The following is a 58,749-nucleotide window of genomic DNA, read 5'->3' on the forward strand; positions in this document are numbered from 1 at the left end:
TGCATGTTTGTGCATGTCTGCTGGATCTCTGTCTCATCCACATACCGGAGTACGCAGAGCCAGGCAGAGGAGAGAGAGCAAAGACACGAGAGAGAGGGCTGGGTGTGCAGATGTGAGCATGCATAACCAGTCAGAGAGATCTGATTATGCACCAAGGCCATGTTTATCAGCCTAGCTTTTTAAGGCCAATCTCCTAGTCTTTTTATCATCAGTGTTGCGTGTTCTCAGCAGGCAAGAGCCAGTTTAGGTTGGATCTTGAGGTCATATCAAGTCTTAGGATAAAAGTTCATGGTTTCACATAGCATTTGTTCTTCTTAGCAAACTGTGTTGCACTTAGCACCTTAGCATTAGCATCCCCCACTCCCAGTGGCTTGGCTGTGGGGCACAAACCATGGACTAGAAATGGAATTTTTTTTCTCTGGGCTTTCTCCACATCAGCCCCTTAGGGTTTACTTTTTTCTTAGGATGCTTCACCACTCAGGCAGGCTGTCATCACTACGAACAAGGGCCATGTGTGCACAGAAGGACCTCCTTCATGGCTCCTGCTCAGCACTGGCCCTTTCCCTTTCCCCAGCTTGCCTAGCTTGGCAATGGGAGTAGATTTCCCCTTCATCCCAGAGGTTCTGTGGGGAAGGAGGACAGGTGCTGTAGGCAAGGGGTTATGACTGTCTCCCTGGGCAGCAGGTCCAGTGTGGAGCTGAGTCCCACAGGTGCAGAATGGTCAGTTGCTGGCAGCCCAAAAGGGAACTGCAGCCCGTAGTTGGCAGGATTCAAACCTGCGCGGGGAAACCCCAATGGATTTCTAGTCCATCGCCTTCACCACTCGGCCACAACTACCTGCTCCAGCCCTCTCTGTCCTGCTCCTCACATGCCCCGTGCAATGACACCCGGCTCCCTGGGGGCTTCAGGGCCAGGCTTCACTTCTAGCCTTGCATTTGGGACCTTCACTGAACAGGACAGGTGGCAGGCTTCCACAGGCCTCGACAGCTGTCACCACAGGGCCTAGGGCTGCACATCCCAGCACCTTCTCCTCACACAGGCTCCTGGCATATCCTGCCATGGAAGGACGGTTTCACCCCCCAGATGGTGTTTGGTCTGCTTGCAGGGAAGAAGGGAAGGCAGCTGCGTTGCCTTTTCTAGTGCTGTCAGTGTATGTGGGTTTGTGTTAGCACGGTATTTACAGATGCCTACTCTGGCATCTTCAATGCTACAAGAAGGTGACCTGCAGTCACACTGCTTCTTTCTGGATCTGAAAAACAGTTATTTTCTCTTTTACACTCCATAGTCATCCCCTGGACTATATTCCAAAACACTAATGAAACAGAGAATTACCACGACTAGCTTTCATACAAAGTTTGTGAACATTGGTTGAGGGGATGGAAAAGTTAGGTCAAATATCTGTATGTTACTGTCAATCTCTATGTAACTATTCATCCACAATGAAAAATTCGGGAGCTAGTCCCGCAGAGCAGTGATCACCAGGTTACAGACTGAAGCTCAATGTCTGAGGGTTTTCCGGGGACTCTGGTTCAAGGATCTCTTACCACAATAGTGGTAAGATGAAGAGAGAAGCCAGCATTCCTCCTGTCAGAGCAGATGGCTACGTGAGGGAGAAGGAGAAGAAACACCACGAGTCTCCAGCTATGCTGCACAAAGTCTTTAATGAGAAGGAGCAAAAGCAGTGGCACAGAACAGAGACCAAGAAACACGTCTGCAGGGTTCAAGGGGACAGAGAACTGCCCACTTTCCAAGGACAAGCTTGAAACACAAAATGCTTGCCTTTCCGCATTCTTCTCTCCCTGCTGGCAATCCCAGCCCAGCAAGAGCAGTCCCTAACTCCAGCACCCTCCGCCAACAGCAGGAGGTTCAGCAAAGCAGAAGAGAACGAGCCCTTTCTCAAGGAGCTCAGAGCACAGCAGAGCCAGAGGAGGCACGGCGAGGCCTGACGTGCAGCCAGGAGCCGTGGGCACAGGTCCCTCCTGCCAGGTGACATGAGGACACCCAGCCAATCTGCAAGGGCTGGCCACACTCCTGCTGTGCAGTCCCCGTCATTCTTCCTGCTCCAGAAGGGATGATGCACCAGGTTCAGCAGTTCAGACGGCAGCGGGGGGGAGGCAGGCACAGCCCTGACCCCCCCAGACCAAGGGAGCCCCCAGAAGAGATGGGAACCCCTCCAGTGCTGAGGGAGCTCCCAACAGCAGCTGACAGAGAGGATCCCACAGCTGTGTTCTGAGGGAAAGAAGTGAGGATGGGGCCCGGCAGGGTCACCACCACTGGAGAGGCCTCAATGGCCACCGTCGAGTCACCACAGCGGGCGACACAGGGCTCACTGCAGCTGCTTGCAAGTGGGGTTGGACCAGAGGAACCACAGGGTGATGGGATACAGGGTCTGAAGCAAGACATCTCTCGGTGAGGAAGGCAAAGCTGAAACATAAAGCACAGAGACATCAGGGAACCCCAACTTCAGACTGTCTTTCTTGTCCTCATTTTTCTCTGCAGATTCACTTTACTACCCTCCATCTCCGTTTGGAGGTCCATGTCTAGGAAGGGCCTTAATTTGATCTTGCTGACATGTACATCTCAGCTTAGGGCTAGATTTGAACGCCCAAGACCAAAGAAGTACCTAACTGCTTGCCAGTTCCAGAAGGACCTCCTCATGCATTAATCTGTGCCATAGCACAGATGAAGGTTGATGAAAGTATTTCAGCACAAATAGGCTGCGTGCAACAAGAGTCTCAGGAATCATGTCTTAAAAACACTGTGTGTGTACAGAGGTACCATGGCCCTAACTGTCCTCTATGAGTTGTATGATCAGGAATGGCTGAACCACTTTTGGGACAGGACCCAGTTCAGTGGATTTAAAGCCCCTATGGAGAGCCAACTGTGTAATGCTGAAACTCTGCTGAGTAGACTTCCCCTTGTCCTTGAAAGAACCTCCCTCTTCCCAGCTCTCCCCAGCCAGCCCCTTCAACATTTCTATTGCAGGGCCAAGTTGAGGCAGCCCAAGGAAAGAGGTGAGGATAAGGCAGCCCAAGGATCCACCTGAGTAGCCACCATGACAGCAGTTCAGCCCACAGGGAGAGATGGAGCGCATGGAGGCTTACCTCGTTCCTGGAGGAAAGGGAGGCAAGAGAGGAGGATGCAGAGCCTGGAGCAGCACAGGCTTTTATGTTGTGTCCCAGAGCCCCGTGGTGAATCAAACATTCCTTGCTCATGAAGCATCTAAACTTATAATAGCTGTCCCTTGATGAGTCCTCACTGGTGTTTAATGCTTGCTCCTTTCATCCCAAATGTTGTGTTTTTCGTACTGCTGGACACCAAAATAATTACTCTGTGTCCCAGCTTCATAAGGCAACTCACTTCTGAGGTCTAAGTCTAGTACTCAGGTAGATTTTTTTGATTGTTTGGTTTTTGTTGTTTTTTTTTTCTGATATGGATTGTCACATTGCCTTCTTGGCGGTGAGCACAACCACCAGTCATGGTGAAGTTCAGCTTTAAGGGATACATCGAGTCATCTCCCCAGTGTTTTCAGTGCAGACACACCGTTTAAACCTTAGAGACGTTCCTCACCACAGGTCATTGTAGACACAGAGGACACTGTGGGTAAGTTGAAGCAGAACATCAAGATTGTACAGTCTCATACAGGAGAACAGATGCACCTCTGCAGTGATTAGGCAAAGCTTAACAGCAAGGAAAAACTGTTTTGGGCTGGAGGGAAGTCCCTTGTGGGTTGGAATGACAGTCACGAGGACCTTGGTCATGCTCATCAGTCTCTACCACATCCAGGTTTTGCTCTGTAAGGGAATCCCAGAGCCCAGAGGCTTGCATGGCCTGCTTATGAGGACAGGTGCAGGGCAGGGAGCCAAATGCTCATGGCCGTTTTTCTTGGGTCAGGAATGGCATGGCCCATTCCATGCATTTCAGACTACAAATGGACATTGGATCGGCCTCACAGAGCACCTGGGAAAACCCTGAACTCCTGGCAAGGGTGAGCCACCCTGCTGTGAATTTTAGTGGGCATGTTGTCCTGGCCTCAGGTGCACCAGCGATACCAGAGCTCATGGCCTCATGAAACCGCTGGTGCTTCTACGTGATCTTGACCTGTTGCTGTGTTCCAAGGCATGACCTTTTGTTGGCTGCTCAAGGACTCATGTGACAGCGTTAGGTTAACAGCTGGACTTGATAATCCTGAGACTCTCTTCCAACCAAAATGATTGTTTGAATCAGCATACCCGAGAAGTACAACAGTTGGAATGGGTGTCTGGAGGTCCTCTGCTCCAATCTACTGCTCTGAGCAGACCAAATTCCCTGATAAGTCAAGAGCTTCAGGCCTATTACCCTCTTGCAGTTATATCCCTCTCCTGCTCCCCACCTTGCTCATCTCCACTAGGCTCCACAACCCTAGTGCTGTTAACCTTACCCTATACATCATTTGCTCCAGCCCTCATGTTCTGCCCAGTCCTCAAGAGCCCTTGAGCAGCAAATGAAGGGCAATGCCTTGGAAGGTGGCAGCAGCACAAGACTGCATATAAACAGCAATTGCTTCAGGAATTATGCTAAAAGGTGTGGAAATGCCTTTGATGAAAGCAGAACTTTCAGAGGAATGAGGCTATGACTCTGGTTTCTCTGACATGCCTGAGGCTGGGGCACTTTGTCCACTGAAGCCTACACCAAAATGACTCATGTTTGCCTGGAGTTCAGGGTTTTTCCAGCTCTCCCATATCATGATGACTCCCAGGTCCTCTGCAAGACTGATCCCATGTCCCTCTGTATTCTGAAATGTATGGAAAGGTGCCACCCCATCCCTGACCCAGGAAAAAAAGCCGTGAGCTTTTGGCTCCCTGCCCTGCATCTCTCCTCAAAATGAGGCCATGCAGACCTCTGGGCTCCAGAGGCTGAGCACATCAGATCAATATAGGAGTGGATCTAGTTCAGAGGTGGGCATGGCTTCTCTTTGATCACCCTCCTACGTGTTGATTTGCTTGTTTCCAACAGGTTCTCCACTTCCCAAGCTGAGCCCAGATCCCTGGTTGGAAGAAAGATGAGGACCTGGTTAAGTCCTCAAGGGATGTGGCTGTGGAGATCCCATGGAGAGGTTACTTGAAAGAGACCTGCTTGACCTTCTGGTCTGCTCTTCATCGTTCTTAATTTAGTTTGGTATTTAAGGTCCTTGTGGCCCTCAGTCCTGTCTGCAAGAGGCTTCCATCCAGCTCTCTTCTGTGTGTCTACAGTGAGCCATTGGAGGAACACTCCTTAAGGTTAGCTTGAGTACCTGCACCGAAAGCACCTAAGAGCTGACTTGAGGTGTCCATCATAGATGCATTTCACTGTGACTGGTGTTTATGCTCACCATGAAGAGGGTAATGTGACAAATGTAATCCATGTGACACAAACCCAGGTTCCAGTATAAGTCGGGGAATGACCTATTAGAGAGCAGTGTAGGGGAAAGAGACCTGGGGGTCCTGGTGGACAGCAGGATGACCGTGAGCCAGCACTGGGCCCTTGTGGTCAGGACGATCATGAAAAATGACAAGACAGGTTTCTTCAGGTACATAGGATAGCAAGGGAAGATAAAAGAAACTGTTCTCCCCTCATGAGCGAAAGGGGACATCTGGCTACAAGTGACATGCAAAAGGTAGATGTACTCAACAACTGTTTTGGGACTGTCTTCATAGGTAAGTGCTTTAGCCATGATGCCAAATTCACAGAATCCAAAGGCAGGGCCTGGGAGAATGAAGTACCAGTCTTCACAGGAGATGATCAGGTTCAAGCCCATGTAACAAATGTGAATGTGCACAAGTCCATCGGACATGATGAGATGAATTCAAGGATCCTGAAGGGACTGGTAGATGAAGTTGCTAGGCCAATATCAATTAAATTTGAAGAGCTGTGACAGGTTGGTGAAATTTCTGGGAAAGTGAAAATATAACCCCCACTTTTAAAAAGTGCAGAAAGGAAGACTGACGGAACTGCAGCCTGGTCAGTCTTACCTCTGCCCAGCAAGACCATGGGGCAGATCCTCCTGGAACCTAGTCTAAGGCACATGGAAACAAAGGTGATTGGTGACAGCCAACATGGCTTCCCCAAGGACAAATTGTGCCTGAGAAACTTACCGGCCTTCTACACATTGGCTGAGTGGTCACACTCAAAGAGTTGCAGTCAACATCTTGAATTGCGGGTGAAGACCAATGATCAGTGGTGTCCCTCAAGGGTCTGTACTGGGACCAGTATTATTTAAAATCTTTGCTGAGAACATAGACAGTGGGATTGAATTCACCCTCAACAAGCTTGTGGATGGGACCAAGTTGAGTGATGTTGTTGTTACTCTAGAGGGAAGTGACACCATCCAGAGGGACTTTGACAGGCTAGAGAGGGGGTCCAGGCGAGCCTCATGAAGTTCAACAAGGCCATATGCAAGGTTCTGCACCTGGTCAGGGCAATCCCAAACATGGATACAGGCTGCGCCATGAGTGAATAGAGAGCAGCCCTGTGGTGGAGGATTTGGGCATATTGGCGGATGAAGAACTGAATATGAACTGCCAATGCATGCTTGCAGCCCAGAAAGCCAGAAAGCTTTGGCAAGGAACAACTAATGGGTGCTTAGATGTTTCATGAGCAAGGAATGTTTATGGCCCCCCAGGGCTCTGGGACACAGCATAAAAGCCTGTGCTGCTCCAGGCTCTGCATCCTCCTCTCTTGCTTCCCTTTCCTCCAGGAACAAGGTAAGCCTCTGTGCACTATATCCCTCCCTGTGGGCTGAACTGCTGTCATGGTGGCTACTCAGGTGGATCCTTGGGCTGCCCCATCTTGACCCTGCAATAGAACTGTTGAAGGGGTGTTACCTCTTTCCCTTCTGATGAGAGCTGGGGAGAGGGAGGTTCTTTCAAGCACAAGGGGATGAATGATGCTCAACTGCAAGGAGGTCTGCTCAGCAGAATTTCTGCTTTAGACAGATGGTCTCTAACCAAATGGCCAAGTACATCCAGTGCCTCCTTCATTGCAGCACTGGTTGTTCTGGAGATGGGGTATGATCAGGCTCTCCAAAGGGGCTTTAAATACACTGAGCTGGGTCCTATCCCAAAAGTTGATTTCTGAGTCACTTGTTCCACGCATTCTATTTGTGCTGGAATAGTTGCATCAACCTTCATCTGGGCTTTTGCACTAGGTAATACATGAGGAGGTCCTTGTGGAATCAGCAAGCAGTTAGGCACTTCTTTGGTCGTAGGCGTTCAAATCTAGTCCTAAGCTGAGATGTCACACCTGTTGTACATGTCAGCAAGATCAAATTAAGGTCCTTCCTAGACATGGACCTCCAAACGGAGATGGAGGGCAGTCAAGTGTATCTGCAGAGAGAACTGATGACAAGAAAGACAGACTGAAGTTGGGGTTCTGTGTTGTCTCTGTGCTCTGTGTTTCAGCTTTGCCTCCCTCACCGAGAGATGTCTTGCTTCAGACCCTGTATCCCACCACCTTGTGGTTCCTCTGGCCCAACCCCACTTGCAAGCAGCTGCAGTGAGCCCTGTGTCGCTCGTTGTGGTGACTCGACGGTGGCCATTGAGGCCTCTCCAGTGGTGGTGACCCTGCCGGGCCCCATCCTCACCTCTTTCCCTCAGAACACAGCTGTGGGATCCTCTCTGTCAGCTGCTGTTGGGAGCTCCCTCAGCACTGGGGGGGTTCCCATCTCTTCTGGAGGCTCCCTTGGTCTGGTGGGGTCAGGGCTGTGCCTGCCTCCACCCCACTGCCGTCTGAACTGCTGAACCTGGTGCATCATCCCTTCTGGAGGAGGAAGAATGATGGGGACTGCACAGCAGGAGTGTGGCCAGGCCTTGCAGATTGGCTGGGTGTCCTCATGCGACCTGGCAGGAGGGACCTGTGCCCACGGCTCCTGGCTGCTCGTCAGGCCTCGCTGTGCCTCCTCTGGCTCTGCTGTGCTCTGAGCTCCTTGAGAAAGGGCTCATTCTCTTCTGCTTTGCTGAACCTCCTGCTGCTGGGGGAGGGTGCTGGAGTTAGGGACTGCTCTTGCTGGGCTGGGATTGCCAGCAGGGAGAGCAGAATGGGAAAAGGCAAGTGCTTTGTGTTTCAAGCTTGTTGTTTGGAAATGGGTTGTTCTCTGTGTCTCCCTGAACCCTGCAGATGTGTTTCTTGGTCTCTGCTCTGTGCCACTGCTTTTGCTCTTTTTCATTAAAGACTTTGTGCAGCATCAACAGAGAATCATGATTGTTTGTGTTCCTCTTCTCTCACAAGTAAGAGTATTGGCTTCTCTCCGAATCTTAACGCTAGTTGTCGATGGAGGTCCCAGGGCTGATACCAGAGCACCAAGAGGGCAAGAGACAAACCAAAAAACCTCAGGAAATGAAATGTGAGTCTTTAACCGCCCTATCAAGCCTTGTGATCTCTCCCAGGGTCAGTCTTGACTCTGGCCACTGAAAGCACTCATGTCTTCTGCCAGTGTAACCAGAACATCTTGCATGTGTGCTCAGGCAGCAGCTACTTCTCACTGTTTGGTCTGAGTACCTCCTGGCAGAGGACAAAAGCCCGTTGATTAACTCGGCTGAGATGACAACACTTGTTGAGGTGATAGGAAAACATGGACACGTGTGCTCAGCTAAGTTGCGCAAGGCCTCTTCAGAATAAGGTGCGGAGAAGTTGTCCTTCTGAGCCTGAATCTCAGCCTGAGTCCTGGCATCTGGAAGTCAGGTTTATCCCACCTTGCTAGTCACTGATGTTTTGGAGGGAAAAGGCACATAAGGTGCTCAGCAGCAAACCAAGGCCTCCTACACGCAAGCAGGTACCCAAGAACAAAGGAATATCCAGTGTGTCAGTTTAGTCTTCCAGATAATGCATTTCTGTCCTCAGTGCTACTCCAACAAACCCCCTCAGCAGTCATTGCTTCTCCAGGTGCATGAGTATTGGGGCAGGTGCACGTCTTCCCCTGACTCAATGCTGTGGATCCTCCTGGAAACTAGGCTACAGGACATGGAAAACAAAGAGGTGACTGGTGATAGCCCACATGGCTTCCCCAAGGGCAAATCATGACCAACATACTGAGTGAACATCCATGGTGGGGTAGCAACATTGGTGGAGAAGGGAAGAGTGACCGGTCATGTATTTGTGTGCAACATTTAATACTGCCCAACACAGCATCTTGGTCTCTGAAATGGAAAGATATGGATTTGAGATGTGGACTACTCGTTGTAAAAGGAATTTTCAGGATGGTCAAAATCACAGAGTTGTGGTCAATGTCTTGAGGTGCGGGTGGAGACCTGTGATGAATGGTGTGCCTTGGGGGTCCATGTTGGTATCAGTATATTTTAACATCTTGGTTCGGGACGTGGACAGTGGGAATGAGTGCATCCTCAAGTGAGATTGCAGGAGATGCCAAGCTGAGTGATGCCATGCAGAGGGATCTTGACAGGCTAGAGTGGTGGGATGTGCAAGGATTCTTAAGTTCAACAAGGCCAAGAGCAAGGTCCTGACCCTGGGTCAAGGCCATTCCAAACACGGATACAGGCTGGGCCATGAAGGGTTTGGGGTAGCCCTTCAGAGAAGGACTTGGCAGTACTGGTAGATGACAAAACTGGACACAAGCTGGCAATGTGTGCTTGAAGTCCAAAAAACCAGTTGTATCGTGGGCTGTGTCAGCAGCAGTGTGATCAGAAGGTCAATGGAGATGACTGTCCCTCTCTACTCCATTTTACTCCGCTTTTGTGAGACCCCACCTTGAGTAACAGACCTACTTGAGTGACTTACATTAGTGTTGTTACATTATGCCAAGTTGGGTTTCCAAAAGACTGTTGTTCTTTTTATCAATGGCAGGATATGCTTGGAGAGAAGCCTGGACCTGAAGCCCCTAGAGAACTGGGTGTCATTGCACAGGGCACGTGAGGAGCAGGACAGAGAGGGCTGGAGCAGGTAGTTGTGGCCGAGTGGTGAAGGCGATGGACTAGAAATCCATTGGGGTTTCCCCGCGCAGGTTCGAATCCTGCCAACTACGGGCTGCAGTTCCCTTTTGAGCTGCCAGCAACTGACCATTCTGCACCTGTGGGACTCAGCTCCACACTGGACCTGTTGCCCAGGGAGACAGTCATAACCCCTTGCCTACAGCACCTGTCCTCCTTCCCCACAGAACCTCTGGGATGAAGGGGAAATCCTGCTCCCATTGCCAAGCTAGGCAAGCTGGGGGAAGGGAAAGGGCCAGTGCTGAGCAGGTGCCATGAAAGAGGCTCCACTGATGTTGGATCTTCAACAGAACCTTACAGCCTCATCTCACCTGACATCCTCAGCAGCACAGCCCCACCGGCTGTCTTCCCTACACCTGAAGCTACAGCAGCTGATCTCCAAAGAGAGCCTGCACACCATGGCCCTCATTGCTTTTAAAGAAGAGAAGACACCTCATGATTCTGAGATCATGCCAGCACTCACAAAGTGCTCCTTGCTTTAGGTGTCATGAAGACAGACTGATGTGACAGGTCATACCCGGCATCCTGGGGAAATTCTGCCTGACACATCCCCAGCCTTTGCAAACGTAGGCAACTTTCCCAGGAGGCTTCCATACTGGCCCAAAGATGAGATGGGGGGGTGGGCCTGTGTTTCCTCCTCTTCTGGGAAAGACACAGAAGTGTAAAAGAGGATGTGGTGTGACTGTTGCATCAGGATGCCCTCACTTTCCATTACAGACCCTGATGGGTGGATAGAAAAGAGCTGGAGGCTTCCCAGATGGTTTCTTTCAGACGCATGCAAGTTGCTCCCAACAGAGCAGAAGCAGAGGAGGATCTGCCTGCCTGGTAGCCTGCCTGGGTGGGTTCTTGAAAGGAAAGGGAAACTGTGAGGAGCCCATGCAGAGAGGACCCAGAGAAGAAGAGAAAATCCCATTGCTGGTGCGTGGTCTGTTCTGCACAGCCTTGACACTGAGGGTCGCAGAAGCAGCACAGGCCAAATGGAAGCTGAGGCTGGTTGGCAGCATTGATGAAGAAGGAAAGGGACAGTAGAAGAGCATTCTGGAGCTGAGCCAGGGACCTCTTGGTCTGCAGTCAAATGCTCTCCCCTGAGCAACAGTTCCTGCAGCAGGCAGGCTGCAGCTGCTCTCTCTGTGCTCCCATCCACACCCACATCCTAACCCTTTCCATTCTGCTTTATGTTTGTCTCCTCTGCCTTGTTGCTGCATGCTCTGGTCCACCAATGGAACTGGCAATGAGGAAAAACCTGCCCAAAGATTCAGGTCTCAGTACTGTCACCTTGTCCCTCACCTTCACAAAAATGTTCTACCAGTTCAGCCTACCCAGAGCATTCCTGGGACACCTTGAAGCATCTAAGACCCAGCTAGTCCAGCTAGGCCAGCCCTGCCCTGGAGTGACTGGGAATCACCTCCACACCCAGCAGTGTTGGGCAGGACCAGCTGAAGGCATGGGAGAGGAAAGGTTGCTCTGTCTCCCTGGCACCCTGCACAGTGTCAGGGAGCAGCAAGGGCAGGTCTCTGCCAGGAGGGAGGACAAGGTGGGAACTGTGGGAGAGTGCAACACACCATGGGCTGGGCAAAGTCCTGCCAGCCGGTGTGAAAAACGTGGCCCCAACTGCTATAGGACTTTGTTACAGTGAGGCGCGGAAATTACCTTACAACCTGTGAGGTTGTAAAGAGGTATGTTTATTTACCGCACCGGACACTCAGTGGAATAATTCCACCTAAGACGTATGCCAGTTTCCTGTAGCTGTGAGCTTGGTTAAATGCTGTAAACTGTTACATATTCGTGAAAGTTCTAGGAATGTCTATACATATTCATAACCTGTCCCTGAGAAGGCGGTACTTATTACAATTAGTTCCAAGAAATAATTTCCATAGTCTCGACCTCCACCACTCCTGGTTGCACCTGTGCAGTGATCGTGGGCCTGGGTCTTCTTCACTGTACACTTTTACCTCTGGCCTGGTGTGCTGAGTTGGCTGGGACTCAAACTAATGAGTTGGTTAGAACTGGCATATCTCCTGTCCTGTGCCCAAGTTTCTGTTATCTATTTCATCCAAGGATGCACCAAGGATCCATCCTAGGATTTTTATTTTTGCAAGGCCTGTGAAGTTGTCAGCGAACTCCTGTTTCTCATATGATAAGTTACACAAAGCTAAGCAAGGCTAGGTAATTGTGATGTGGGTTAAGGGTTACCTCTCTAAGTGTTAGCTCCTTTGTTCTTTAAGTGTTAGTTAGTTAATTGCCTATATCAACAGTAACCAGCACTGCCTAGGAGAAAGAGCTTTGACCTCAGGGCCAAACTTAAACTCCTCTCACTGAGAGGACCAACCAGCGCCTGCAGAGCCAGGCTGGGTGGTCAAAAAGCAACTCCTCAAGAGGGGTTATGGGCAGGAGGTGAGGCGAGAAGGACAAAGGAAGGCCTTGCACTTGCCAGCCCGGGTGCGGGGGCACTGAGGTTTGCAGGGAGAGCTTGATGCAGCCTGGTGATGGGTGCAGGGAAGAGGAGGGCAGGAGGCCTGAGCAGCAGCGTTGGTGCTGGCAGGTCCAGGCAGCATCAGGCAGGGCTGGGGAGGTGCCTGCAGAGCTGCTGGGGGGAGCAGAGTGGTGCAGTGGGAGCGTGCTGGGCCCATAACCCAGAGGTCGATGGATGGAAACCACCCTCTGCTACTTGCTTTTGGCCTCGCTCCAGCCCCAACAGACACTGCCTCTCCCTTGCAGCATTCACCAGGTGCTCCCTGCTCTGCTGCCCTCCTGCCCTCTGGACACCCAGGGATGCCTAGGGCTGTCCCACACCCTCAGTCCCCACTCTCAGTCACTGATTCATTCTTTGCTTTCTCAGTAGACACCAAGCCCAAAGTGCCCATCAGCAAGGCTGAAGGGGGAGAAACATATTCCAGGAAGTGCAGAAAAAGCCAGGCTGAGAGAGGAGGAAGGAACAAAACGAGAGGGAAAGAGCAGAGGGAAGATGCATCCGGTTCAGGCAGTTAAAGGAGCCAGGTGTGAAGGAGTCAAGTTAATCCAGGGCCAGAGGAAAGGGAAGTTTATGTTTAACTTTTTGTTTCTCATGACATGAATCTTTCTTATTTGTCAAAAACTTAATTATCCCCAAGTGAAGCCTGACTTTCCAACAACAGTTTTTGCTTAGCCTTGTCCTTGGGTTTACCTTGACCCATGAGACTTCTCACCCTGTTTTCAGTGCCCTGCACCCCGCCGAGTGTGGGGAAAGGACTGAGCAGTGGGGTGGGTGTTTGGCTGGTGTTAAACCACCACAGGTACATACACACAAACACACATACACTTGCATAGTACACGCACAGCTGGCACAGATGTGAGTGGAGAAGCAGAATGTCACGGTGCCTTCTTCGTCCTGGTCCAAAACAACCCAGCTTCCCCCTGCAGGTTCAGCTCACATAGGGCAGTTGATTTGCTTCCCTTGGCCTTTCCCACAGCCTTCCTCTATGGCCAGGCCTCTGGACACCTCCAGGCCTGTGGGAGCTGCTTTGGACCATTCAGAGGTTCCCAGGGAGTATTGGAGAACAGGAGCAGATGCCCAGAGAAATTGGAGATTCTCCTCACCTGGGTATCACACTCAGGTTTCCGTGAGGCTCAGACACTCAGTAGCCTGTGCTCCACTGAACTCGCTCCAGTTTATTTTGTCACCTCCCCTTGGGGCTCCATAGTTTTTCTTCCCCTTTTGTGGAGATGGGAGCAACTTTTCCCTCTCCATAGTCATGACAGAGTTCCCCTGCCCTCTTCTCCTGAAGCTGGAGAGCCTCTGAGATGCATCATTCCCACTTTCAGCCAAATTGGTACATTCTGTAGGTACCAATCAGGATGGGGCTTTGATCAGCAGGGCTTCAAAACAGAAGGTTTCTATGAACTGGCAGTTCCTCACTGGGAAATGCAGCCAGCACCAGTGTGAAGAGGGGCAGGTGGGATTAAAGGCCCACCAGTAAGAGGCCAGCAGGGACATCGCACGTTCTAGGGCATTTCTCTCCAACAATGCTGACCGAGTGGAGATACCATCACACAGTACTACCACAGGTTGCACAAGCACTGGTGGCATTTTTCAGAAAGACTACAGTCAGACACATCTCCCCCAGGGAGGAACAGCAGACTACAGTGGAAAACACATTTCCTTTGACGCTGGGGAAGCAAATGGGCTGGGGACCATGGTAGCCCCAGCAGACTCTGATGCAAGGATGGAAACCAAGGTCAAAACACCCTGAGCAAGGGAGCAGCCTGTACTGGCCCCCACAACACACTGGCCCAGGATCCTGCAAGGGTGAAAAATCATGGACTCCACACAATCCAATGTGAATTAAAGAGAAGCCATTTATTACAGAAATAAGCCTCCTTATATATGCAGTTATTTCCTGATCACGCATCCACGCTCCAAGCATGCATTAGCTGATTGCATATTGTCCATGTTCACGAGCTGTCCACGCACCCAAGTCTCATTGCTGTTTTTCAGGGTGCTGTTTTTCAACCTTCGAGCTGACCTTGAGGTTCCTTTGGCTAGTTCAGAAATAAATCTCCATCTAATAGAACCTCACTCACACAACAACCTCAAGAAAATCCCTCAAATCTCCCACAGGATCCCTTCTCTGTGAGTGCTGGGTGAGACTAGCAGAGCCCCAGGAACACTCCCCATTGCTTGGAGAAACTGTCTCAGCCCCAGAGGGACGTCCCTCCTCCTACAGCAGCACAGCACCTGCATGGGAAAGGGCTGTCCCTTTCCATGTGCTCCAGCCCCCAGAGGAGTCATCCCTTCAGCTCTTTGCAAGACATTCAGAGACTGGGCCCTGCTCCTGCTGCTCCCAGAGACTGCTCCCACCCTGCTGGGTCCTGCAGATGCCAGGGATGGATGAAGAATGCCATCAGCAATGCTGCTTCTCTGGGACATGCTTTCTGACTTGGGACTCTGTAGAGATTTACCCCTTCTGCAGTGACTGGGAGTTTCTCATGTCCTCTCTGAATGTACCCTGCCATTTGTTCTCTAAGGCTTGGGCATGACGGCGTGGTCTGTGCTGTGGGTTCAGAAGTATCAGATGCCAACCCAGAGCTTAATGCAGTCCAAAGGTACCAGGAGGTTGTGTCCTCAGTGTCTCAGGCATAAGTCTGAGATTCAGGAGGGTGTCCCCACCCGTGTTTCCTCCTGTGTGACTGCTGGGAGGAAGAGTCCTTCTCTCAAGACACAAACTCAGCCCTTGGTAAGAGCAGGAGAGCTCCAGGGCAGCTTTTCCCTGCTGTGTGCATGGACCTTTCATGTGCAGAGAGTGTGGTGGTCCCGGAGCATGAAGGAAAGTTCCCTCAGGTTCACAATGAATTGTACCTGAGTCTGGAACAGCCTTAGGAGATGTACAGCATTCTCACTGAGGGAGAGGCTACTTTGGGGTAGAGGGGAGAGTGCGCTCTGGAAGAAAGGACCAGGGTTTGAAGTCAGCCAGGACAATCCTAGCAGAGGAAAGCAGTCCGGATCATGCAAGGTCTCCAACATGAGGGTTCAGGGAAGCAGCAGCAGAGAGCACAAGTACAAGCATCAAATCACCCATCTCTGGGCTATCAATGCACTCTGTGAGGGGCAATGTTGAAGTGGTTAAGCTGAAAATATCATAACCAGGTCTTATGAGGAGAAAGCGAGATTCTCAGGTGTTAGCAGCCTGGATCTTGTAACAGACGGCATGCCAGGCTTGTGTAAAGAGCTCTGGCATTCCCTTGAAAAGCCCTGTGAGTTGCGGGTGCCTTGTGGCCCTAGAGGAAGGGAGTTTGTACTTGGTGATGACCAGGGAGCTGGAGAGAGTGCCAGGCTCACCCAGGACCATATGACTGCACCGGGATGGTGGCAGAAGAAAGACAACAAGTGTTTAGCAGGTCCCATGGTGTAATGGTGAGCACTCTGGACTCTGAATCCAGCGATCTGAGTTCAAATCTCAGTGGGACCTCAAGTTTTAGCTCTCTCAGAGCTTTCCTCAGCATGCACACACCTCCACAGCCTTGCTGTTGGGTCACTGCTTTAATGCATTCCCATTGGCCCTCCTCTCCTGTGCTCCCAGCCCTGGGACTGACATCAGTGCCCCTTCTCCTGCCCTGTGCCCAACAAGAAATCTCTGCAGCTTTCCTGAGCTCTGGCCTTGCCCTGTCTCAGCTCCCTTGTTCCTGATGGTTGCTTCTTGTTTTGCACTCATTTGCACTCAATCCCACAGTCCATGTCCCCAATAAAGATGTTAAAATATACTGATACCAACATGGACCCCCAAGGCACACCATTCATCACTGGTCTCCACCCGCACCTCAGGACACTGACCACAAATCTGTGAGTCTGACCATCCTGAAAATTCCTTTTACAACCGGTGGTCCACATCTCAAATCCATGTCTTTCCATTTCAGAGACCAAGATGCTGTGCTGGGCACTATTAAATGTTGCGCACAAATAGATGAGATCGGTCACTCTTCCCTTATCCACCAATGTTGCTACCCCACCATACATGTTCACTCAGTATGTCTGTCATAATTTGCCCTTGGGGAAGCCATGTGGGCTATCACCAGTCACCTCTTTCTATTCCATGTCCCTTAGTCTAGTTTCCAGGAGAATTTCCAACAACATTGAGTCAGGGGAAGACGTGCACCTGCCCCAATACTCATGCACCTGGAGAAGAAATGTCTACTGGGGGGGTTTGCTGGAACAACACTGAGGACAAAAATGCATCATCTGGAAAACTAAACTGACACACTGGATATTCCTTTGTTCTTGGGTACCTGCTTGCGTGCAGGAGGCCTTGGTTTACTGCTGAACACCTTATGTGCCTTTTCCCTCCAAAACATCAGTGACTAGCAAGGTACGTTGGCAAAAGGAAAGGAGGGATAAACCTGACTTCCAGATGCCAGGACTCAGGCTGAGATGCAGGCTCAGAAAGGCTCTCCACCTTATGCTGAAGATGCCTTGCACAACTCATCTGAGCACACGTGTCCATTTTTTCCTGTTACGTCAGGAAGCACTGTCATCTCAGCCCAGTTATTCAACGGGTTCCTGTCCTCTGCCAGGAGGCACTCAGACCAGTCTGTGATAAGTCGCTGCTTTCTGAGCAAAGATGTTCCTTTCATGAGAAGAAGCAAAAGCAGTGGCACAGAACAGAGACCAAGAAACACATCTGCAGGGCTCAGGGGGACACAGAGAACTGCCCATTTTCCAAGGACAAGCTCGAAACACGAAACGCTTGCCTTTCCCCATTCTGCTCTCCCTGCTGGCAATCCCAGCCCAGCAAGAGCAGTCCCTAACTCCAGCACCCTCCCCCAGCAGCAGGAGGTTCAGCAAAGCAGAAGAGAACGAGCCCTTTCTCGAGGAGCTCAGAGCAAAGCAGAGCCAGAGGAGGCACGGCGAGGCCTGACGTGCAGCCAGGAGCCGTGGGCACAGGTCCCTCCCGCCAGGTGGCATGAGGACACCCAGCCCATCTGCAAGGCCTGGCCACACTCCTGCTGTGCAGTCCCCATCATTCTTCCTGTTCCAGAAGGGATGATGCACCAGGTTCAGCAGTTCAGACGGCAGCGGGGGGAGGCAGGCACAGCCCTGACCCCCCCAGACCAATGGAGCCTCCAGAAGAAATGGGAACCCCCCCAGTGCTGAGGGAGCTCCCAACAGCAGCTGACAGAGAGGATCCCACCACTGTGTTCTGAGGGAAAGAAGTGAGGATGGGGTCCGGCAGGGTCACCACCACTGGGGCAGCCTCGATGGCCACCGTCGAGTCACCACAGCGGGCGACACAGGGCTCACTGCAGCTGCTTGCAAGTGGGGTTGGGCCAGAGGAACCACAGGGTGATGGGATACAGGGTCTGAAGCAAGACATAAACATAAAGCACAGAGACAACATGGAACCCCAACTTCAGTCTGTCTTTCTTGTCCTCAGTTCTCTCTGCAGATACACTTTACTGACTTCCATCTCCATTGGAAGGTCCCTGTCTAGGAAGGGCCTTAATTTCATCTTGCTGACACGTACAACAGGCTTAATCACTTTTGGGACAGGATCCAACTCAGTGGATTTAAAGTCCCTGTGGAGACCCTCATCATACCCCATCTACAGAGCAACTTGTTCTGCATTGAAGGAGACACTCGATGCACTTGGCCATTTGGTTAGAGACCATCTGTTCTAGTGCTGGGTCAAGCTGAGGCAGCCGAAGGATTCACCCGAGTAGTCACCATGACAGCAGTTCAGCCAACCGGGAGACATGGAGTGCATGGAGTCTTACCGTGTTCGTCGAGGAAAGGCAGGCAAGATAGGAGGATGCAGAGCGTGGAGCTGTGTCCTGGTTATCTGTGAGGCCACAATCATTCCTTACTCGTGAAACATCTAAACTTAGAGTAGTTGTGTCTTGAAGAGTCCTCGCTTGTGGTTAATTACTTGCTCCTTACCACAGGTCATTGTAGACACAAAGGACACTGTGGGTAAGTTGTAACAGAACATCAAGACTGTGCAATCTCATACGGGAGAACAGATGCACCTCTGCAGGGATGTGGCAAGACTGATAAGCAAGGAAAGACTGTTGTGAGTTGGAGGGAAGTCCCTTGTGGTCTGGAATGACAGTCATGAGGACCTTGTTCACACTCATCAAGCTCTACCACATGCAGGTTTTCTGATCAAAGAGATGCCCTTGTGCATTCCGGAAAGAGACCCACACCCAAATTGACCTGTTTTGCCCCCAAGAGAATCCCAGAGCCCAGAGGCTTGCATGGCCTGCTTATGAGGACAGCTGCAGGGCAGGGAGCCAAATGCTCATGGCCATTTTTCTTGGGTCAGGAATGGCATGGCCCATTCCATACATTTCAGGCTGCAAAGGGACATTGGATCAGCCTCCCAGGGCGCCTGGGAAAAACCCTGAACTCCTGGCAAGGGTGAGCCACCCTGCTGTGAATTTTAGTGGGCATGTGGTCCTGGCCTCAGGTGTACCAGCGATACCAGAGCTCATGGCCTCATGAAACCACTGGTGCTTCTACGTGATCTTGAACTGCTGCTGTGTTTCAAGGTCATGACTTTTTGCTGTCTGCTCAGGGACTCATGTGACAGTGCTAGGTTAACAGCTGGACTTGATTATCCTGAGACTCTGTTCCAACCAAAATGATTCTTTGATTCAGCATACCTGAGAACTATGAAAGTTGGAATGGGTGTCTGGAGGTCCTCTGCTCCAATCAAGTGCTCCAAGCAGAGCAAATTCCCTGATAACAGCTTCTGACCTCGTACCCTTTCGCAGTTACATGCATCTTCTGCTCCCCACCTGGCTCATCTTCACTAGACTCCACAAGCATAGTGCCATGAGCCTTACCCTATACACCACGTGCTCCAGCCCTCACGTTCTGCCCGGTCCTTTGCCAGTACTTCTCTCCAGAACATCCCAGGGTTATGGGTGAGGTCTGAGAGTGGATGGGAAGTAAAAACCAGGATTAGGAGTGAAGGTTCCTTCCAGGATTTACAGTGAAACTTCTGCTTCTACAGACTTTTCCTCTTCTTCCTGTCACACTTTCTGCCCAGAAGGGGCTTCTACTCAATGACATGAAAGTGAAATGCGGACAAGGTGGCATTTACACATCCGGCAGTCATGGTCCTCATGGAGCACATTCATGTCTCTTGGTTCATTCAGATCAAACCTAGATATGGGTGGGTGCTCCTCTGGCTCTGCTTTGATCTGAGCTCCTTGAGAAAGGGCTCATTCTCTTCTGCTTTGCTGAACCTCCTGCTGCTGGGGGAGGGTGCTGGAGTTAGGGACTGCTCTTTCTGGGCTGGGATTGCCAGCAGGGAGAACAGAATGGGAAAAGGCAAGTGCTTTGTGTTTCAAGCTTGTTGTTTGGAAATGGGTTGTTCTCTGTGTCTCCCTGAGCCCTGCAGATGTGTTTCTTGGTCTCTGCTCTGTGCCACTGCTTTTGCTCCTTTTCATTAAAGACTTCGTGTAGCATCAACAGAGAATCATGGTGGTTTGTGTTCCTCTTCTCTCACAAGTAAGAGTATTGGCCTCTCTCTGCGTCTTAACGCTAGTTGTCGATCGATGTCCCAGGGCTGATACCAGAGCACCAAGTGGCAAAAACATAACCCCCACTTTTAAAAAATGTAGAAAGGAAGACTGAGGTAACTGCATCCTGGTCAACCTCACCTCTTTGCCCAGCAAGATCGCGGGGCAGATCCTCCTGGAACCTAGTCTAAGGCACACGGAAACAAAGGTGATTGGTGACAGTCAACGGGGGGTCCTGGTTTTTCAGAAAACAAGTTTTTCTTTTAGTGAATTTACCTGTCAGCTAAAGCCTTCATATCAGCTGCATTTTCCTGGAGAACCAGATACACATTTTGGTAAACATAGCAATGGAATGCAAACTTATTCATAAGCATGGATGGACACCTCGCAAGAGGGGCAACGAGAAACAAGTGACTAAGAAACTGACCAACTGTCTATAACATTCCATTCACTTGAATACTTCATATAAAAGTGGGAGACCATGAGGATCTCGTCCCTTTCCCTTTTGCTTTCTTTTCCCCTCTGCTTATGGTCGACATTAGGAAGGGACCTTGCTAGTCATCCCTGTGAACTGAGGCCTAGTGAGAGACTGAATCCAGCTCCGGTTGGCTGCAGAGTCTAATCCAGGACTTTGGGTGCCAGCTCTGCAGTTGCTGAGACTTTCAAGATTGGTTTTGTATATTTTGTATTGTTTTCTCAATTCTTATTACTAGTATTCGTAAAACATTTTTAATCTTTCCAACTCTTCTCTCTCTGTCCTTCTTTTCTTCCTGATCGCCTGTCCTGAGTGGGAAGGGGGGGAGGGAGAAGGAGGGGCAAAAGGGTGAAGTGGGGAAAGAGGAGGTTAACAATACATCTGCCAGGGTTTTATTGTCACCCCGCAATCTAAATCCTCGACACATAGTTTCCCCAAGGGCAAGCTGTGCCTGAGAAACTTACCGGCCTTCTACACATTGGCTGAGTGGTCACACTCACAGAGTTGCAGTCAACATCTTGAATTGTGGGTGAAGACCAATGATCAGTGGTGTCCATCAAGGGTCTGTACTGGGACCAGTATTATTTAAAATCTTTGCCGAGAACATAGACAGTGGGATTGAGTTCACCCTCAACAAGCTTGCGGATGGGATCAAGTTGAGTGATGTTGTTACTCTAGAGGGAAGGGATACCATCCAGAGGGACCTTGACAGGCGAACCTCTCGAGAGGGGGGTCCAGGCGAACCTCATGAAGTTCAACAAGGCCATATGCAAGGTTCTGCACCTGGGTCAGGGCAATTCCAAACATGGATATGGGCTGCGCCATGAGTGAATAGAGAGCAGCCCTGTGGTGGAGGATTTGCGCATATTGGTGGATGAAGAACTGAATATGAACTGCCAATGCATGCTTGCAGCCCAGAAAGCCAGTTGTATCCTGGGCTGTATCAGAAGAAGGGTGGCCTGAAAGTCAGAGGAGGTGATTCTGCCCATCTACTCTGCCCCATGAGACTCCACCTGGAGTACAGTGTTTAGATGTAGGGCCTCCAACATAGGAAAGACATGGATCTGCTCAGTTGGGTCCAGAGTAATGCACACAGATGATCAGCTGTCTGGGCACCTCTCCTAGGAGGACAGGATGAGAGATTTGGGGCTTTTTATGCTAGAGAATAGAAGGCTCTTCAGAGACCTCAAGAAAGATGGGAGGGACACTTTGTCAGGGAGTGCAGTGACAAGAAGAGAGGCAAAGTTTTTAAAATTAAAAAGGTTAGATGTAGATTAGATATTTGAAAGAAACTCTTCCTTGTGATGGTGGTGAGACACTGGAACAGGTCGTCCAGAGAAGCTGTGATTGCCCTGTTCTAGTAAGTATTCAAGGCTCAATTGGAAGGGGCTTTGAGAAACCTTTTCTCATGGAACGTGTCCTTCTCCACATGAGGAGGATTAGAACCAAATGATGTTTAAAATCCTCCTGAACCAAATCCCATTCTCTGATTCACAGCTCATTCCAGTTGTTATAAAGCGGGAGTAAAATATTTCAGATGAAAGGGACACGGATTCAATCACCAGCAAGGCTTTGGCAAGGAGCACCTAATGGCAGCTTAGGTGCTTCATGAGAAAGGAATGTTTGTGGCCCAACGGGCTCTGGGACACAGCATAAAAGCCTGTGCTGCTCCAAGCTCTGCATCCTCCTCTCCTGCCTCCCTTACGCTGACGAACAAGGTAAGCCTCCATGCGTTCCATCTTCCCATGGGCTGAACTGCTGTCATGGTGGCTACTCTGGTGAATCCTTCGACTTCCTTATCTTCACACTACAATGGAACTGTTGAAGGGCTGTCACCTCTTTTGCTTTTGATGGGGCTGGTAGGGGAGTGCTGGGAAGAGGGAGGTTCTTTCAAGCACAAGGGGATGAATGGGGCTCAGCAGCAAGGAGGTCTGTTCAGCAGAATTACTGCTCTTGCTGGGCTGGGATTGCCAGCAGGGAGAGCAGAATGGGAGAAGGCAAGCATTTTTTGTTTCCAGCTTGTCCTTGGGAAATGGGCAATTCTCTGTGTCTCCCTGAACCCTGTAGACGTGTTTTTTGGTCTCCGTTCTGTGTCACTGCTTTTGCTCCTTCTCATTAAAGACTTTGTGCAGCACTGATGGAGTATCATGGTGGTTTGTTCTCTTTCTACCTCACACTTTCATCTGCTCTGCAAGGAAGAGCATTGGCTTCTCTCCTCATCTTAACACTAGTTGTGGATAACAGTCACTAGGCTGATTCCGGAGCACCAATCATAAGCAAACGGGTGAGAGAAAAATGAAAAAGCCTCAGGGAAATGAAGTCTGAGTCTTTAACCTCCTTATCAAGCCTTGTGATTACTCTCCGGGTCAGTCTTGACTGCGGCACTGAAAACATTCAAGAGCTGATCTCATGTCCTCTGCCAGTGTATCCAGCGCACCTTGCTCATGTGCTCAGGAAGCAGTGACTTTTTTCTGACTGCCCTGAGTATCCCCTGGGAGAGAACAGAAACCTGTGGATGAACAGTGCTGAGATGACAATGCTTCCTGAGGTGACAGGAAAAAACAGACGTGTTCTCAGATGAGTTGTGCAGGGTGTCTTCAGAATCAGGTGTGGAGAATTTGCCTTTCTGAGCCTGAATCTCAGTTTGAGTCCTGGCATTTGGAAGCCAGGTTTATCCCTCCTTTCCTTTTGCCAACGTACCTCGCTAGTCACTGATGTTTTAGAGGAAAAAGGCACATAAGGTGCTCAGCAGCAAACCAAGGCCTCCTAAATGCAAGCAGGTACCCAAGAACAAAGGAATATCCAGTGTGTCTGTTTAGTCTTCCAGATGATGCATTTCTGTCCTCAGTGCTGCTCCAGCAAACCCCCTCAGCAGTCATTGCTTCTCCAGGTGCATGAGTATTGGGGCAGGTGCCTCTCTTCCCCTGACTGAATGCTATTGCTTCTGCTCTCTTTCTCTTGCTCCTACCTGCTCCCAGCAGCAAGTGGAAATCTTCCTGCAAGGTGTCCTTCCTCTGTAACAGGAGATGTCTGTATGCCAGGTGCCCTTACAGGGACGCCACTGGTGCCATCATGTGGCTGATTGCCATTTCTGCACATCTAGAGGATTTATCAGCCCTGCCACAGGGACACTGAGGTGATTAAGGACTCTGCTCTTTTACCACACAATGACAGGCTGGGAGAGCTGGAGTTGGGTAGCTGGGGGAAGGGAAGGCTGAGGGGGCACCTTATGTATTTCTCCAAACAGGTGGGGTGGCAGGATCGAGAGGCAGAGTAATAAGAACGAGCTCTTATCAAACATGCCCAGTGAGAGGACAATAAGCAATGGACAGAGCTGGAAATAAAGGAAATGTCACACATACAAACTGTGTTTTGATGTGAGGGTGGTCAAAGACCAGTGTTCCTATTTACCACATATGAATGTCAATACAGGCCTTGTGACAGGTCTTCTCCACTGTTTTTTGCAAACTTCATATGAAGAACAGCCATTGTGATTCTCTCTTTCATTGGTGTTGCGGGAATAAACTCCAGGGGACAGGAAGGGACTGGAAAAGAGGAAAGTGCTGGCCATCATGATCCTGCTCTTTGTAACTGCATCTTCTCGTAGCACTGCTAATCACAGAATCATAGAATGTCCTGAATTTGAAGGGATGACAGAGTGGGGGTCTGAAAACACTGTGCCAACCTAAACCCTCCATACATTTTTTTTTTTTTTTGCTTTGAGCAACCCTGTAAGCATAGACTTGAGAAGCTTCACATTCTTGAGGTGAAGAGTCTAATTGTGAGAGGCTCCTTATGTTTCCCTTGGCTCATGGGTTATAAGTTACAAGAGAAACAAGGTGTCTCAGTTTTTAAGTAACAACAACATTGTTACAGCCAATTCTAGTAAACTTTGGGAGGTCTCTGGACAAGGTAGGTCAGTGGCTCTGCACAGGTGCTGGGGACATAGGATCTCCAAGATATACAGTCTTGATGGTTAAAAAGAGTATTTCAAACCAAGTTACAGTGCATACCAGGATCTGTTGTCAGAAAATCTGCTGTAGATGAAATAACATCATGCTCTGAACACAGGCCTTGTACATAGCAGCATCCCCTCTGAAGGGAATGCAATCCCACAGCTGACCAGACAGCTGAAGACATCTCTGGAGAGATGGAAAAGATGGAGGACAAATTCACTCCGGTGTGACTATGAGACATTATATAAAGAACAGTCATCCTCCCACTGTGCCCTCAAATTGCAAACCTGCTTTCATGAAATACAGAGCATGCCTTGGCCCCACCATGGCATTCCTGATCCTCATCTTTACCCTGACATAACATCATGCTTTTCTTGCCAGGTGCAAGCAGCAGCAGGTTGAGCTCTGGGTCAGTCCAAATATCCCTGTCTCCTTGCTCCTGAGCCCAGCCTGGAGCCATCTCAGCAGGAAGAATACCCTGGTCTCAGTGGATGTTGTCCAAGTCATACAGACCTTGATGCTGTACCAGCATTTCTCACGAATCCTCATCTGGGATCCCTCGGAGAGAAAGTGGGAAGCACCAGAGATGGAGAGTCTGGCCAGGAAAAGCAGCTGTGTCATGGCAGGGAACAAAGGACCAGACTAGAGGCTGTTACCTGTGACCCTGCATTACAGAGACAGGACGGCAACTGTGTCGTTGCACAGCGGAGCTTCCAGGACATGGGGCTGTTCTGCCGGGGTGCAGCAGCATGGCTGAGAATTTCCCGTTTGCCGTCTGGATTGGGCAACATGGAGGCGTGGAGGCAGAGCTGCTGCAGGCAGCAGGAGAAGCCGGGTTCAGTGGCTTTGACAAGGAGCAGCTGAGGAGCTGCCAAATGCTCTGGTTCCCAGGGAAAGAAAAACCTCTTTGCGTTGGCCGGGAATCGAACCCGGGTCAACTGCTTGGAAGGCAGCTATGCTCACCACTATACCACCAACGCAGCTGGTTGCAATTCTGTCTACTGCTGCTGCACTTCACCACTGTTCTCCTCCCGCTCTTAACAGCCTGCAGTCAGAGGGGAGGAATCTTGCCACACATATGGAAGACCAGGAACAGATACGGGATGGGAAATCTTCCAGGTGAAGGTAAATGCAGGGACATGGCTTAGCAAAAACTGCTGTGGGAAAAACAGACTCGACTAGGGGGAAAACAACAAAAACACAAACATAAACCAGCACCTTTCCTCCCCTCTACACAGGCTCAACTGAAGTACTTCACTCCAGACTCCTCTACTCACCCAAAGGGCACAGAGGGTGTGCATTTTCCCTCTGCTCTTTCTGACACTTTTTCTTTCTTCCTCCTCTCTCTGTGTAACATTTTCTACCTTTTTTGGATTATGTTTTCATAGAGGCCACAAGCATTGCCTATGACTCAACAATGTCCTATTAGGTTAGCTGTGGAAATGGAACCGGCTGTGTGCAGCACAGGGCAGCATCTTATGTCTTCTCACAGAGGTCACCCCACAGCAGCCCCTCTCCCCTCCACCACCAAACCCCAACCACACAGGGCCAATACAGTGCCCATTGGGAAGAGCTGCTCAGCCCTGCTCCTGGATGGACCTGCAGGTGGGCACAAAGCAAACAGACTGTGACAGAGAAAGCTGCGGGTGCTGGAGACGATTGCATAGTTGTTCCCCACACTAGGGGAAAGCAGGCTTGTCCTCCTCCCCAGCTGCAGAGCCCTGGAGGTCCCCTCCTGTGTCTGGGAAGGTGGGGACTGAGCTGCCTGGTGGGAAGGCAGAAACAGCAGTATCCCCAGGACATCCCCTGCCTGCCGGGCAGAACTCTGTGCTGTGCTCTGGCTGCTGCTCCACAGGCTCCTCTGCCTTGTTGATGAGCACTTTGGCAATGGTGTCTGCAGAGAAAGCAAAGGAGAAGGTGTCAGTGGCAGAGAGAGGGGGATGAGAGTGTGGGACAGCTCTGGGCAGCCCTGGGTGTCCAGAGGGCAGGAGGGCAGCAGAGCAGGGAGCACCTGGTGAACGCTGCAAGGGAGAGGCAGTGTCTGTTGGGGCTGGAGCGAGGCCAAAAGCAAGTAGCAGAGGATGGTTTCCATCCATCGACCTCTGGGTTATGGGCCCAGCACGCTCCCGCTGCGCCACTCTGCTCCCCCCAGCAGCTCTGCAGGCACCTCCCCAGCCCTGCCTGGACCTGCCAGCACCAGTGCTCCACAGGTTGAGGGGAGAACACCCCAAAAGCGGCTGCTCCCCTGCTAACCCCCTCGCTCCCCCCTAAGAAACACCCGAAAACACCTGCCCTTCCTCCTGTCTCTTCTCTGCATGCACTTTTCCAACACGTTGAGCTCTGCATTATTGTTCTACAAGATTTTGGACCTTTGCCAGGGACATCTGGCTCACTCTAAACTCCCTGATGTGGGTCACATTTGAAGTGAGACTCTGTTAAATTATTTGGTCCTGCTCTGGACACAATTCAATTCTGGGGTCGATGTGGTTTGTCCTCCCACCTCTGAGATGGCTGAATCCCCTTCTAAGACTGTTTTTTCCTACCCTCTGAGATAGTTTGGCCCTCCTGTGGAATTGGTTTAATGCTCTTGGTGTTCTTTTGAAAGCATTTATGCTGTTTTATTATTGATAATTTTGCTTCACTAGCAATAACTTTGTAATAATATATATTATTATACAATATTATCTATACATTTATTCCTGCTATTATTTTTGCTGTTATCGGTTGTTGCTGTTATTGTTGCATTATTAGTGATTGCAGCTATACTATTGATTGGTGATAGTAATTTGTACTAGTTTGATGTATATGTATTTGCTTTATTAATCATCGGTATACTTGCTAGTGGTGATTTTTGTAATGTTTGTGTTAATCTGTAATAAAGCAGAGAAATTTTGAGGATAAAGCCCCCATGTCCTTGAGTATTATGGAAGCCTACAAGCAGAGTCACATTCTGTACTCAGCCACAGGCCAGGTAACCCTTTAGGTCATGACAGCATCAACAGCCCTATGACACCTGCAACTTTGGTCAGCTAAAGTGCATGCAGAACCACTTTCACCATATTAGTTCTTGATTCTACAGGCTGTGAATTCAGACACCCAAGTCTCCTTCTGTTGGATCTGGCTTGCTCGTGTCCCCCTTGTTCCCCCTCCTTATTTCCTTTATTAGATACAAGAAAAGAAGCAATAGCAATTATTGGACCTTCTACTGGGCTGGATTCACAACACCCATCCTGCTCCTGCCCCATGCACAAATCTATGCAGGTCTTGTAAGAGAGATTATTAATATTATTGTTGGTTGAATACCATGACCTATACTGCCTCCCTCAAAATGTCATGACAAGCACACAGGAAGTCTTTGTTATCTATCTGCAACTCTGATAATATGATTGCATTTGTTTAGTTTTCTAGTGCTGAAACTACCGGGCCACAGAACTCTTAGAATTATGTAAAAACATGATAGAAGTGTTTAACATGGCAAGGGAGGGGGGAAAAAAAAAAAGGCAATGCAGTCCTGCAATCATCTATCCAGAGAACAGATATTTCAGGGAACAGTCTGAAGTCTTGCTGGCAAGGTCTGTTTGTAGAATTATGCTCCTCTGTACAATAAGCAGTCACAGTCTGCTCTAAACAATCAGACATTCACTGAAGTCTGTGGAACATAAAAGTACTTCAAGCTACTTAAAGACATTTCTGATTTCTCCTCCACATATGGCTTCAAGAACAACAAGAAAACACAAAAATCTGGAGGTGTCTCATAAGATGAGACAAATAAGTAACTGATTGTATTATTTTCATGTGACAAAGCTCAAATTTTGGTGTCCTTCAGCCTTGTTTGTGAACTCCCTCAGGTCTCATTCTTGTAAGTTCTTGCACCCAATGTCCATGATTTTATTTTGGAGAGATGCATTGCACATGTTCATACCAGACATAAAGGAGGAGACAGGTTGGATTGGTGATTATTTTTACAGAAAGATGCTAAATCTTCTTTCTTTTTTTTTTTTTTTTATATTTAAATTACATTTTGATAAATAAGCTTACACTGCATTTGTATTTGAGCAAAACAGTGAACTGCAAAGAGCAAACATTTACTGTTAATGTTAATGTGGTGGTGAAACAAGCTTCATAATTCAACAGTAAAAATTTTTATTGAGATTTAAGTGTCAAATACATTTCTCTAGAAATTTTGGACTTTGCAGGGTCCTGATGCTCCACTACTAATCACTCCTAACTTTCTCCCTTGTTAGCTTTTCTCTCAATTTTTACCCATAAGGACTCAACTCGTTCTTCATCCCCCCTGCTAGACAGGGTTCAACACACTGGAGTTGCTCTCTCACATAAAGTGCAACTCCTCCACCTCACCTTGCTGGCCCATCTTTCCAAAAAGTACAAAGCCTTACCTGACAATATTCCAGTCGTATGAGCTGTCCCACCATGCCTCCATAATAGCAACGAGATAACAGCCCTGCAGTGACACATAGATCTCTAATTCTTCCTATTTATTCCCCATGCTACGCACGTTGGTGCACAGGCACTTCAGACAAGTACCTGAGTATGTTTTCCCATGAGGGGTGCAGAAGGATCCACAATAGACATACATACCCTTGACGTGGTTGGCCTTCTGGTTCTCATCTTGGGAGGCAGCTAAGGTGCGAGCGCGAAAACTCATGAACTCCACACAATCCAATGTGAATTCAAGCGAAGCCATTTACTACAGAAACAAGCCTCCTTATATATGCAGTTATTTCCTGATCACGTGTCCACGCTCCAAGCATGCATTAGCTGATAGGATATTGTCCATGTTCACGAGCTGTCCACGTGCCCGAGTCTCACTGCTAATAGGTCTTGTTAATTTACATCTTATTGAAGCCCTGTTATCATAGAACTGCCTCACTCCCAAAGCAGGTGGTGTTTTTCAGCCTTCTCGCTGGCCTTGAGATTCCTTTGGCTAGTTCAGAAATAAATCTCCATCTAATAGAAACCCATCCACACAACAACCTCAAGAAAATCCCTCAAATCTCCCACACTAAGGAATATTTGTCACTGCTGTGGTTGGCCTGACTTATTCCCCAGTTGGATGTGATGGCGTGAGCATCACCACTTTGGACCCCGCCCCACAAGTCGTTCAGTTCAAAGCCTGCTTCACCAAGTTGGCCAGCCTACTGCCAAAAATTCCCTTCCCTCTTCTAGACAGGTGGATTCCATCCCTCCCTATTAGATTCTAGTCATAAAAAAGGTCCCATTGACATAAAAGCCAGAGCCCTCACGACAGCACCAGCCTCGAAGCCAGAATTTAATGTGCGTTATGGGTCTGTTTCTGGATTCCCTCTTTCATTCAACTGGTAGAATGGAGGAAAAGATGACTTGGGCACCAATATTTTTCCCTTTCACCTCCAGGGCTAATAAGGAAGCAGTAGAAGCTCTTGTTGCCCTCAATGTCCTTTGTTGCTCTGAACTCTACCTGAGCTTTGGCTTTCCTAACTCAATGACTAAATTCCCGGAAAGTGCTTCTAAATCCCTGCTACGTAATTTCTAAATCCCTGATTTGTTTCCATCTCTTGTGTGCTGCCTCTCAAGTGGCAACAAGCTCTTACATTGAGGTATTTGTACCCTGATGGAAATTAGATGCTTAGCTCGGTATAACCGTGGGTTTCTTCAGCTCCTGTTGCCAGCATTCAGGAGTCTGTTCACATCTTACCTTGCTACCTTGCATGTTCCACAGGATTGCAACATATGAAACAGGATTCCTGCGTCTTTCTAGAACATCGAGTGGAGAACACACAAGTCTCTCATATGATGCCTAGAGACACCTTTTCATAGGAAGCCAAGTCACATTTGTGCTATTACAGCTACTATTGTTTTAAATGCCTCACTATCCCATGCTTAATGCTATTGTGTGGACCTGAATTGTCAGGCTGGAAAGGATAAAATCTTCCTAAAATCTCTAGAGTGCCAATGCACAGTACTACCTCCAGAAACTGCACCTGTAGCCAGGAGTTTCACTCCATTCTCTACATCTAGGCCATTATGCGGACAGGTCAGAGTACACCTTTATTCTGTTCTCATTAATCCAAAAGGAAGACACAGCAGTTCTTTGCATCAAACTCCGTATGGAACTGCAGTCCAGGCTAAGACTGAAGGTGCTGCATTTCTGTGTAAAGACACACAGCATCTCAAAATGAAGCACTTATAAACTGCTGCACCCCACATTAATGCTGGGATCTGGTGCCCAAGTGTAAATAGATATCTAGTGCTCTTAGAACTGTCCTTAATGCACAAGCATGAAATGCGACAAAGGACCCACAAAAAATGTGTTCGGTTCTGGATCCACAGGCAAAGTCAGGGTACGATACTCGAGGACATTTAACATGTCTGTAGTAGTCCATGTAAATACCAGTTGTTTCATCATTCACCATACTCCAGATCTGGAAAAGTAGTCAGGCACATTAAAATGTTTGAGTATGTTAACGTAGGCTAGATAAGCCATGCTACTAAAGCTCATGGAGGTGAAGCTCCCATCCATTTTTGTGTTTAAATTTTACATCTAGGTTCATTAGTAAGGTTCCCCTTCTACTTAATGGAAAGAAACACATCCCTCCAGTGGGCTGACTCAAGTCAAATGTTGACAGTATCATACTCAAGTTATGTCCACCCAAAACATAACAAACGCTAGCTCTCCTCAGGTATATGGGAGCTCTATATGACCAGAGGGTAATTCAGCCGCCTAAACAGAGCCATCAAATAATCATGCCGTATCTTAGATCATCCAGGACACCTGCATGGGGCTGTCAGCTCTGCCTCAAGTCCTGCAAGAGATACAAATGCTTCTGTATTGGAAGCCAGAGACCACATACGTTACCATATATATGGCAACTATATATGATGGAAGAAGCACCAAGCCCTTGAATATCTCCCCTGATTTAGACCTACACAATTAACTTGTAATTGTGTTAAATTATATATGGGAGAATCAGTTCTTTTGAAGTCTCTTGCAATACAGTGTCCTGAGCTTTCTCCTTAGAAACCGGAGAGGTGGAGTAAACTACATTCTGAGCCTTGTGCTTGTTTTAGTCACATTCCCCCAGGAAAGAGTTTTTTGCCTAGAATTCTTTTCAGGGCAGATCTCATCTCCTGGTTCCTAAGCGTGTAGATCAAGGGATTCAGAGCTGGGGTGACAACACTGTACAGGAGGGACACTTGCACATCCCTTTGAAGGGAGTTTCCTGACGAGGGTGGTGTATAATTGAAGAGCACTGGAATGTACAACAGTGCCACAACGGTGAGGTGGGAGGCACAGGTGGAGAAGGGCTTCCATCTTCCTTCCTGGGACCCGACTTTATGGAAGATGAAGCAGATGATGTAGAGGTAGGAGAAGACTATTAGGGCAAAGGGTCCTAGAGCAACAGATGTGGCGATGACATTGAGAAGGGTCATGTTGAGGCTGGTACTACTGCAAGCCAAATTCAACAGTGGCTTGATGTCACAGAAGAAGTGATGAATGTGGTTGTGGCCACAGAAAGTCAGCTGAGAGGTCATGACTGAGTGTATCGTGGCATGCACAAAACCAATGGACCAGCTGGCCGTGGCCAGCAGCAGACAAGTCCGGGGACTCATGACAAGGGTGTAGCGCAAAGGATTGCAGATGGCCACGTAGCGGTCGTAGGCCATGGTGGCCAGTAGCACAACCTCAGTACTACCCAGGAAGTGGAAGAAGTGGAGCTGGGCCAAGCACCCACCAAAAGAGATGGGCTGATGCCCAAAGAGAAGGCCAGTCAACATCTTGGGAACAGTGACTGTGGAGTAGATGATGTCCAGGCAGGACAGGTTCCCCAGGAAGAAGTACATTGGTGTGTGAAGACGGGGCTCAGCTATCACCATGGTCACAATGGCACCATTTCCCAGAAGACTGGTCAAGTAGAGCAGCAGGAAGAAAACAAAGAAAAAATGCTGCAGCCTCTCTCTATCGGTGAAGCCCAAAAGGATGAACTCCCTGACCTCTGTCTGGTTCAGCATTGCTAGAACAATAAGAAGCAAAAGCAAAATGTCAAGGTTCCACAGTTGTGAGCAGCAAGAGCGTTCAAAAACTGATTTCTTTGTTTGCAATTTTCATACAGACAAATGCAGAAAAGAGCAAAACAAAACACATGTAACCAAACACAAAAGGTGCATACAAACTTCAGAAATTAACATGTACAAAAATAAATTTCATGTAGTTCTTCTTTCTGTCTAGAACCAAGAAAAGAGTAAAACGTTACAGAGAAGAAAATATTAAAATAAAGCATTCCACCTATGCATAACAACAGAATATGTAGGATGTAAAACAGGACTGCTTCCTCACCTTCAGCCACATTCATATTTCAAGTGTGCTCATCTGTAATTTCCTGCTAAAACCTGTGATCTCATCAATGAAGTTTCTAACTCATCATGTAAATCACTCTGATGCTTTCTTTCTACTATTGTCCCTACATTTCATTAAGCCAATTTCAACTTTCACAATTTTAACGGTTACCATCTCTTCCAGATAGTCCTGAGATCTGAAAAATTGCACACTTTTCAATTTTGTATCAACAGCCAGGAGAAGGTACCCCAAGGTACCATACAGTCATCAACATTTCTTTTGGATACTGACGAGAATAAAGGAAGAGCTTGTTATCACAAACTGGTTTTGCTATTGGACTGTATACTTTGCCTAAAGAATGTCTCTTGTTTGCTCAGTAGCAGACGAATGGGACAAAAGCCAAGATCTCATCTCCCGCAATACTGTGATGGAGCAAGACTGAACTTGCAGGAGACGAGTTACCTGGTGCAAGTTCCAGACGAACGGGCTCATCCCACTGAGAGTCGGTCGTACTGGTCCACTGGGACCGCACGGTCAGTTCTGTCAGTGTCGTTCGTCTTGTGAAATGCAAACGAGTACACACTTGCTTTCACTATTTTTTTCATATAGAACAAAGAACAAACTCCTGACATTTTAGTAGAGCAGGCAGGCACAGCCATTTCTGGCTTACAACAGACACTGCAAATCCTACAAAATGAGTATTTTTTTCTGTATGTTCAAGGCAGTGATGATTAAGATTGATGAATCCAACTTATGAAAAAGATAATTGCTTGAAAAATATGTCTTGAAAAGAGGTTAGAACACATATATAGATACATCTCACAGTCTTATCCATTCTGTCATACTATATACCTCTGTTGAAAATAGGTGACTTTTGAAAGCCATTATGAGAGGTCTCCAGTCCAATCACTTTTTTTCTCATAATTCCTTAGCTTAGTTTTTCAGCATGAAAACAGGAAACAAAGAGCATCTAAACTGATTTCACAACATAAGAACATGAGCACATAGTCTAAAAGTAATTTATGCACATATGCATGCACTGACCATTTTTCTCTGAAAATACCTTTAGTCAGATCTCTGAACAAGCTCTATTGGAAACAGTAGATTTGATAATATTACAGCCTTATCAACATTTTAGTCTGTCACCTGCACTGCAAGAGTTAGAGATGCCATTCTCTGTGCAATAGCAATGCTTCAGTTTCTTGCATGTGATTTACCACCTTTAGGCTCCAAAGCTCTTCTCATTGAAATGCATCTGCAGAAAGACAGCATTTCATTCAGGTGTGTTCCACTACCTCCTCTGGTTCTGCCTGTTTTTCTTAGTCAACCACAGGTGATCTAATCCCTTCCCTCTGTTCCTTCTAAATATTTTTTTCTTCTCTCTCTAACACTTCCCTTCTGTTTCCCAGATGCTGACTAATATTTTCTCTGATTAAGTGATGAGCACATCAGTTCCAAATAAAATAGTTCTCGCAGTCTTTGTTTTTAAGACTGTTCCTTAAATACAAAGGTAAATACAATATTTTTCATGCTGAAGTCTTCCTATTTTTCTAACTATATAAATTGCATAATATAAAATAATTAATTCTTCACAATCCTCACCTCACTGTCAATCAGCACTTTTCTCATTGCAGTAGGGCCCTTTGATTGAGAGCCAGAAAGCAAAGCTGAGGACAAAACAACGTATTTTGTGGAGTTAAGAGAATTTCTATTCTCCTTATTTCTGTGGTATCTCCTTGGCATTCTTGTATCTGAGAGATCAATACTGCAGCTGTGATGACAATGACTACTATGAGTTCTCAAGGGCTTGTAGTTATTCAGGTAGGATGCATGGAGGAAGCTTTGCAAATGCTACTAGAAATCTCTGATGACCTAGTTAGAGAAGGAAAAAGTCTTTTAAAAGTCTTTTTTTCATGTCCATAACACGCAAAATATCAACAACATCTTGTGGGAATTAAATTTCCTATTGCTTTCATCAGTCTCCTGAGAGGAGATTTGTGAATCAATGGTGAGTTGCAGAGCAACAAATTGTTGCATGAACATAATGAGTAGATGAGCACCTAGAAAACAGAAAAGAAACAATGAAGCTGCCCACAGAGACTAGCTAATAACAAAAATGTTCCTAAAACCAACCAAACCAACCAATCCCCAGTCCCCCTTCCAAAAAAAGATGAATATCTGCTGAAACCCAGGAGAAAATTCAAAGGGAAAGGAGAAACTTGGACTGAGATAAACACAGTTTAATAAAATAACGAAACATTAATACACTACTAGTAAATATATGTATTTAGAATAGAAACAGAATATAAAATAAAAGATACTCAGTGTAATTACTCGCAAACTCCATCTGCACTGAGAAGTCAGTCCCAGGAAACAGCACCCTGGTCCAGAAGAGGCAATCCCGGAGAGAGAATAGAGAAAAAAAGCAGAAGGAGCCAGAAGCCTATCCAAAATGGCAGGATGGCATATGCCCTCATTACTAGTCACCTCACACCTGAGGGCAGAGCTCAGAACGTCCTCGGCTCACAGATCAGAGCAATTAAAAACTGTAACTCTGTCCTGGAACAATTTCTCTTGTTCTCAAACTAAATTCAAACAACAACTGTGCTAGCTATGAAAAAGAAAGGTTTCTAACTGCATGGAGAAAAATAGCTCATTTTCAGTCAAACCAGCACACAGAGCTTCAAAAAGACACTACAGTACTCAAATACACTGACAGTGCTGAGGGTCCTAGGAAGCAAGAGGTAAAGGCCCAAGTGCCTCCTTCAAGCCTAGATGGATGTCTTCATGTCTGCCAGCATGGAGTCATAGAATCACAGAGCAGTTTTTGTTGAAGGGACGTTCCCAGCGCCCCCAGTGCCACCCATGCCATGAGCAGGGACATCTTCACCAGCTCGGGTTGCTCAGAGCCCCGTCCAGCCTGGCCTGGGATGTCTCCAGCTACGGGGCATCCACCACCTCTCTGGCCAACCTGGGCCAGGCTCTCACCACCCTCAGGGCAACAATTCCTTCCTCATGCCCAGCCTGAATCTCTCCTCCTCTAATTTAAAACTATCACCCCTTGTCGAATCGCAAAGGGTCCTGCTAAAAAGTCTATCCCTGTCTTTCTTATTGGCCCCTTTAGGTACTGAAAGGCCACAATAAGGTCTCACTGGAACTGTCTCCAGGCTGAACATCCTGAGCTCTCCAAGCCTTTCCTCACAGGAGAGGTGCTCCATCCCTCTCATCATTTCTGTGGCTCCTCTGGCCCCTTTCCAACAGGTCCACACCTTTTTCTGTGCTGAGGGCTCCAGAGTTGGATGCAGCACTGCAGAGGGTTCTCACCAGGGTGCAGAATCACCTCCATTGACGTGCTGGCCACGCTGCTTTTGATGCAACCCAAGATATAATTGGTCCGGGTTGCAAACTCACATTGGTGGCTCATGTGTCACCTTTCATACCCCAGTACCCCCAAGGCCTTTTCCTCAGGGCTGCTCTCAATGCCTTCATCCCCAGCCTGTAGTGATACCATGGGTTTCTGCAACCCAGATGCAGGACCTTGCACTTGGCCTTGTTAAACCTCATGAGGTTCACATGGGCCCACTTCTTGAGCTTGTCCAGGTCCCTCTGGATGGAATCCTGTCCCTCAGGCATGTCATGTGTACCTCTCAGCTTGGTGTCATCTGCGAATTTGCTGAGGGTGCACTCAATCCCCCTGTCTATGTCATTACATCAGCAACTGGAAGAACTGGGGTAATCCTGTTCCTGTCAAGTGAGAGAAAATCAGGGTGAACAGGATGAAGGTTGGTGGGTTACATGCATGTGATAACTCCACAGGCCATTTGTGAACAGTGGGCCAGGTCTTTATGGTCCTTTGCCACTTAGAATCCCACTAGCAGTGGGATCCAGAGGGGCTACATGCTGCTGAAAATAACTGAGCCTGACAGACGGGCCTTACAGGTGAGACTGAGTGCTGTGACTTGAACTTCACTGGTAAGACCTGAAGGACACACTGCTAAGAGAGGAGAAGAGAGGTAAGGAAAGAGAAGAGGGGAGAGGAGGTGAAAGGAGAGGAAGTAATTTGCTTGAGCAATTAAATGATTTCCAGATTTTCACAAGTAGTACAGGATGCAGCTGTTAGTGAAAGACGGTATCAACACAAATAGTGTTGCATGTAGCTAGGTATAAAAGGTAAAGCTAAAAACCCTCAGGAACAGGATATACAGATTGTAACCCTATACTCTAACTGTTTACCAAAAAGTAGTGCTATGATTTCAGGGGTGAGGGGAAAGAACTCTCTGTATTACACCAGTATTTCAAAAGAGGGATATTCTAGTTAGAATATATAACGGATCCCCAAACCAAGAGTATACACAAGGTAGAACACACACATTGCCTACCACTTTGCAAAAGAAAAAAAGAGTAAAAAAGATGGGAAATCTAAATGACAGGATTACAATAAATCGATAGAAGCGCTGAATTAAATTCTTCATACCATGCTAAACTAAACCATAGCGAAAAAGTCAGGAACATGGACGCAAAAGTCTCTTATAGGTGAAGCCTGATAGATGTAGATACCGTTTCAGCCAAAAGATAAGTCCAATTTATGACTTGTTACTATGTATAAATACTAAAGAGAAAAAAGAGGATTTCCAGTGTATCTTTCTGCTTAGTGAAAGCTCCACAGTCTGTACTCAACCCCACACTGAGACCTCCAAACTTATCTGTCTTCAGCACAGGGACTGGATACTGTTGCGTAAACTTTGATCTGTAATGCAATTCTTGACAAGATAAGGTATCCTAGGATGATGGATGTGACCCAGAACTTAAGATAATCCCTTATACGTCTGTGATGTTATTCAGAGCCCAGCTGGAACACTCCCTATGGTCTAGATCATATGGCTACACCTATAGTTGAACACCAGTCCTAGACTGCCTCTATAAAAGACAGAAAAACAGAGGCACTTCCCAGTGCCATCCCAGTTGTCTCAGTAACTACTTTGTACATGATGATTGGTGTCTGGAGATGCTTCTAATTTATCATTTTCTTAGGGCATTGAAGATTATGTTGGTTCTTTACAAGTCATGTCAGAGCCACATGAATTTCAGGAATTACTATGTTAGGCCAGCAGGTGTAAGTAACTCACATGGTTGTGCTTTGAAGCTGTGCAGAAACAACACTTTGTCATGTACAGGCTGCCTTCCCTTCCAACAGCAAGATAAAGGGTGCCAGCATGGAGTCTTCCTCTGGCAGAGGGTCCTTCCTTTCTATTCACTGATGAATCAGCTGAAGAACAACTCACAGAGGATTTCCATCTTATTTTTATTTTAGACACGTTATAATTAGTAGCAGTAGGAGTATATTCGTTTATTTTGTTATTTTATTAAGCGGTTTTTATGTCAATCCCTGAGTTTCTCCTTTCCCTTTTGTTTCTCTCTCCTGTTTGGAGAGGGGGGACAGGTGGACAGAGCGAGCAGCTCTCATAGTTTTGATTGCTTGCTGGGGTTAAGCCACAACAGCTTGGAAAAGGTTCACATCATGAGTTGCTCCATCACCTTCCCAGGGATCAAGGTGAAGCTGAGCAGCCTGTAGTTCTCCGTGTCCTCCTTCTTGCCCTTTTCAAAGGCAGGAGTGACATTTCCATTCCTTCTGTCCTCAGACATCTCCCCCAGTCACAGTGAGCATTCAAAGATTACGCAGAGTGGCCTCATGATGACACCAGCCAGCTCCCTCAGCACTCATGGGAGCATCCCATCAGGGTTCATGGACTTATGTATGTCTGGTATTCCCTGCCATGATCTTCTTTCACCAAGGATATGCCATCCATGCTCCAGACTCTCCCCCTGATCTCTAGGGTTTGGGATTCCCAAAGCCTGGTCTTGCTAGTAAACACCAAGGCCAAGCGGGCATTCGCTACATCAACCTTTTCTGTGTCCTGCGTCACCAGGTCCCCCAACTCATTCAGCAATGGGCCCACATTTTCCTTTGTCTGCCTTTTGTCACCTATGTACTTATAGAAGCCTTTCTTGCTGTCTTTGACATCCCCGGCCAGATTCAATTGCATTTCAGCTTTGGCTTTCATAACCGAGTCTATTGCATGCTCAGACAGAGCATGAACGTTTGAAAAATAAGAATTCCTAATTATTTCATCCCCTTTCACCATGCAAACCGGCAGATTGATGCTTTGGAGAATATACCTGTGTGGCTGATGAAAAATCCCTTCAGCCATGCAAAGCACGCAGACGCACCACACACTGCAGGAACGCTCTGAGGAGGCAGGCGGAGCCCAGGAGCGCTTGAGCCTCAGAGGAAGAGGATGTAGCAAGTGTTCACATCTGTTGCAAAAGAAACCAAAATCATCTCAATATTAAAGAAAATTGGAGGGTTTATTTGTTTGGTTTTGGTTTTTTGTTTGGTTTTGGTTTTTGACAAACAAGCAAAAACTATAACAACCAGTTGTATTTCAGGAAATGCAAACAGGGCAAGAAGGGCAAAATTCATTTTAGGATTATGTTAAAGTAATATATCTTGAGTATTTATTAGGGTCAGCCTGAATTGCCCATGATGGCAAGTTGTAAGTGATCTCCCTGAGCTGGAAGCTTTTCATCTTGTTTTCTCCCCCGTCCTGTCCTGTCCTGTTGAGGAGGGGGAGTGAGCGAGCGGCTGCGTGGGAGCTTGGCAGCCGCCCAAAGCCAGGTCACCAGACATGGATAAAGACATTTGCACTCACACGGATGAGAGAATGAGAGAATTCACAGAAATGAGAAAGCCACGTAACTCGTGACAGAGCAGCAGCAGGATGAGATCCTGCTGTACACAGTGCACGGTCAGGGAGTCGGGGCTCAACTAAACCCTCTTTGCAACAGGAGAATATTAATGGCTCCTCTGTGGTGTTTCCCAGCTGCACTGGTACAACTTCTTCCACTTGCTTGACTTGTCTTCCTAGATTTTTCAGGGTAAAAACCCAGGCTTTACAGAGTCGATTAAGGGTTAAATACCTCAGTCTTGAATTCACATTAGCTAATTTTTCATCTACGTCTTACATGGAGTTACCACACCCTCATGGATAGTGCTTCAGATTACCAGCAAACATCTACCAAAAGAAATATATGATTTCCAGAATAAAGTGGACAAACAGGGTAAAAAAACATGAGACACCTAAATAGAGCTACAATTGTTTGTTATTGTATTACTTATTGTATTTAGGACCATGTAAGACATAATCATATTACAATGCTCTATATTCATAACAAAAAAAAAGAATATTCTATTATTTCTGTTAACAATTTTTTTCGCTTACTCATACAGTTCTGAACATGTGGAATGAAACTTTGCTTATACTATACTTAGATTGCTAGTATGTCATAAAACATACTGTACATTCATAGAGCCCAAAGATATTTAAAAAAAAAAGATCACTTAACACATGACCTCACCATACTAAGAAGTTGCTGTCTGGAGATCTGATCCCACTGGGAGCAAGTGAAAATTCAAATACTTCCACCCATTCACTGTCAGAGTCTTTGGAATCAGAGACAAGATGCAGCCTCTTACAGATGAAATCAAAGTGATTTTTCTTTCCCTTTTTCTCTCTGGTCATAGTTTCTCATCCTCTCTGCCTTGGGGATTATTGCCTCTGCTGAAGAGAGAGAGAAAACTCTACCCATTTTAGTAAGATAAGGTAATATTTCTGTTCCTCATTCTTACTTGATTCCTATGGCAAAATAAAGACATAAGTGTGTTTCCATGGTTTATTTTTTCTAATTGGAGCCTGGAACTGCTATTATGACATACAAGGGGAATCCATCTCACCTACCTCTAGGCACCAGCAGTGCAGATTTAAAAATCTGAATTAGCCACTCAAACAAGAGAAATAGGAACTTCCATGGCATCAGTGATTAATATTATTTGAGATACCTACATTGGTGAAACAGTAATTATACTGACATTATGCCTGCTTATTTCTATTGCCTATAGAAAACCTGGCAACTGTTACTGCCTATTTTGCTGATAAATACGTTGAACAAAGGTATCACAGCATCCATATTTTCCAACCCCCCCATTTTCCCTTTCATCTTTGTCTTTCAAAAATCAGCCAAGTATATTTTGGCTGAAACAGTCCAGGAAGTTTCCCAGAGAAATAAGGCTGTTAGCTGATCTCCTGAGATGATAAATCCCATAAAATGGCAGCAAGGTGCAGATGCTGGTAACCATTTTTATGTGGGTAGCCGTGGGTATGCTGAGCATCTTTTTCCTCTCCAGACCTTCTCTTACATGAAAACTCAGCATATGGATTATATATTTTGATGAAACAAAAGTGAGTGAACACTTTTATGAATTGAAATTTGTTTAGGTTTGGATTGTATTTTGCAGGGTTAACAGTGAAAATAATGCAGGTGGATCACTTCTGCTTGAGTCAGACCAGGAGGTGGGAAGCCACGGGATCTCCATATCACCTGGCTTAGAGCACCAATAATATTTCAGTTAATTTCAGCTATCAAAAAATTAGGCCATTGTATACTCACTTCATTATTAATGATACCTCCAATCGTGGCATCCTTGAACGTCAACTTTAGAAGGAAACTAAAGGTGCTTCTGTCTTGTGCTATATTTCCCACCATTAAATCTAAAACAATTCCAACACTGGCCCACATTTAGAAGTCTACAGACATTGAAATGATGAAATTTACTGAAAGACATCCAGCTCATCCACACTGAATTCTTCTGTCACATCATAGATGCCACTCTTATACTAAGGTGACCTGCCCTTTGGAAGGATTAATTTCTTTCTATATAAAATAAAGACAAAATGGTTGTTGGAAATTTGAATGTCTATTTTGTGTTTACCTAAATTAGAGAAGATGCATCCCAGCCTGTGACTGTTAAAGATGATCTTGAACAGGTTGCTCAGCTGAGATATTTTTCCACTGGGGTCACTGCCATATCCAATCCAAGTTGTTGTGTGTTTTGTTTTGTTTTTTCTTATTTAGCACAGAATCTGTTGAGGAAATGAAGCCAGGAAACCAAACCGTTGCTACTCACTTCTTCCTTTCGGGGTTTGCCTTCCGTGGCAAGATGCAGCTCCTGTTTTTCATGCTGATTTCTGTCATGTTCCTGGCCACGTTGATAGGGAACTCTCTAATTGTTGTGATCACAACCATTGACCCTGTCCTACACACGCCCATGTACTACCTCCTAAAGAATCTTGCCTTGACAGAAATCTGCTACAGCCTCACCATTGTCCCCAAGATGCTTGCAATTCTGCTGGTGGAGAGAAAAGTTATTTCCTTCACAGCTTGCGCCTTGCAGCTCAACTGCGTCATTCTTTTTGTCACCTGTGAGTGTTTCCTCTTAGGAGCAATGGCTTATGACCGGCAAGCGGCAATATGCCACCCATTGCATTATGCCACCATGATGAACAGGGATCGCTGCTTCAAGATGGCCATTGGGTCTTGGCTGTGTGGTGTCCCCGTGGCTCTGGGCTTCACCACGTGGTTATTTACCCTGCCCTTCTGTGGGAGAAACACAGTTGATCATTTCTTTTGTGATGTTTCTCCTTTGCTGAAGCTGGTGTGTGTAGACACAGCCTTCTTTGAACTGCTGATTTTTATTGCTATTGTCCTGATAGTGATGATTCCCTTTTCTCTGATTGCCATCTCCTACCTTTGCATTATCCATGCGGTTCTTCAGATACCCTTGGCTGTGGGCCAGAGGCGAGCCTTTTCCACCTGTGCAGCTCACCTGGTGGTTGTGACTCTTTTCTACAGCACAGCTGGCATCATTCACCTGCGACCCAAGTCCAGCCTCTCATCCGACATGAAGAAAATGGTGTCCCTGTCTTACACAGTTGTCACTCCCATGCTCAACCCCATCATCTACAGCCTGAGGAACCAGGAAGTCAAGCAAAGCTTGAGGACATGCATTGACAAGTGGTTACTTAGGGAGCAGATGACTCTTTTTTCTCCATACAGATGCTGGATTCCTTGTAGCTGCAAGGTGTTTCCCTAATGAAAAAAAAATAAATGGCATTTATGAATGAACTGAAATGCTTTTCAAAAGACCTGTGCTACTTGAGCAATTCTTTGCAGTTAAATCCTTGAAATATCTGGCCTTTTTTACTTGGAATATTGGAATAAATTACAGTTGTTCATTAAAGTGAAATGTAACTTGTGCTTGTATTTTCTCTCAACTTATTCGATCTAATTTCAATCCCAATTCTAGACCTGCTTATACCAAGCAGCATTTTCTCTTCCAGTTTGTGTCATTAATACGTAATTCACATCACTGTAGGAAACTGGGGAATGAAGGAGTGAAGTTTAGCGTGGGAAAAATAAGGAGAGGTGGGGGCAGGTGTTTTTGTTCTGTCTTTGCTTCTCACCTTCCGATCTATTTTAATTGGCAAAAAATAGATTAATTTTCCCCAAATTAGACTGTTTTGCCTTTCATGGTAATCAGTCAATGATCTTCATGTTCTTATCTCAAGAGATTTATTGTCATATTTTCTCCTCCTGTCCTGTTCTGTTGAAGAGGGGACATGAGAGAACAACTGGGTGGGAGTCCAGCTGCAGCCCAAGGACAATCCACTACAGCATTAAATGTAACGAGTGTTGCTAAGAGTGGATTTTGGAACACGTAACGGCTAAAATAGGAAATAAAAAGAAAGGTATGGGGTAGAAGGATGAAATATTTTGATGCATTGTGGGTTAGGCAGGTGGAAAGGTTTCAGCTGGCTACAAAAATAACACAATGTGTGAATGGGATGGTCAGAGGATACTTCGATGTTTCAGAGAACGTTGGACCTGAGCATGATGCAGATGGCATGGAATGAGGGGAAGAGATTGTACTGTGTCCGGCTGGCATGGAGTCAGCCTTCTTCCTAGCAGCTCGTGTGGTGTGTGCTTTGCATTTGTGGCTTAAAGTGTGTTGAAAAAACACCAATATTCTGGCTATTGCTGAACAGTGCTTGTTCAGAGTCAAGTCTTTGCTCCACAAAGACCCATAGTCTTGGGATACGCTGAAGACTGGGAGGGAACACATCCAGGACAGATGGCTCAAAGTGCCCAAGGGGATATTCCATACCATATGAGGTTTCGTACAGGAAGAAAAGCTCAAGGAATGGAGAAGGAAGGGACCATGTTCACGGTTAAGGTGTTTGTTTTCTCAAGCCACACTTAGACATGCTCAGCCCCTGCTTCCTAGGAAGTGGCTGGACATCTGCCTGATGATGTGAAGTTGTGAATTAAGTCCATTTTTGCTTGTGTACATAGCTTATTCTCTCCTTATTAAACTGTCATTACCTTGATCCAAAACTCTTTTCACTTCCCTTTAATTTTCTCCCCACAAGAAAGGGGAGTGTGAGAGGTACGATGCTTATGCAGTTGCAGAAAATTGCAGAAAAAACTGAGCCACTTGACATGGTAATAAGGGGCAAACGATAAGGGAGACATTGAGAAGAACCAAACTTTGTCAATCAATGACTCAACGAAGGGCAAACAGGGAGAAACTAAGGGAGGGTAAACAGGAAAGGATATGAAATGGGCACTCATCTGTGCACTCATCTGGTGAGCCCTGCACCTCATCTATGCAGTCTGCCTTATCATCTTACAGCTTCTTATTTTCAATCTCTTCTCTGCTGCTGGTGAGACCTGCTTGTGGACTCCTTGCAGCCCGAAGTGTCAGCGACTGGAGCGAGTGGGATCACAAACCAAGAATAACCAAAACTGTCTTACTATTAGTGTGGTATGTAGGGCAGCCCGACCTTGGTAAGGATCCCACAATTACTGTGCGTGGCTGTTTTGCTTCATAAAGGAAACGAGGAGCCCTTGGGGTGACTCCTGACTCCCCTGGATCAAGCAAGAAAGGAAGAACACAGAAGGTGGAAATGTCACATCTCTTTTCAAGAAAGGCAAGGAGGAGGAGCTAAGGAACTAGAATCTCACCTCAGTGCCTGGGAAGATGATGGAATAAATCCTTCTGGTAGGCATTGTGAGGTACATAAAGAACAGGAAGGTGGTTGGCAACAGCCAGCATGAATATGATGAGGGCAAATCAGGCCTGATCAATGTGATTGACTTCTATGATGAGATAAATGTCTGGATAGATGTGGATGTTGTACACCTTAATTTGAGCAAGGCCTTCAGTATGGTCTCCTACAGGTTACTTTAATCTAAATTTGGAAGATATGCTCTAGATACTAAAGTGGTAAGAATGACAATGGTCACAATTGCCAGGCTGTAATGGCTACACGATAAGAAGTCCTGCTAGCAGCAAATTACTAGTGGTATTTCTTAGGGATTATTACTGTGACTACCACAACTTTATTTATTAACAACCTGAATGATGGAATAGAGAACTCTCTCCTCATATTTGCTGATGCTTCCAAACTGGAGGCAGTGGTGATGCTTTGGAGGGAAGAGCCTGTCTTCAGGAGACATTGGCAGACCAGAAAAATGGTCCAACTGGAACATCCCAGAGTTCAACAAAAGGAAATGAAAACTTGTACATCTGGGAAGAAAGGAACAACCTCACACCACAGGGCAGGCTAGGGCATGATTGGGTAGAAAGCAGCTTTGCAGAAAAGAGCAACTTTTGGGGGTCAGGTGGGCAAGAAGTCACATGTGTGCCAGCAGTGTGGGTTGGCTGCAAAGAAAGTCCAAAATGCATCTTGGGCTGCATTGGCAGGAGCACAGGCAGCCGGTGGAGGGGAGCGATCCTTCCCCTCTCTTTGGCTCTTCTGAGTTGACACCAGGAACCATATGCCCAATGTTGGACTGCGCAGTACTGGAAAGACATTGCCTAGTGGAGTGAGTCCAGTGGAGGAACACAGGGACACCAGGGTGATTGACAGTCTTACATGCCTCCTCCTTATTTGTGAAACCCCAACAAAAATGAAACATCAGAAATCCAAAGAGATCACAATGGAGGGAACAAATGCTAGGTTTCACAAATTCTACTATTTGAAAGAGATTTAGGAAATGTTGCGCAAACACCACTTCAGCTGAGGTTGTGTGACTCAGGAGGAACTCCAGCCATAAACTTTGTGCACTGAGATAGAGATCTTTGTGTTAGATTTTTTAGAGTGGGGGTTGAGGAGGAGGGGTAGTTTGGTTGTTTGGTTTTTGTGGACCATTTCACTTTATCTTTTCTGTTTTACGGGTGCTCATCTATGCACTATGTTCAGGCAACACTATGTTGCTGTGCAATTCCCCACTGATTCAGAAATCTCATCTCAGGAGACTGATCAAAGCCACAGGAAATTTAATTCCCACATGAAGCTGTTGACATTTTGCACGTTCTGGACATGAAGAAATGTCTATATTCCTCCTCTAACTAGGTCATCAGAGATTTCTAGTACCATTTGCAAAGCTTCCTCCATGCATCCTGCCTAAATGACTACAAGCCCTTGAGAACTCATAGTAGTCAATGTCATCACAGCTGCAGCACTGATCTCTCAGATACAAGAATGCCAAGAAGATACCACAGGAAAAAGGAGAACAGAAATTCTCAGTCTCTTAACTCGACAAAATATGTTGTTTTATCCTCAGCTTTGCTTTCTGACTCTCAATCAGAGAGCCTACTACGATGAGAAAGGTGCTGACTTACAGTGAGATGAGGTTTGAGCAGAATTAAATTTTCTTTTTTAATATACAATTTAAATATTTGGAAAAATAGGCAAGCTTCAGCATGAAAAATCTTGTCTTTGCATTTGTATTTAAAATTTTTAAAAATGAAAGAAAAACAAAAGACTGTGAGAATTATTTTCCTTTGACTGGATGTGCTCATCAGTTACTTCGAGAAAATATTAGTCAACACCTGTGAAACAGAAGGGAAGTAGTAGCAAATGAAGAAAAATATGTTCAGAAGGAACAGAGGAAAGGGATTAGATCACCTGTGGTTGGCTGAGAAAAACAGGCAGGACCAGAGGAGGTAGTGGAACACACCTGAATAAAATGCTGTCTTTCTGCAGATGCATTTCAATGAGGAGGGCTTTGGAGCCTAAAGGTGGCAAATCACATGCAAGAAACTGAAGCATTGCTATTGCACAGAGAATGGCATCTCTAACTCTTCCAGTGTGGGTGACAGACTAAAAGGTTGATAAGGCTGTAATATTATCAAATCTACTGTTTCCAATAGAGTTTGTTCAAAGATCAGACTAAAAGTATTTTCAAAGAAATATGGTCAGTGTTCCAGAGTGGATGCATGTGTGCAACATGCTCATGTTCTTTTATTGTGAAATCAGTTTAGAAATTCTCTGTTTATTTCCTGTTTTCATGCTGAAAACCAAAGCTAAGGAAGCATGAGAAAAGGAGTGATTGGGCTGGAGACCTCTCATAATGACTTTCAAAAATCACCTATTTTCAATAGAAGTACATATTATGACAGAATGGACAAGAAAGACTGTGAGATATATCTATATATGTGATCTAACTTCTTTACAAAACATATTAATTCTTTTTTTCATCAATTGGATTCATCAATCTTAATCATCACTGCATTGAATGTACAGAGAAAAATATTCATCTTGTAAGATTTGCAGCCTCTATTGTAAGCTAAATATAGCTGTGTCTGCCTACACTAGTAAAATAATGTCAGGAGTTTGTTCTTTATTCTGTATGGTTGGGAATTATCCAGAAACATAAGGAAACTTACCTGAAAAAAAGATTGAAAGCAAGTGTGTGCTCATTTGCATTTCAGAAGACAAACGATGGTGACAGAACTGACCGCATTGTCTCATTGGGCAGTACGATCGACTTTCAGTGGCATGAGCCCGTTCGTCTGGAACTTGCACCAGGTAAGTCGTCTCCTGCAAGTTCGGTCTTGCTCCATCACAGTATTGCGGGAGATGAGATCTTGCCTTTTGTCCCATTCGTCTGCTGCTGAGCAACCAAGAGACATTCTTTAGGCAAAGTACACAGTCCAACAGCAAAGGCAGTTTGTGATCACAAGCTCAGGCAGCCTCTTCCTTTATTCTCATCAGCATCCCAAAAAATACTGTTGACTGTATGGTAGCTTGGGGCACCTTCTGCTGGCTGTTGATACAAAATTGGAAAGTGTGCAGTTTTTGAGATGGAAGAATTGTCTGGAAGAGATGGCAATCATTAAAAATGTTAAAGTTGAAAATGGCTTAATGAAATGTAGGGACAATACGGGAAAGAAAGCATCAGGAGTGATTCACATGATGAGTTAGGAGCTTTATTGAGTTCACGGGTTGCAGCAGGAAGTTACAGATGAGGACAACTGAAATATGAATGTGGCTGAATGTGAGGAAGTAGCCCTGTTTTACATCTTACATATTTTGATGTTATGCATAGGTGGAAGGATTTATTTGAAGATTTTCTTGGTTCTAGACAGAAATAGGAGAAGACTACATTAAAGTTGGTTTTGTCCATGTTAGTTTCTTTTGTGTTTGATTACACGGCTGATGTTTCGTAATGCTCTTGCTGCTCACAACTCTGGAACCTTGACATTTTGCTTTTGTTTCTTACCGTTCTAGCAATGCTGAACCAGACAGAGCTCAGCGAGTTCATCCTCTTGGGTCTCACTGATATCCAGGGGCTGCAGCACTTTTTCTTCACCTTCTTCCTGTTGCTCTACTTGACCAGTCTTCTGGGAAATGGTGCCATTGTGACCATGGTGATAGCTGAGCCCCGTCTTCACACACCAATGTACTTCTTCCTGGGGAACCTGTCCTGCCTGGACATCATCTACTCCACAGTCACTGTTCCCAAGATGTTGACTGGCCTTCTCTTTGGGCATCAGCCCATCACTTTTGGTGGGTGCTTGGCTCAGCTCCACTTCTTCCACTTCCTGGGCAGTACTGAGGCCGTGCTACTGGCCACCATGGCCTACGACCGCTACGTGGCCATCTGCAATCCTTTGCGCTACACCCTTGTCATAAGTCCCCGGACTTGTCTGCTGCTGGCCACGGCCAGCTGGTCCATTGGTTTTGTGCATGCCACGATACACTCAGTCATGACCTCTCAGCTGACTTTCTGTGGCCACAACCACATTCATCACTTCTTCTGTGACATCAAGCCATTGTTGAAATTGGCTTGCAGTAGTACCAGCCTCAACATGACCCTCCTCAATGTCATTACCACATCTGTTGCTCTAGGACCCTTTGCCCTAATAGTCTTCTCCTACCTCTACATCATCTGCTTCATCTTCCATAAAGTTGGGTCCCAGGAAGGAAGATGGAAGCCCTTCTCCACCTGTGCCTCCCACCTCACCGTTGTGGCACTGTTTTACATTCCAGTGCTCTTCAATTATACACCACCCTCGTCAGGAAGCTCCCTTCAAAGGGATGTGCAAGTGTCCCTCCTGTACAGTGTTGTCACCCCAGCTCTGAATCCCTTGATCTACACTCTTAGGAACCAGGAGATGAGATCTGCCCTGAAAAAAATGCTAGGGAAAAAAGCTCTTTCCTGGAGGAATGTGACTAAAACAAGCACAAGGCTCAGAATGTAGTTTACTTCACCTCTCCTGTTTCTAAGGAAAGAGCTCAGAGGTACACTGTGTTGCAAGAGACTGGAAAACAACCACTTATTTCATGTAGTTTAACACAATAAGAAGGTAATTGTGTAGATCTAAGTCAAAGGGGAGATATTCAAGGGCTTGGTGCTTCTTCCATCATATTTAGATGACATATGTATGGTAGCCCATGTGCTCTCTGGCTTCTAAAACAGAAGCTTTTGTGTCTCTTGCAGGACTTGAGGCAGAACTGACAGCCCCATGCAGGTGTCCTGGATGATCTAAGATAAGAAATTACTGGACAGCTCTCTTTAGGCAGCTGAATGACCCTGTGGTCATGCAGAGATCCTGTATAGCTGAGGAGTTACCATGTGTTATGTTTTGGGTGGACATAACTTGAGCATGATATTGTCAACATTTGACTTGAGTCAGCCCCCTGGAGGGATCTGGTGAATGATGAAAGAAGTGATCTGTATTTGCATGGAGTACTACAGACATATGAAATGTCCTCAAGCATCCTACCCTGACTTTGCCTTTGGATCCAGAACTGGACACATCTGTTTCAGGTTCTTTGTCACACTCCATGCCTGTGAATTAAGGACATTTCTAAGAGTACTAGATATCTATTTATACCTGGGTACCGAATCCCAACCTTAGTGTGGGGTGCAGCAGTTTATAAGTGCTTCATTTTGAGATTCTTTGTGTCTTTACACAGACATGCAGCACCTTCAGTCTTAGCCTGGATTACAGTTCTAAGTCATGGAATCGTATCATAGAATCATAGAATCATTTCACTTGGAAGACACCCTGAGGATCATCAAGTCCAACCATAAACTAACTCTAGCACTAAATCATGTCCCTAAGAACCTTCTCTAAACACCTTTTAAACCCCTCCAGGTATGGTGACTCCACCACTACCCTGGGCAGCCTGTTCCAATGCCTGATAAGCCTTTCCGGGAAAAATTTTTTCCCCTATCCAATCTAAACCTCCCCTGGTGCAACTTGAGGCCATTTCCTCTTGTCCAATCACTTGTTACGTGGGAGAAGAGACCAACCCCCTCCATTCTCCAACCTCCTTTCAGGCAGTTGTAGATAGCAATTAGGTCTACCCTCAGCCTCCTTTTCTTAAGGCAGAACAGACCTTGTTCCGTCAATCGCTCCTCATCACACTTGTGCTCCAGGTTCTTCACCAGCTTCATCACCTCCTCTGCACTCTCTCCAGTACTTCAATAACCTTCTTATGATGAGGGGCCCAAAACTAAACACAGTAGTCAAGGTGGGACCTCAGCAGTGCTGAGTACAGTGGCACAACCACTCCTCTCATCCTCCTGGTCGCACTATTCCTGATACGTGCCAGGATGCTGGTGGCCTTTTTGGTCACCTGGACACACTGCTGGCTCATGTTCAATCAGCTGTCAATCAACACTCCCAGATCCCTTTCTGTCAGGCAGCTTTTCAGCCACTCTTCCCTGAGCAAAGCAGAGGCAGAGGAGGTACGGCGAGGCCTGATGTGCAGCCAGGAGCTGTGGGTGAAATATGATGTGGAGAATGAAAATTGCCGGCAGAACCTCTTTGAACGTGAGCGGGCGGGCTGGGTCGAGAGTAATGAGTCTAATTCCATATGAATTTAACATCAGTACCCTTTAATGAACTCTTAACAACACTGAATATCAATGTCCACCAGACCACGTTTTTCCAAGCCTTGTATACTCTTTACCCAAAGGCCATGCTGCAAGCGCAGGCTACAATTGGTTACACTTGCAGTCACTCTTCCCCCCCCACTATGGTGATTGGCTGCAGGGCACTGTCCACAGACTGTTCATGCGCAGCGGCGACGCCCCTCCTGCAGCCTGGGTCGAGGGCAGACCAGCTTCTGCTTACTTCCTTTCTGTCTTTGGCGTCTCAGGGAAAACCTTCCGTGTAGGTCTCAGCCTGCACCACAGCCACATCAAGCTCTGGCTTGTTCACAGCACACAGCCAGAAACTCTCCACACATGGGCACAAGTCCCTCCTGCCAGGTGGCATGAAGACACCCAGCCCTTCTGCAAGGCCTGGTCACACTCCTGCTGTGCTGTCCCCATCATTCTTCCTGTTCCAGAAGGGATGATGCACCAGGTTCAGCAGTTCAGACGGCAGCGGGGGGAGGCAGGCACAGCCCTGACCCCCCAGACCAAGGGAGCCCCCAGGAGAGATGGGAACCCCCCCAGTGCTGAGGGAGCTCCCAACAGCAGCTGACAGAGAGGATCCCACAACTGTGTTCTGAGGGAAAGAGGTGAGGATGGGGCCCGGCAGGGTCACCACCACTGGAGAGGCCTCAATGGCCACCGTTGAGTCACCACAACGAGCGACACAGGGCTCACTGCAGCTGCTTGCAAGTGGGGTTGGGCCAGAGGAACCACAAGGTGGTGGGATACAGGGTCTGAAGCAAGACATCTCTCGGTGAGGGAGGCAAAGCTGAAACACAGAGCACAAAGACAATTTCAGTCTGTCTTTCTTGTCCTCAGTTCTCTCTGCAGATGCACTTCACTGTCCTCCACCTGCCTTTTAACTGTAAGTTCAGAAATTGCCTCCAGCTCATCTTGCTGACATGTACAACAGGTGTGACACTGCAGCTTAGAGCTAGATTTGAACGGCTAGGAGCAAAGAAGTGTCTAACTGATTGCTGATGTCACAAGGACCTCCTCATGCGTTACCCAGTGACATAGCACAGATGAAGGTTAATGCAACTATTCCAGCACAAATAGGCTGTGTGGAACAAGCGTCTCAGAAATCAGCTCTGGAGAACACACAGTGTGCATAGAGCTGCCATGGCCCTCACCGTGCTCTCTGAGTTGCATGGTCCAGGAAGGCTGAAGCACGTTTGGGACAGGACCCAGCTCAGTGGATTAAAAGCCCCTGTGAAGAGCCTGATCATACCCCATCTCCAGAACAGGCAGTGCTGCATGGAAGGAGGCACTGGATGCACTTGGCCATTTGGTTAGAGACCATCTGTCTAAAGCAGAACTTCTGCTGAGCAGATCTCCCTGCAGCTGAGCCCCATTCATCCCCTTGTGCTTGAAAGAATCCCCCTCTTCCCAGCTCTCCCCAGACAGCCACCATCAAAAGGGAAAGAGGTGACAGCCCTTCAACAGTTCTATTGCTGTGCATGCTGAGGCAGCCCAAGGATCCACCTGAGTAGCCACCATGACAGCAGTTCAGCCCATGGGGAGAGACGCAGTTCACAGAGGCTTACCTGGTTCCTGGAGGAAAGGGAGGCAAGAGAGGAGGATGCTGAGCCTGGAGCAGCACAGGCTTTTGTGCTGTGTCCTAGTGCTCTGTGGAGCCACAAACATTTATTGCTCACGAAGCATTTAAACACATAGTAGCTGTCGCTTGATGAGTCCTTGCTGGTGATTAATTACTCGGTCCTTTCATCCCAAATGTCGCGTTTCTTTTTCATACTGCTGGACACCAAAATAATTAATCTCTGTCCCAGTTTCATAAGGCAACTTACTTCTGAGGTCTAAGTCGATTTTTTTGCGATATGGATTGTCACTTTGCCTTCTTAATGATGAGCACAGCCATCAGTCATGGCGAAGTTCTACTTTAAAGGATGCGTCAAGTCAACTCTCCAATATTTTCAGTGCAAACACACAGGCTAAACCTGAGAGACGTTTCTCCCCACAGGTCATTGCAGACACGAAGTAGACTATGAGTTGTAAGAGAATGTTGAGGCTGTGCAATCTCATACAGGAGAAGAGATGCACCTCTTCAGGGATGTAGTAAAGCTGAACAGCAAGGAAAAACCATTTGGGGCTGAAGGGAAGTCCCTTGTGGGTTGGAATGACAGCCACGAGGACCTTGTTCATGTTCATCAGGTTCTACCACATCCAAGTTTTGTGATCAAAGAGATGCTCTTGTCCTTCCTTGAAAGAGACCCACATCCAAATGGACCTGTTTTGCTCTGCAAGGGAGTCCCAGAGCCCAAAGACTTGCATGGCCTGCTTGTGAGGACAAGTGCAGGGCAAGGAACCAAATGCCCATGGCCATTTTTCTTGAGACAGGAGTGGCATGGCTCATCACATGCATTTCAGACTACAAAGGGACATTGAATCAGCCTCCTAGAGCACCTGGGAAAAACCCTGAACTGCCGGCAAACATGAGTCTTTGCTGTGAATTTTAGTGTACACCAGCAATACCAGAGCTGATAGCCTCATGAAACCATTGGTGCTTCTACGTGATCTTGACCTGTTGCTGTGTTTCAAGGCATGACCTTTTGCTGGCTGCTCAAGGACTCATGTGACAGTTTTAGGTCAATGGCTGGACTTGATTTTCTTGAGGGTCTCTTCCAACCAAAGTGACTCTTCGATTCAGCATACCTGAGAATTACAACAGTTGGAATGGGTGTCTGGAGGTCCTCTGCTCCAATGAAGTGCTCCGAGCAGAGCAAATTCCCCGATAACTCAACAGCTTCTGACCTCCTACCCTTTTGCAGTTACATCCGTCTCCTGCTCCCCACCTTGCTCATTTTCACTAGACTCCAGAACCCTAGTGGCCCGAGCCTTACCCCATACACCACGTGCTCCAGCCCTCACGTTCTGTCTGTTCCTCTGCCAGTACTTCTCTCCAGAAGATCCCAGGGTTATGGGATGAGGTCTGGAAGTGCATGGGAAGTAAAAACCAGGATTAGGAGTGAAGGCTCCTTCCAGGATTTACAGTGAAACTTCTGCTTCTACAGACTTTCCCTCTTCTTCCTGTCAGATCTGCCGCCCAGAAGGGGCTTCTACTCAATGGCATGAAAGTGAAATGCAGACCAAGGTGGCATTCACACATCCAGCACTCATGGTCTTCATGGAGTACATTCAGGTTTCTTGGCTCATTCAGATCAAACCTAGATATGGGTGGGTTTCAAAAGTGGGATGAAACGACCAGACTGAGAAGGAGAAAGAGAAGTGGCCATCCCTGAGGTGTCTTTATACTGAACACGTGAAAAAATCTATTCATCTAATCTCCCCAGACCTTTCTCTGTAACTGCTAAACAGTGCTGGCACCCTCACTGCCGTCTCCTGGTGGCCCACAAGGGGCACAGTGCAGCCCTGGATGTGCTGTCCTTGAGACAGTGACTTCTCCAATGATGGCAGAGTTCAGAAGTCAAGAGGACAAGGCCCAGAGCTTCCTGAGGTAAGTGGGAAGCTTGTCTGCTCAGAGCAGGAGATTACCCCAGAGGACCTCCTCAGGTCCCTTCTAACCATCATTATTCAGAAGAGCATGGAGTCTCAAGAGCCCTTGAGCAGCAAACAAATGGCAATGACTTGGAAGTCAGCAGCAGCACAGGGCTGCATAGAAGCACCAGTAGATTCAGGAATGATGCTAAAAGGTGTGCAAATGTCTTTGAGGAAAGCAGAACTTTCAGAGGAATGAGGCTATGACTCTGATATCTCTGACATGCCTGAGGCTGGGGCACTTTGTCCACTGGAGTCCACAGCATGATGATTCACGTTTGCCAGGAGCTCAGGGTTTTTCCCAACTCTTTCACATCATGATGACTCCCAGGTGCTCTGCAAGACTGATCCAATGTCCCTTTGTAGTCTGAAATGTATGGAATGGGTCATCCCATCTGTGACCAAGAAAAAAGGCCATGAGCTTTTGGCTCTCTGCCCTGAACCTCTCCGCAAAATCAGGCCACGCAGACCTCTGGGGTATCGGATGCTCTTTCTGAGCAAATCAAGTCGATTTGGGTGTGGGTCTCTTTCAGAGATGGGCATGGGCTTCTCTGTGATCACCCTCCTATGTGTTGATTTGCTTCTTTTCAACAGGTTCTTCACTTCGCGATCTGAGCCTAGATCCTTGGTTGGAAGAAACATGAGGGCCTGGTTATCAAAGGATGTGGCTATGGAGATCCCATGGAGAGATTACTTGAAAGAGACCTGCTTGACCCTCTGGTCTGTTCTTCATTATTATTAATCTGCCTTTTGTTCCCTGGGCTCATGGGCAGATTAAACAAGCTGTGGCAGAGCCTGATACGAGTATTTAAGGTCCTTGTGACCCTCAGTCCTGCTTGCAAGGGGTTTCCCTCCAGCCCACAATGATCCTTCTTTGCTATTGAGCTTTGCAACATCCCTGCAGAACAGCGACTATTCTCCTGTACAAGATTATGCAGTCTTGAACCTACTTGCTCTCTCCTGTGTGTCTGCAATGACCCATTGTAGAAATGTTCCTTAGGTTTAGCTTGAATATCTGCACTAAAAGCACCCAACAGCTAACTCCAGGTGTCCATCATAGATGCATTTCACCGTGGCTCGTGTTTATGCTCGCCATGAAGAGGGCAATGTGACAAAGGCAATTCATGAGACACAAACCCACTTAAAATCTGGCTGCACACAAGCTGAGACCTCAGAGTTTATTTACCTTACAAATGTGGGACACAGAAGAATTGTTTCAACGTATCACAGTCGCCAATCATGATCCTGATAGGGGACTTCAGCCACCCAGACATCTGCTGGGAAAGTGGTACGGCAAACTGCAAGCAGTCCAGGAAACTACTGGAATGTGCTGAGGACAATTTTTTATTGCAGGTGATGGAAACTCCATCCAGAGGAGAGGCACTGCTGGACCTGTTGTTTACTAGTGCGGAAGAATTTATCCAAGGGGTCAAGACTGGGGTAGTATGACTACAACTGACATGCAAGAGGTAGATATACTCAACAACTTTTTTGTCACAGTCTTCACTGGCAAGTGTCTTAGCCACAACTCCAAATTCATGGAATCCAAAGGCAGGGCCTGAGAGAATGAAGTACCAGTCCTCACAGGAGATCAGGTTCAAGCCCAAATAACAAACATGAATGTGCACAACTCCATGGGACTTGATGAGATGCATCCAAGGATCCCGAAGGAACTGGCAGATGAAGTTGCTAAGTCAATATCAATTAAATTTGAAGAGCTGTGGCAGGTTGGTGAAATTTCTGGAAAAGTGAAAACATAACCCCCACTTTTAAAAAGTGTAGAAAGGAAGACTGAGGGAACTGCAGCCTGGTCAGTCTCACCTCTTTGCCTAGCAAGACCATAACGCAGATCCTCCTGGAAACTAGTCTAAGGCACATGGAAACAAAGGTGATTGGTGACAGCCACCATGGTTGTCATGGCAAATTGTGCCTGAGAAACTTAACGGCCTTCTACACGTTGGCTAAGTGGTCACACTCAAAGAGTTGCAGTCAACGTCTTGAAGTCCGGGTGAAGACCAGTGATCAGTGGTGTCCCTGAAGGGTCTGTACTGGGACCAGTAAATTAAAAATCTTTGCTGAGAACATAGACAGTGGAATTGAGTTCACCCTCAACAAGCTTGCAGATGGGACCAAGTTGAGTGAGGTGGTTGTTACTCTAGAGGGAAGGGATGACAGCCAGAAGGACCTTGACAGGCTAGAGAGGGAGTCCAGGTGAACCTCATGAAGTTCAACAAGGCGATATGCAAGGTTCTGCTCCTGAGTCAGGGCAATCCCAAACATGGATACAGGCTGCGCCATGAGTGAATAGAGAGCAGCCCTGTGGTGGAGGATTTGCGCATATTGGTGGATGAAGAACTGAATATGAACTGCCAATGCATGCTTGCAGCCCAGAAAGCCAGTTGTATCCTGGGCTGTATCAGAACAAGGGTGGCCTGAAAGTCAGAGGAGGTGATTCTGCCCATCTACTCTGCCCCATGAGACTCCACCTGGAGTACAGTGTTTAGATGTAGGGCCTCCAACATAGGAAAGACATGGATCTGCTCAGTTGGGTCCAGAGTAATGAACACAGATGATCAGGGGTTTGGGCACCTCTCCTAGGAGGACAGGATGAGAGATTTGGGGCTTTTTATGCTAGAGAATAGAAGGCTCTTCAGAGACCTCAAGAAAGATGGGAGGGACACTTTGTCAGAGAGTGCAGTGACAAGAAGAGAGGCAAAGTATTTAAAATGAAAAAGGTTAGATGTAGATTAGATATTTGAAAGAAACTCTTCCTTGTGATGGTGGTGAGACACTGGAACAGGTCGTCCAGAGAAGCTGTGATTGCCCTATCTTGGAAGTGTTCAAAGCTCGGTTGGAAGGGCCTTTGAGAAACCTTTTCTCGTGGAAGGTGTCCTTGTCCACGTGAGGGGGGGTAGTACAAAATTATATTTAAGGTCCTTTAGAATCAAAACCCATGCTGTGATTCACAGCTCATTCCAGTTGTTATGAAGTGAGAGCAAAATATTTCAGATAAAAGGGGCAGGAACTCAATCACCAGCAAGGCTTTGGCAAGCAACAACTATTAGGAGCTTAGATTCTTCACGAGCAAGGAATGTTTGTGGCCAAACAGGGCAATAGAACACAGCATAAAAGCCTGTGCTGCTCCAGGCTCAGCATCCTCCTCTCTTGCCTCCCTTTCCTCCAGGAACCAGGTAAGCCTCTGTGAACTGCGTCTCTCCCCATGGGCTGAACTGCTGTCATGGTGGCTACTCAGGTGGATCCTTGGGCTGCCTCAGCATGCACAGCAATAGAACTGTTGAAGGGCTGTCACCTCTTTCCCTTTTGATGAGGCTGTCTGGGGAGAGCTGGGAAGAGGGGGATTCTTTCAAGCACAAGGGGATGAATGGGGCTCAGCTGCAGGGAGATCTGCTCAGCAGAAGTTCTGCTTTAGACAGATGGTCTCTAACCAAATGGCCAAGTGCATCCAGTGCCTCCTTCCATGCAGCACTGCCTGTTCTGGAGATGGGGTATGATCAGGCTCTTCACAGGGGCTTTTAATCCACTGAGCTGGGTCCTGTCCCAAACGTGCTTCAGCCTTCCTGGACCATGCAACTTAGAGAGCATGGTGAGGGCCATGGCAGCTCTATGCACACTGTGTGTTCTCCAGAGCTGATTTCTGAGACGCTTGTTCCACACAGCCTATTTGTGCTGGAATAGTTGCATTAACCTTCATCTGTGCTATGTCACTGGGTAATGCATGAGGAGGTCCTTGTGACATCAGCAATCAGTTAGACACTTCTTTGCTCCTAGCCGTTCAAATCTAGCTCTAAGCTGCGGTGTCACACCTGTTGTACATGTCAGCAAGATGAGCTGGAGGCAATTTCTGAACTTATAGTTAAAAGGCAGGTGGAGGACAGTGAAGTGCATCTGCAGAGAGAACTGAGGACAAGAAAGACAGACTGAAATTGTCTTGCCTCTGTACTCTGTGTTACAGCTTTGCCTCCCTCATCAAGAGATGTCTTGCTTCAGACCCTGTATCCCACCACCTTGTGGTTCCTCTGACCCAACCCCACTTGCAAGCAGCTGCAGTGAGCCCTGTGTCGCCCGCTGTGGTGACTCGACGATGGCCATTGAGGCCTCTCCAGTGGTGGTGACCCTGCCGGACCCCATCCTCACCTCTTTCCCTCAGAACACAGTTGTGGGATCCTCTCTGTCAGCTGCTGTTGGGAGCTCCCTCAGCACTGGGGGGGTTCCCATCTCTTCTGGGGGCTCGCTTGGTCTGGGGGGGTCAGGGCTGTGCCTGCCTCCCCACCACTACCATCTGAACTGCTGAACCTGGTGCATCATCCCTTCTGGAGCAGGAAGAATGATGGGGACTGCACAGCAGGAGTGTGGCCA

The 58,749-nt window shown here is 47.2% G+C and overlaps 3 protein-coding genes and 4 non-coding genes across 7 annotated transcripts; 4 read left to right on the forward strand and 3 right to left on the reverse strand.

The window, feature by feature from the left end:
* Positions 1-755: 755 nt before the first annotated feature.
* TRNAS-AGA (transfer RNA serine (anticodon AGA)) lies at positions 756-837 on the reverse strand. The gene has a single exon. It is a non-coding gene; the product is annotated as a tRNA-Ser (tRNA).
* Positions 838-9,912: 9,075 nt separating this feature from the next.
* TRNAS-AGA (transfer RNA serine (anticodon AGA)) lies at positions 9,913-9,994 on the forward strand. The gene has a single exon. It is a non-coding gene; the product is annotated as a tRNA-Ser (tRNA).
* A 5,838-nt stretch (positions 9,995-15,832) lies between these two features.
* Positions 15,833-15,904, forward strand: TRNAQ-CUG (transfer RNA glutamine (anticodon CUG)). Its single transcript has one exon. It is a non-coding gene; the product is annotated as a tRNA-Gln (tRNA).
* A 9,390-nt stretch (positions 15,905-25,294) lies between these two features.
* Positions 25,295-25,366, reverse strand: TRNAG-UCC (transfer RNA glycine (anticodon UCC)). The gene has a single exon. It is a non-coding gene; the product is annotated as a tRNA-Gly (tRNA).
* A 6,088-nt stretch (positions 25,367-31,454) lies between these two features.
* LOC136106848 (olfactory receptor 12D1-like) lies at positions 31,455-32,396 on the reverse strand. Its single transcript, XM_065847508.2, has one exon. The coding sequence runs from the start codon at positions 32,394-32,396 to the stop codon at positions 31,455-31,457; it is 942 nt and encodes a 313-aa protein (XP_065703580.2).
* Positions 32,397-41,707: 9,311 nt separating this feature from the next.
* Positions 41,708-42,709, forward strand: LOC136106847 (olfactory receptor 10A7-like). The gene has a single exon (XM_065847507.2). The coding sequence runs from the start codon at positions 41,711-41,713 to the stop codon at positions 42,707-42,709; it is 999 nt and encodes a 332-aa protein (XP_065703579.2). The 5' UTR covers positions 41,708-41,710.
* A 5,487-nt stretch (positions 42,710-48,196) lies between these two features.
* LOC136106911 (olfactory receptor 12D2-like) lies at positions 48,197-49,168 on the forward strand. The gene has a single exon (XM_065847613.2). It carries the CDS (start codon positions 48,197-48,199, stop codon positions 49,166-49,168), a length of 972 nt encoding a protein of 323 aa, XP_065703685.2.
* The last annotated feature ends 9,581 nt before the right edge of the window (positions 49,169-58,749 follow it).

This window comes from Patagioenas fasciata, chromosome 12 (assembly GCF_037038585.1).
Source record: "Patagioenas fasciata isolate bPatFas1 chromosome 12, bPatFas1.hap1, whole genome shotgun sequence".
NCBI lineage: Eukaryota > Metazoa > Chordata > Aves > Columbiformes > Columbidae > Patagioenas > Patagioenas fasciata.

Coding starts and splice junctions, on each gene's coding strand:
- LOC136106848 (XM_065847508.2), bottom strand. CDS start 32,396: ATGCTGAACCAGACAGAGGTCAGGGAGTTCATCCTTTTGGGCTTCACC.
- LOC136106911 (XM_065847613.2), top strand. CDS start 48,197: ATGCTGAACCAGACAGAGCTCAGCGAGTTCATCCTCTTGGGTCTCACT.
- LOC136106847 (XM_065847507.2), top strand. CDS start 41,711: ATGAAGCCAGGAAACCAAACCGTTGCTACTCACTTCTTCCTTTCGGGG.